The sequence below is a fragment of the Polypterus senegalus genome, chromosome 14 (assembly GCF_016835505.1).
Source record: "Polypterus senegalus isolate Bchr_013 chromosome 14, ASM1683550v1, whole genome shotgun sequence".
Taxonomy (NCBI): domain Eukaryota; kingdom Metazoa; phylum Chordata; class Cladistia; order Polypteriformes; family Polypteridae; genus Polypterus; species Polypterus senegalus.
Window position 1 is genome coordinate 9,358,123 of NC_053167.1, and position 72,089 is coordinate 9,430,211.

Below are 72,089 nucleotides of genomic sequence, written 5' to 3' on the forward strand. Positions count from 1 at the left end.
CATCCCAAAATTTTAAAAATGTATTCTTTTTCTGCATGCCTTACCAAATTATTTAAGTAACTAGCTATGCTACTAATCAAAGATGGGTTGAAATCTAAGTAATCAACGTAAAGCGCAGCATTAATATTTGCAGTTGTAGTGTTTGGCCATGGCCTTTGCCCAGCTGGGGCGCCTGCACGCTGGAAGAACCAGGGGAGTAGGCATGGCCAGAGTGTTACCTCCCCCGAGACGCTGGATGGCAGCCCCCCTGGGTTGCAGTGGTGCCTCAGACTCCCGCGGAGCTTCATGGGTGTTGCAGTTTGGTACAGGCCTGTTGGGATCTGCGGGCACCGCCAGAGGGTGCTGCAGAAGGAGTTGCTGAGCCCATATGGGCAGTTCTTCCGCCACACCCGGAAGTGTTGCCGGAAATGAGTAATGAAGCACCTGGAGCACTTGAAGGTGCTTGATTACTCATTTCCGGCAACACTTCCGGGTCGGGAGGAGGGAGACGAAGCTTGCCAGAGAGAAGTGATGGAGAAAAAGAGAAAGAAGAAGAATTGTGCAGTACTGTGCTTGTGGGACTGTGTTGTGCCTGTGGGTAACAGGGAAGGCATTGCCCACAGGCAACGGAAAAGAAAATCAAAACATTTATTTGTTTTACCAGAGTGCCTCCTGCGTCTGTCTGAGTCGGTATTGTCACACAGTGCACCGTGTGATGCATGTGTCCCAGTTATATGCCATTTGGTATGGGATCGTTGTTAATGTTTGAGATGTGCTATCTGTTGGAATGATGGAGACACAGCAACTGAACAGACACATAGGCAGACACACGGACACTTACCCTTTTATTAAGGTGGATTTACAACATTGCCAAAGACAGACGGAGTTGATAATGAGTTAAAATTCTTTCCTGTTCCTACATCATTTGCTTGCATAATAAGAAAAATACTCAGAAAATATAAAAAAAAAACTAAAATATGCACTACAGCCAAGCCACAGTGAAACAGGATGAAGTAGGATTTTTTCTGTTACGCATGCCGAGTTACTTTTATTCAGAACATGGAAGAAAGAGAATGACAGAGGATGCCATGTTTGAGGCAAGTCAAGCAAATTTGTTACTTTTACTGTTTCATGTCGGTCGACATACATTGAAATTCATTTTGCGATGAGGCAGATCTAATTTTGGAGTTTGGCACCAGTATGTCTTTGTAATTTGTAGCAATATTAAATGAAATTGAAAATGAATCACCTTTGAATCATCTTAATATCAGTACAGAATACCACTGTCCCTGAACTGACCTGCAGCAATCGCTGAGAGATTCCCTCTCCCCGGCCCTTTGCTGCTATAGATGCTTTCCACAGTCCACATGCTCAACTCATTTTCTTCTTACTTCACTTTTTCTGTGCTCTCTTAATTGTTTCCGAACACTGACAATTAATGACAACCACAGCAGGCCAAAGTGGAAGTGACTCTGGATGCTAAAGGGCAGCTATTTTAGTGTTACCAACTTGTGTTCTTATTAGTGAATCAACAGCTTAAATAATTAGAAAACTAAAAAGAACAAAATATTTTAGAGCAAAAATGAGTCCTTATGCAACTAATAATAATTTTAGCAAAACCAGTTTGTAATTTCTGGACTGATACAAACAAAACACACAGACCAGGGAGTGACAGCTCGCTTAATTCTTGTAGGAGTCCAATTATAGAAGATGTTGGTTGGAATGAAAACCTGCAGCCTCGAGGGGCTTCCAGAAATGAGCTCGGCAGCCCCTGCCTTAGGTGAATCGTACAGTTTTACTGCAAAGCACTACAGAGCTGGCAATCGCACCCACTCCAGAGGGTCCAGATGATTGGTCATTTGCTTCAGGCCAGCAGGTGGCAGCAGAATGGTCTTACTTAAAATAAACGGATCTCTTCACCACTCACAAACTGTGTTTGTTTTCTGAAAATCACATTCCCTAGCATCTGAAATGCAGTCTCTGTCACTTGCTTTAATTAATAAATGCGGATCTGGATAGCTTTATAACATTATACCATATCATAGCAGTTGTGCTCCTGGTATAAACCAGACTTTGATGGTTTCATCCTGATGCATGACAGTTTTCTCTAGCTCATCCTGTTCTTGAGTTATAAATGTTACAGTCAGACAGGTGCAGAGAGTGAATACAGTAAAGATTTAAAAGTTAAAAAGGCAGATGTTATATGAACAACAAATGCTAGTCAGGAGATACAGAAGCTCAAACCACTTCCTATGTTCAGTGAGGCAAATTCTAGAGACGAACGCCATGACCAACATTTACCTGGGTAGACTGGTAATTATTCTAATTGGTGAGGCATCCATTTATCCATCCATCCATTTACCAAACCTCCTTACTCTACTCTCACAGTCATAGGGGTTGATTTCTGAGAGTAGCCACTCTTACAAGGCAAGAACCACCCCTAAACTAGTCAGCAGTCCATTACTGACAACACTCCTTCATATGTTTAGAGCCATGCTCATATTTGGGATGTGGATGGAAAATGGAGTGCCCAGAAAAAATCTACACAGACATGGAGAGAACATACAAAATCTATAGATCTCTGAAAACAACAACATTAACAACAATATTTATTTCTATAGCATAGTGTCATTCAAATGATGTAGCTCAAAGTGTTTTACAGGATGAAGAAAGAGAAAAAAAGACAAAATATAAAAATAAAATTAGGCAATACTAATTAAGATAGAATAAAAGTAAGATCCGATGACCAGGGAGGACAGAAAAAACAACAACAAAAAAAACTCCAGACGGCCGGAGGAAAAAAAAACAAAATCTACATGGGTTCCAAAACAAGAAACCACCCAGCTCCTTCTAGGCCAGGGGTGCCCAATATGTCGATCGTGATTGACCAGTAGATCGGAAAGGTAGTGCAGGTCGATCCCATTGCATTCAAAAAAAGTATTTTTAAATGTTAGTCTATCATACTTGCCACTTGATTGACATACAGGGCGGCCCGTCTGAGATCTCTTTTCTTCTAACACTCTGGTCATCCCGCACACACGATCAAACGTGCGAGCTACTGCAAAACTCTGGCTATCTAAGTGATCTAGTTAGCCTTCCAATTTATATCGACTAAAGAAGGGATTTAAAAAAATTTGTTGTTTATGGGCTAGATGTGGAATTGGAAGAGAATTTTTTTTCTCTCACAATGTCACAATCGAAGTGCGTTTGTCTGATCTGTCGATCTATCATTGCTATTCCAAAGAAGGAAAATGTGGAAAGGCACTTTCAAACTGTTCATAAAAACTACAGAACTGACTTCCTTCCGAAAAACGATCTGAGAAAGAGAAAGGAGAGGGAACTAAAATCGCAGTTAATCAGACAGCCGTCATTTTTCACTCGGCTGAATTCAAAAGCAAAGGCAGACACACTGAAGCATCGTTCTGGGTGAGTCACTCGATCATTAAGCATAAGAAGTCCTTCCAAGATGGAGAGATGATAAAAGATGCCTTCATTGAGACAGATTGCTAGAGAGAAATTCCTGCTGAGATTTCAAGACCCCTGCCGGAGAAAAAGAAGTTTCTCCTTGTCATTAAACATGCAGAATACAAGCAACTTAATAACAATCAATGGCCGCTAGACTTGGCATTTTTTTCCGATCTGACCAACATGTTGAATGAGCTTAATTTACAGCTGCAAGGAAAAGAGAAAACCAATACGGTCAATATGATTAGCTGAGTTAATGCTTTCAAATGAAAAATGCAACATCTGTCCTTAAAGCTGCAGCGCCTTGATTTGGGGAACATCCAAAACTTCACGTCAGAGCTGGAGACGCAATGGAAGGCGTGTGAGCAACTTGACAGCATTCGCTACACAGAGCAGATTGAAAATTGTCTGTCAGACTTTATCTAATGGAAAAAAAGTAACGAGTCGAGTGTAGCCCAATGTAGCGGAGTAAGAGTAGTGTTTCACAAATATACTCAAGTAAAAGTAAAAAAGTATGGTGAAGTAAAACTACTCTTAGAAGTACAATGTTTTTAAAAAAGTTAACTCAAGTAAATGTAACGGAGTAAATGTAACTCGTTACTACACACCTCTGATACTCAGTATATATATATATATATATACTAGCAGAATACCCACGCTTCGCAGCGGAGAAGTAGTGTGTTAAAGAAGGTACGAAAAAGAAAAGGAAAAATTTTAAAAATAACGTAACATGATTGTCAATGTAATTGTTTTGTCACTGTTATGAGTGTCGCTGTGATATATATATATATATATATATATATATAGCAAAATACCAGCGATTCGCAGCGATGTCATGTGTTTAAGAAGTTATGAAAAAGAAAAGGAAACATTTTAAAAATAATGTAACATGATTGTCAAAGTAATTGTTTTGTGTATTTGGCGGCAGCGTCACGAAGTTGTTTTCGGTAGCTGCATCAGAAAATGTACCACGATGTCTGACATGCCTCCTTTTTACTGTTTTCTCAAAGCTTGGATTGCTGCTGTCATATATATACACACACACACACACACACATATATATATAACAGTAAAACATTAACGTTTTAAGAAGTACAGGTACATTGAGGACTACTGGAGTGGTTGCGGGTAAACTACATTTTAAAGACTGTGTAACACAACAGGTAAGTAACTAACAGCAGCTAAAATATATATGGATCATCTCTCGGTAGTAGATCCCTTTTGAAAGGCGCTACACGACGGCTGTGGTATAGAAATTACATTTTCTATGTGAACGCTCAAATTTGTGCCTCTGGTAATGTGCCTTACCGGCATTTAAAGAAAATTAGTTTTGTGTCCTCTGCACTGTTAAGAGAGAAAGGCTTTGGTTTGGGATAAAAGGTGTAAAGAAAGGAAAGTTGCCTTTTTCTTTTATATAGTATAGAGAGATGTGTTCGCTGACGTTATGATCGCCTTTTGGGGACAGTCGCGGTGGGTCTTGTGTAGACTGGTGAGACGTCCCTGCCATTAATCAGCTGTGATGGCACTGTCAGTCCTCCACTCGTGTGCGTGTCTTCATAATCCGAGGTGATGACCTCATAATCATATACGTGCAAAAGAAAGTGTGAATCGCCTTAATATTATTTTGCCGTGGTGTAGAAAAGGGGTCCCGTGTTTGCACTTGTCTGGGCTATAGCGCAGGGGGAGGATGAAAAAAATTAAAAGTGCTCACTTTGACTTAAGGCAGAAGCGCAGTCAGCGTCTCAAAGGCCGGCACAGCTATGCACGCGAGCTGGCTGCTCGACTTTTGCAGGGCAGGAGACACGTTCATGATATCAAAAGTCTCAGCGCTCTTTGGAGGTCATTCATATATTATATATAGCAAAATACCCGCGCCGCAGGAGAAGTAGTGTGTTAAAGAAGTAATGAAAAAGAAAAGGAAAAATTTTAATAATAACGTAACATGATTGACATTGTCATGAGTGTTGCTGTCATATATATGCCTGCCTAAATAAGTCACCTCGCTTTGCTCTTACTTTATTTACCGCTCATTTAATCATGGCTATTGGCGGAAAAATTATAAAATGGAAGGAGGATGGCTTTACCAAAACAATTATTGATGGCGAATCGATTATTCATAAAGCTTGAATTGGTGATGTTTTTCTGTGTTAACCTCATATTTTTTCAGACTTCTTCTCAAACTAAGGGGGTGCGAGGGTAAAATGAATCGGGATGCGCTGATCAATATAATTGGTGTACCAGGAAATCATGCATTGACAAAGCTCCCTTTGCTTGTAATGCAAAGTGTGATTAAATGCATTATTTTTTAACGCGTTATGGAGCACATGCATCGAAGCTTCTCAGCTGTGCTTGTGCTAAGAAAAGGAAAGATTTTAAAAATAACGTAACACGATTGTCAATGTGACCTTTTGTAAGTAGTGCCTGGAGGATTCAGTGTGGAGAAACTCTAGAGACAGCGTGTGTATTAACTTGTGGATTTTTCTGTGAGTATTTGGTGGCAGTCTGACGAAGTTGCTTCGAAGACAGCATTAGCTGAGCTCAGGCGAAATTAGATGAATGGGAGGGAGATGATGACGTGACTCCCCACCGCCTTAACTGTCAATCCCCACAAACACAGTCTCGAATTTGCATAAGCACACCCCTTCACCTACAATTTTAACTTAGTTACAAAGTGATCAAAACTCTCGTTTATATCCTGTGTCCTCTCATTAAACTTGTATCCCGCATTACCTGTGGGCATGTGAAACGCCAGCGGTAGCCTGTCTATGAACTTAATTTAAAGTTTAGGTTTACACCTTTCTTTCTTTCCGAGGCAGCAACACTCATGAATATGGTAGTATATGTCACTCGCCGCTTCTTATTGTTTTTCGCTGCCTTCTCAATTATATAATGCATGTTTTCTTAAGCGCTTTTGGAGGTCTTCCTGGTTTTCTACGCACTGTGTTGACAGTCAGTTCACGTGATTACGTGGGAGGCGTGATGATGTCACACGAAACTCCGCCCCCCCACGTCATTCCAGCTCAACTCCATTACAGTTAATGGAGAAAATACCTTCCAGTTATGACCATTAGGCGTAGAATTTCGAAATGAAACCTGCCCAACTTTTGTAAGTAAGCTGTAAGGAATGAGCCTGCCAAATTTCAGCCTTCTACCTACACGGGAAGTTGGAGAATTAGTGATGAGTGAGTGAGTGAGTGAGGGCTTTGCCTTTTATTATATATATATATATATATATATATATATATATATATATATATATATATATATATATAATTTTAATGTAGGTAGATCATTTCAACCTGGTCATTTTAAAAGTAGCTCGCAAGCCGAAAAAGTGTGGGCACCCCTGCTCTAGGCACTCTACCTAACATCAATGACCTCAATCAGTCCTCATGGTTTTCAGGGTTCACATGGAAGAACTTGATGATGACAGTCATGTGGACTTCTGGCCTTCAATCCGTAAATGTAGGGACATCACGGTGCTTTGATCAGGTGGTGGTGGTGCAGATCGCCACCACAGAAAACTGGAAAAAGAACAGCAGAGAAAGAAGGAGTTTGTACGGATTTCGGAGCCACCATTAATGATAATGATAATTAAATGCATATACAGAGTATCAGAGTTAAACTAAAATGAAGCTATGAGAAAGCCATGTTAAAGCAATGAGTTTTCAGCAGTGTTTTAAAGTGCTCCACTGTATTAGCCTGGCAAAGTTCTATCGGTCAGCTATTCCAGATTTTAGGTGCATAACAGCCGAAGGCCGCCTTACCACTTCTTTTAAGTTTAGTTCTTGGAATCATAAGCAGCCGCTCATTTGAAGATCTAAGGATATGATTTGGAGTGTAAGGTGAAAGATATTCTGAGATACAGGATGGAGCAGATTACTTAAGGCTTTGTAAACCATAAGCCGGATTTTAAAGTCAGTTCTAAATGGCACAGGTAACCAATGTAGTGACATCAAAACTGGAGAGATGTGCTCGGATTTTCTTTTCCTAGTTAAGATTCTGGCAGCTGCATTCTGCACTCGTTGCAATTGTTTTATGTCTATTTTGGGTGGTCCTAAAATTTATGTTTTCTCCTTATTTAGTTTGAGAAAATTACTACTCATTCACTCAGAAACACAAGTAAGACATTGGGTCAGTGAACTAAGAGAGTCTGGGTCATCAGGCACTATTGATAAATACAGCTGTGTGTCATCAGCATAACTGTGGCAGCGCACATTATGCCTTGAGATAATCTGACCTAATGGAAGCATGAAGATCGAAAAGAGCAGTGCTAATCACCGCATCATCATGCCTCTGAATCAGGTAGGATTTTCACTCTTCTGTTACTTTTCTCTTGTGACTATCCTACAGATGGCTCACCAGGCCACAATGGGGACTATAATGAATGAGCAAGTATGCTTTCATATTGTCCTTCTTTTTATATACTGTCATAGAAGGCTGGTTTCAGCAGGAGTCCTGGATGAGGTGGTTGGTGCCCCCTTCTCTTGCCAGGAGGCCATTATAATGGATAGGCAGTGGGAGACTGTCTTCAAGGACCATGTGTTCCCCCATTATACTGGGAGGTGACATCCGTCTTTGTGGAGCTCTTATATGGACACCTGGAGGCCTGCATGGGCTTTTGGGCTCTTTGATAGGAGCTCTTGAGAGGACACCTGACCCCAAAGTGCTTCATAGCTACTGGCCTAATGTCCCAGAAGGACTCCATACTTCAGCTTGAAAAGGAGCCCCTCCATCTCTGCCAGGTAAGTCAGGATTGGAAGAGGACAACATGCATGTGTAGAGAATAAGGAGGAGGAGAGAAGATAACAAAGAGTATTGTGTTTATTGTATTGATAATATCTTCTGGAATGGTTTGGAATTTTTCAAGAATGTATTGTGTTAAATAAAAAGCCTTTCAGACTATAGTATTGGAAGGAACTGTGTGTGTGTGGGGTGTCTAAAGGCTCACAATGTTAATATACTAACTTTTAAAATCTACAACATAAAGACATATTTACTGTTTAACTACCAGTCTCCATGAGGCATTGCAGGTAAATCAATTGAAGAAGCCTATGAGTGGACCGGACCTTAATCTGTGGCCAAAAAAGTTTAATGAATTGGAATGAAATGTACATCATTTACATCTAAAGTAAATTCCTTTTAGTATCACAATGACAGAGATGAGGATAGGTGATTCATGAAGCCTTTATCCCAACTTAGCCATACAGGGCTTATGAGACTTAAAAACATTATTCATCCAGCCATTTTTCTGAACTCACTCCTTAACTCTAAATGTTCATTGGGCAAAAAAAGTTTCAACTCTGACTGGTGTAACAAAGGCGCTATATAGGCGCCTGACCTGACACAGATGGACACGGAGGCATGTATAAAAACACAAAGACTTTATTTTTCTTCACCCGTGGGCACACGTCTTCCCCGTGACCCACAGGAAATACACAGTCCCACAAAACACCAGTCCAACACACAGCAACACCACCTTTCTTCCTTTACCACCACTCCTTCCCAAGCTTCGTCTCCTTCCTCCCAACTCTGGCTCCTCGAGTGGTGGTGGCTGGGCCCTTTTATAGCCCACCCGGAAGCGTTCCAGGTGATTGACTACCTGGTCCTAATTGAACAAAGACTCGTCCAGCCAGGCTGTTGGAAGCAGACAGCCCCCCCCTAGCGGCCACCCTGGGCCCCAACCAAGCTGTGGAGGACTCCATCTCCCATGGAGCCCTGCGAGTGGTTGGGGAATCACCATCAGCCAGGGAGGCTGCCACCAAGCATACCGGGGGAGATATTGGACTGCCCATGGTGGCTCCCCCAGAACATAAGCAGCAGGGGCATCCCTGCCAGACATGGGACCCAGCTGTCCTTCACACTGGATTACCGAAAAAAAAAAACTTTGGAATTTTACAGGAATCCAGAGTACAAGGGAAGAGTGACATGGACACCAGAAAACAGATTTTGTGTGTATGTACATAAAGCAATGCCAACCATGATGTCCTTTTGTAGGTTTATGAAGCCACTGGCCATGCTACCCATCTAAGACAGTTTGAAATCGAAGCAGTCAACATAGACCTCAGTGTTAACGTTTGCAGTGCACCATGAAAGGCATATGTTTCTGTTACGTTTTGTTTGGCATGGGATTTGTGATAGCACAATCTATTGAAATGACAAACGCAATGTATTTTATTAATAAAATGCTTATGCTGGGCCATCTTTCTGAATGACAGAGACATAACAACTGGATGGACACACAGACATGTATCCTTTTATTAAGGTGGATTAATGTCACAAGTACGGATAGATTACCACGGAATTCTTATTTGCATATGTTAATCAACCTGCATCACATTGCTCCTCTACAGAACCATGATTGGTGAGTATTACCTTAAAACCTGTGTCTTATCTGAAACAACTACCATACCTCACATTTTTAGTGTTGCTGAAGGAATATGAATGACATAGGGACACAGAAAATCTATGTAGAAAGTGAAATTTTGAGAGGCAGCAGTCCTTCAAACCTTTACCCAACCCCACTAAAGGTTAAGGAGTGGTGTGAAACAGCTAGCAGGAGCAAGCACCACCATGATAATGCACAGTAGGTTGTATTTTTGTGCTGTTGTATTAGAGCATATTATGAACAGTTTGGATTTGTGCATCTGCGCGGTGTGGCAGGCGGCTGGGGGTGATACCCAGCTGGGACGCCCAGGAGGACTAGAGGAGGGCTTGCACCTCCTCCAGACCACGAGGGGGTGACCACCCTGGTGGCTTTGAGGACCACGGGTACAAAGCTTTGAAGCTCAACCCTGTAGGGGCCCGTGGTCACCACCTGGGGGTGCCCCGATGCCTACAGAGGCTGGGACCTCAGCAGTTACGACACACCCAGAAGTGCTGGGGGGGAAGAAGGTCAGGAACACCCGGAGTGCTTCCGGATGCAGAGCCGGTACTTCCGCCACACTGGGGTGTGCCGGTGGAAAATTTCCGGGAGGCACCTGGAGCACATCCGGGTGTGTATAAAAGGGGCCGCCTCCCTCCATTTGATGGCTGGAGTCGGGCGGAAGAGGACAAAGCTCGGAGGAGAGGAGTGGAGGCGGACCAGAAGAGAGAAGAGGCATTGTATTGAGGGCTTGGACTTTGGGGTGATTGGTGCTGTGACACTTGGTTGTGTGTGTTTATCGTTGTAAATAATTGTAAATAAACGTGTGCTAGGTGATAAAATCATGTCTGCCTGTCTGTGTCTGGGCTGCTTACCACAACGGTTATCCATTAAGATAAACACAATGTAAAATGAATGGAATCAGAAACAGAGAGACAGTTTCTGCTGAAAGTGCCAAACCCTCAAGTTGTGTGGTTCCAGTTGTATCATTTGGTGTAAATATCCATCTATCCATCCATTCATCCATCCAACCACCAACCTACCTAATTCAGTTCAGAACTCCATGAAACATTCGGGGTACCAGCTGCCTGCATGGGGCATTCACACCAAGCCAGTTTACAAGTGCCAATAACCCTAATGCATGCATTTTGGGATGTGGCAGGAGAAACCAAAGAACCTGGAGAAAACCCCCCGCACGCACAGGGAGAATATACAAACTCCATAGATGGCCAGGCTGAGGTGCATCACTGCATCTGAAACATCAAAACCTTATTATATTCCAGTAAAAAACAAATCATACTCCCCCACATTACGAACACACTTGGAGCTCACCTCTCTTAGCCCATGCTTTGATGCAAATGGAGCGAGTCATTGCTCAGTGACCTTCTCCCCTCCATGCCAGTAAAGCACAGTAAAGCACTAGGACATCAGGCATTCGTCTGCAGTCATGTGCCTCCCACAGATTACAAACCATTACCAAAATGAACTTTACTCTTCATCATTTTCAGAGATGGTTTTGAGCCCACCTCCCTTTCTGAATGTCAGTTCATATTAATGTAAGAAGTCTGGCTGCACAATATCTTTATCTTCCCATACCTTTAGATAGAAATCAGCATCATCAAGGCACACATCAGTGCCAGCCCTAGTATTCACATGCTAGAGAGCTGCTGGTGTCTCCTTAATATAATTATCAATTCATAAAGGTGTTGTTTACTACCACATGGTTTTTAATCTTGTGAAGATGTGTCTCAATGTGTGACATACAAGAGGATACAAATGAAGTTTTAGAACAGGCAGTGGGCCCAGTGGTCTTTAAGGCACCCCCCATGTCCATCTTGCTACATGCTCCTTAGCTTGTCACTTACTGTTCTGCGTTGGTAAGACACCTTGTGATGATGTTCACTGTCCTAAGCACTATATTAAGTATGACTTTCTGTTTTCATCTCTCGTTGTGTTCCACTTCTAATGTTTTCAGTTACGACTTAGTTAAATAGCATATGGACACATGATGCCGTATAGGTAGGGTTAAAGATTCACACTGCCCTGATGTCAAATCTGAAGCACGTGGTGCTTGCTGCTTCTAAACTCAACAAATTCTTCTTTCTTGGACTCATTTTGAATTAGAGGGATTACTTCATCCCAATCTTTGTAGGGGTGCAAAGAATTTCCTCTCCATGCCAAGCTGTTGATTATCTCCCAGCACAGCATAAAGGACTCTTGAGGGACTCATTGCGTGCCGAGCCCCTCAGAATGTCCCAATGCAGGAGAGCCACTCAGTCTTCTCTTAACTTTTGAGTTCAGAGACCCAGGATGCCGCAGTAAAACTAATGAGTTGCATGCTGCATGAAGATAACTGTCAATTGAAATAAATCCAATTTCTGTCCACATGCTTCACATTTCCGTGGTGGACAAGCTGGAGCACAAAGCCCCAAAGAGAAGGGCTTTCACTTTTTGTTCTTCTTGTTCTGCTTAATTCCTTATACCATTGATCCTAAAATTCTTTTGCTCTTTGGCCACCACATTTTTCGTCATGGGACAGACTGCCATTTTCTTACTCAGGGGGTTTTGTTTGGCTGTGTACAAGAAGGGTCAGTGTTGCCTCTATTTCCTGAAAAGGCTGAGGTCGTTTGGTCTGTGCAGGACACTCTTTTATATTTTCTACTAGCTGATTACCCAGTGGTTTTCTGTTCACTGAGTGCAAGGGAAAAAAATAAAATGTAGTATATAAGTTATTAAACAGTAAAACATTAACATGTAAGAAGTAAAGATACATTGAGCAGTACTGGAGTGCTTTTGGGTAAATTACATTTTCAAGGCGCTATAACACAACTGGTAAGTAGCACTAACAGCAGCTTAAATGTATTTGGATCATCTCTCGGTGGCAGATCCCTTGTGAAAGGCGCTACACGACCGCTGTGGTATAGAAATTACATTTTCTATGCGAGCCTGCAAATTTCTGCCTGACAACCTTGCACTACATGCCTGTGATTTAAGAGAGAAAATATTCTGAGAAATGTGGATGCTGCCCTTCCGTGCTTAACGGGCAGAAGGTCCAAACAATTCCCAAGTCCAAAACTTAACATGAAGAGGTCGGTACATCTTCTTAGATGTAAACCCTCCATCTTCTTAAAAGGATTTATCACAAAAGCAACATTGAATGTTGCAGGGTTTTAGTGACCTGAACTCACCTTAAGGGACAGTAAGTAGTCGTGAAGTGCAATTTACAAAGAGAGTTTTGCTTTGATGGTGCCGATCACACTCATTTGCAATGATTTCCACTCTTCCAGGAGCCGACGGGGCACTCGAAGTGTCACAAACAGTGCGAGAAGAGAGGACGGCGCCCGAAACTGCGAAGCTCTCGACCCGGTGGAGGAACCCGACATTCCACGCATTCAGCGTCCACTTTGTTCTCACGACCCGTCCCGCTGAAGGCGATGTCGTCTTCACATTGTTTACAGCTCGGCACAGTTAAAAAGTAGAAAGACGCAAAGCTGTTTTCCTCATCTCTTCTACTATCAAGTACTGCCAATTAAAAAAAAGTTATAATGTGGCAGTTTCCGTGACAGTCACGTGGACAAATAAATAAAACTTCTCTGTCAGAACATGCCTGGCAGCGAACGGCTCAGCGCTGGAGTCCAGAGAGGAGGGCTGGGAGAGGGCGACGTGGGGCGCACTTCTATGGGATAGATCGGCGTGTTTGTGTTTACTTCTTTTCAATATCAGTAAAATAACTCTCACACAAATAATAACAATTTGTAAAGACGACATAAAAATGGCGTCTACAAACGAAGTGATTAGTTCCTGTATTATAATATGTTCTGTGGTCATACGTAATTTCTGTTTCGCGTGGTCATACGTAATTTCCATTTCAAACGCGAAAAGAATTTTATATATATAAATTAGTCTGTAGTGACCAGCATATTTTTATATGCAGTAGTGTGCTGGGGAAATGGCATTATTGTGCAGATGCTGCCAACAGAATAAATAAGAAGATTAAAAATGCTGGATTAAACTTCAAGGTCAGGATGGACTCATGGGAGAAAACGGTAGAACAGAGGTCACTCGGCAAGCTGCTGACTATCCTGGGCATTGACTCTCAATGTGAGGTTTTATATTTAATAACAGATTGTGACTTACACAATAAAGAAGTTTATAAAACAACACTTAGTGTCAATCTGGAGGATTTTCCCCTCTGCCTGGAAGATGGCCTTCCAACTGTACATCATGGTGGCCCCGCACTCTGTCTTAAGGGGTCAGGGCACACAACTGAACACACTAGCGCAGAATTGACAATACATAAACATGAAGTAATTTGTAGCGTTGCTACATAATAATAGTATGTTCTATGTTTGTGCTGAGTGCGTTTTGTTTTCATCGTCCTGTTTACTGTCCGTTATATGTGCGTCAGTAAATCTTGTCCCTGTAAGTGCAGAGGGGAAAGACGATGGAGAGAGACCGCAGCCTCGAGACAGAAATCACCTGTTGGATCCACTAGTTACATCCGAGACATTTTGCATTTCAAAAAGAGGAGCAAAAACGAGAGCGGAGGGGCGAGAAGAGAGAGAGAGAAGACAAATCCACAGGAGAAAGGAGACAATTTACCCGATCATTTTCAAACTCATCACTGCCATTTATTGCTGCATTCCACTGCTTGCTTTTTCCACCATCGATTCAACATCAAGACAGCCAGAGCCAAGAAACCCCGGGGTTCAAATTCATACCAGCCATTGCCAGGACTTTTCATGGTGAGGTTGTTTTGTTTTCGGGAGGGAGCACAATAACATTACAGCCAGTATCAATACTTTATTTTGGACTTATTTTTCATCACATTTCAATTGCTGTGTTTACCGAATCCATGTTTGTATTTGTGTTACGTGTTTATGTTTATTGTTTAGGGCCAAAGGAGGCTTCAATGTAAATATCTGTATATTTGTGATCTTATACGAGTAGTCACTGGTGTTTTTGGGACAGTGGTGTTTTGTGTGCACATATATATATATATATATATATATATATATATATATATATATATATATATATATATATATATATATATATATACTGTATATATAATTGAATATTTGTCTGTCTTTTCAATTTACATTATATTCGTGTTTGATTTTACATATTTGTTTCTGTTTTCTGGTTATGTCAAGTAAGACAACTTGTAAGGAGTACGACTTGTTATTAGAGCAAGAAACCTCAGGTGATCCAAGGAATAGTCTTGGTAGTGTAGTGGCCGGTCTGGGTAAGGGGTCGGCCGTTACAAATTAATGATCAAAACAATTCTTAAAAAAAAATGAAAGAAAACATAATATGCACAATAAATACATTTAAATACAACCCCAAATCCATGAAAAGTTGGCATAGTATGAAAAATGCTAATAAATACAAAAAGAAGTGATTTGTAAATTTACTTTTACTTGTATTCAAGTAAAATCAGTATAAAGACAAGGATTTTCATGTTTTACATAATCATCTACATTGTGTATTGAAGATGTATGCTTTTTATTTCTGAAATTGGTGACTGCAACTTGTTCCAAAATAGTTGGGACAGGGTAGTTTAGGACTAAGAAAGATATGACAGGCAGAAATAACAGGGTTGTGTGAAACAGATGAGGTGCTCATGTTCTAGTAAATAAGAAGCCTCCAAAAAAAAAACAAGGATGGGTCAACTTGAGGCTCACCAATCTGTCAACTGATGCATCAGTGAATAATCAAGCATTTTGAGAACAAAGCTGCCTAAATACAAATGGATAAGATTTTGGGCATTTCCTCCTCTACAGTAAAGTGTAAAATATAATTAAAAGATTCAAGGAATCTGGCTGCATAAAGAAGAAGGCTGAAAACAAGTTCTGAAAACTGTGTGATCTCCAATCCCTCAGACATCACTACATTAAAAACCACCGTACATCTGTAATGTGTATCACCACATCAGGAGTTGTTAGCCAGTACTAATCACTTTACTGTGCCAAGGAGAAGCCACTCATCAACAATGTCCAAAAGTGCCGTCAGCTTCTCTGGGCTCTGTCTCATCTGGCATGGAAAGTACCAGAGTGAATTTGTGTCGACATTTTAAATAGCTTTTTGGAAAAAACCAGCTGTTGTGTTCTATGGGCCAAAGAGGAACAGGACCATACAAGCTGCTATCGGTGTCAGATGATCCAAAAGCCAGGATGTGTCCTAGTATGGGGGTGTTTCAGTGCTCATGGCATGGGTAACTTGCTTATCTGTGAGGGCAAGAGTGGCATTTGGGGTGGCAAGTGGGGCAAATGCCCTAGGCCCCGCGCCTAAGGGGGCCCCGCCTTTGAGTTCCATGTGTCCTGGTCGAGCAGATTTGTCAAGTTATATTCTCCAGTTATTTTTTGAAAGTCCACGTGTTATCTTGCAAAATTTTAGCTCAATACTGTAATGAGAAAATCCGGTGTATGTTAACATTATGTTTATTAAATTCGCTTTAAATTCTGCAGGTTTATATATTTACCGCTAACAGTGTTTGACGTAACCGGCCCCGCGTGAGGCCCTGCACACCCCTAAGGCCGCCTCTGTGTGAGGGTATCATTAATGCAGAAAAATCTGTACTGTACAAAGTTTGGAGCAACATATACTACTCTCCAGATGCTGTCTTTTCCAGGGATGTCCCAGCAGGACAACACCAAACCCCATCCTGTCTGCATTACAAGTGCATGGCTGTCCTTGGGTGCAGGATGAATTTTGATTTGTTAAGTTTGATTTACTTCAAATTAAAATCAATAAAAACACATAAAAAAATCAAGTGCATTGCGACGTAGGCAGGGAATACGCAGTGCCTGCAGTCCTAACCTGACTCCGATTGAGAATGTTCACAGCTATATGAAGTGCAAAATATAACAACAAATTTCCCGTACAACTGTGCAGACCTTCATAATGGATGAATGGGGGAAACTTCAACTTGCTAAACTTAACCGACTTGTGTCTTGAGTGTCCAAATGCTTAATCTTCTTCTTTTTCTTCTTCTTTTTCTTTTGGCTGCTCCCGTTAGGGGTTGCCACAGTGGATCATCTTGTCCGCATATTTTACACCGGATGCCCTTCCTGATGTAACCCTCCCCATTTATCCAGGCTTGGGACTGGCATGAAGAAACACACTGTTTTGTGCATCCCCTGTGCCTGGGTTACCCAAATGCTTAATAAGTGTTAAAAAAATAAATGGTGATGTGGCACAGGGATAAACTTTTAACTGTCCCATTTTATTTGAATTGTGTTGCGGTCATCAGATTTGACATGAGTGTTTACTTTCAAAAAACAAATAATTTGTTGTTGTAGTGTTTTCTAGATAATTTAGGGTGAATAGAATTTACACTTCACTCTTTTTTGTTTTTATTAGCATTTTCCATGCTGTCCCAACTTTTTTGTCAATGGAGTTGTAGCAAAAATAAGGAAATAAATGAACCAAGATTTAAGGTCAGGTTGAGACCCCGGCTAAACCATGACAATGTGTGACACTAGAATGGCAAGTGGTCAAGCCACCATATACTAGTAGACAAGGATCAACACGTGGGACGGTAGATTCCTAGAGTCTAAGGGGCTCTTATTTTTAGTTGGTTACTTTTGTGTTTCATTTTCTCCCTTTGTTCATCTCTCCTTTGGGTACTGTAAAAAATACACCATGTTATGTTTAATATGGCCGCCGCAGTGTAATTCCGCTTTTGAAAGACCTGTAAGGATGTGCCCCCTCCTGTTACTGTGGTCTCCCTGTTGAACGTTATCTTATCTCATCTTATCCCATTGAGACTTCTTCTTTTGGCTGCTCCCATTAGCGGTCGCCACAGCGGATCATCTTCTTCCATATCCTTCTGTCCTCTTCATCTTGTTCTGTTACACCCATCACCTGCATGTCCTCTTTTACCACATCCATAAACCTCCTCTTAGGCCTTCCTCTTCTCCTCTTCCCTGTCAGCGCTATCCTTAGTATCCTTCTCCCAATATACCCCTCATCTCTCCTCAGCACTTCTCCAAACCAACGCAGTGTCGCCTCTCTGACTTTGTCTCCCAACCGTCCAACTTGAGCTGACCCTCTGATGTCCTCGTTTCTAATCCTGCCCATCCTCATCACACCCAATGCAAATCTTAGAATCTTTAACTCTGCCACCTCCAGCTCTGTCTCCAGTTTTTAGGTCAGTGCCACCATCTCCAACCCATATAACATTGCTGGTCTCACTACCGTCCTGTAGACCTTCACTTTCACTCTTGCTGATACCTGTCTGTCACAAATTACTCCTGACACTCTTCTCCACTTATTCCACCCCACAGGAACTCTCTTTTTCACCTCTCTTCCACAAACCCTATTGAGACAAGTGTCTAAATGTTTTATTAGGTCTTTCTCTGTGTCTGTCTTACTGAAAATGACCCACCGAGAAATGATGAATTAGTGAGGTCAATGAATTTGAAGCTTCTCTTCCTTTGTGTGGTGAAGGCCATGACCTCAAGGGCACAGCTCTCTGCATGACCGAGTAGTTGCTTGCCCTCATTTAAAGGCCTGTTCACACTGACTGAGACTCACCAGAAAAACAAGATAGTCATGTTATATTAGAATGAATGCTACCCAGACCATTACATCCAATTTTCCTGGCATGACACACAATAGCAATATTTATTTATGAATGAGAAAAGCTGTGGTACGGATTAGAAAAATATGAGCTACTCTAAAGCCTTGGGAGGTGCCTGTGCTTGAATCTTTAAAGCAGACATCCAATGGTAACACTGGGGTGGGGATGTTTGGGGGTTGAGGAATGGTATTAATGAGTCATGGGACTTATAAGGAGAGAAGGGCTGTGCAGAGGATTAGAAATCTCAAGGAGGTGACGCAGTATTGAACTTGTGTGAAGCAGCGGAAAAGCAAGTGGAGAAGAACATCACACCATCTCGAAGATGCAGGGCATGGATCAAATCAGGTAAACACCCCTGTTTTAACTTTACAATATTTATCTTTGGATTGGGTATTCTCTACCCAGGACAAGGAGTGCAACTGTTGTGAAAGGTTTACGTTCCTCCATCCATTTTCAAAACAGTTTAATCCAGGTTAGAGGTCCCTATGCTGGTAAGATTAAGGACAAAGCGGGAACCAACCAGGACAGGACAGAGCACCCTCATGAATACTGGGGCCAGTTTGGAGTCACTGATTTACCGAACATGCACCTTGGTCAGATGTGGGAGAAAACTGAAGAGCTTGGAAGAAACCTCACACAGGTAGACCTCCATACAGGCAGTGACCAGATTGCGATTTGAACCCAGGTCATTAGGATTAGAACAAGATCAGGCTTAGAGATCATTAACAACTGTAATTTATTTATTTATTAGTCAGTTAAGTGGAATAGTGAACATTAAGCAGTTTGTGTTCAGTCTTTCTAAACCAGTTGTATTACAATAACTTCTGAAACCATCTCTGTTTTATATGGTGGTCATTATCACAAAAGCTTTACAAAGCAAAATCATATTTACAGCCATGAAGGTTCAGCTTTCTCCCAAAAGGAGAGTCTCCAGGGCTAGAGCTGCAGTTCCCTGTTCATGTTTGTCATTGTCTGTGTGGTCACATTCAAGCCGTGTTACTCGCGGAACTGCCATTTCTGGCACAACACGCAGCATCAGTACTGGGTTGACGCATCAGGCCTTCACTGCTTTAGGGCATTAAGTCATGAGCCTAATTAAACAGGAGCAGGCTGAGCCCTAAAGGGAAGCTAGCGTCCTGAAACGCGTGTCTTGGCCTCCAGGTCTTGTGCTGTGACACTCATGTGACAGACGTTTTTAAATGGCGGTTTTATAGCCAACCTGTTGTAGGAAATGCCTTGGGGGCCGTGGTGGGGGAATTCATGGTTAGTTGAATGGGAGAGAGAGAAGTGCGAGTGGCTGGGATGGACTAAATTTAAACTCATAACCCCAAGTTTGCTAGTATAACTACAGTTCATAAATCTTTATTTTTTACAGCACCTAGGGAGCCAGTGTGTATGCGTGCAGCTTTGGTCACAAAGTAGAAACCAACACCAAATGGGTCAACAGTCCATTGTTAGGAACATTTACAGAAGCGTACAGTCATTTGGGTCACTTTAGAGCTGATAACTAACCTAAATACAGGCATTTCTATTATTATTATTATTATTATTATTATTATTATTATTATTATTATTATTATTTTAACTTCACCTGTTTGTTGTCTGGTACAAATCAGGTAATCCAAATGACTTGAAATTTTGCACACTTACTCACTTCCGATGACAGTACATGAATCAATAATCAGTTTCACTAATTGATCAATTAATCCATGTTAATTAAGAAATGAATTTTTCATATGAAGAATAGTTAAAGATTTCGCCAATAGATGCCGCTAGTAACGGATAGATATATGAAAGGAAGTGTTAAAATATTGATTACAAAATTATACTAAAACAAACCATCCAAAAAGTGTACTAAAGAGTAAAAAATAAGTCTCTCATACATCACTCGTAAAATAAAAGGTGTGCACTTTGGCTAAGATTTTAAGAAGCTCACACTTTTTAACTTAATATAAGCGTGCTTTTTAAAAAGTATTTTCCATCCATCCATTATCCAACCTGCTATATCCTAATTACAGGGTCACAGGGGTCTGCTGGAAAACAAACCCAAGACTAAACAGTTGAAAATAATATATATATAAAAAAATACTTTTTAGGGCAGCACGGTGGCTCAGTGGGTAGCGCTGCTGCCTTGCAGTAAGGAGACCTGTGGGTTCGCTTCCCAGGTCCTCCTTGCGTGGAGTTTGCATGTTCTCCTCGTGTCTGCGTGGGTTTCTTCCGGGTGCTCCGGTTTTCCTCCCACAGTCCAAAGACATGCAGGTTAGGAATCCTAAATTGTCCTTGGTATGTGGGCTGGCGCCCTGCCCGGGGTATTGTTTCCTGCCTTGCGGCCTGTGTTGGCTGGGATTAGTTCCATAACCCCCGTGACCCTGTAGTTAGGATATAGCGGGTTGGATAATGGATGGATGTAAAATACTTTTTAAAAACCACGCTTATATTAAGTTAAAAAGTGTGACCACTTTTCATTAGTCAACATTCAAAAAACACATCTTAAAATCTTAGCAAAAGTTCACACCTTTTATTTTACGAGTGATGTATGAGAGACTTATTTTTTACTTTTTAGTACACTTTTTAACTTAATATAAGTGTGTTTTTTAAAAAGTATTTTTATATATATCCATCCACCCACTATCCAACCTGCTATATCCTAACTACAGGGTCACAGGGATCTACTGGTGCCAATCCCAGCCAACACAGGGCACAAGGCAGAAAACAAACCCTGGACAGTGCGCCAGCCCACCACAGATTTATATATATATAATTTTGGAATGTAGGAAGAGACAGACATGGGGAACACATGAAGAATCTACATAGGTGATGAACGCAGGACTCCAGAGCTGCCCTAAATACAAATATCACAACTGGAAAAATGTAACTGCACTGAGGTATTGCCTGTGTAAAGTTTCTGGACTGTATGATTCAGGAGTTGTCCAGTTTTAGGTTGACAGAAGTTTAACCTCATTGGCATTAACTTCAAACATCTCTCGGGCTCGAAATGGAATAAAACAATGGTTAAGCCCAAGTGCATCTCAGGTTAAGAGGTTATGATCCAACGTAAACTGCTAAGCCTGAATAAACCTCAGGGCAGTATTCTTTTGCTATTTAGTAGATATAATTACATCATGGTGCAAAAATCATGAATGCTGAATATTTTCAGGCCTTTTGCTACCCTATGGTAACTCATGAATATTTATGAGTGGGACAGAGTCTTCAACCATGATAGGCCTGGTGACTTGAGTTGTGTAAAGCTGCAGTAGGGTGCAGAATGATTGTGATCAAGTGGAAAGACAAGGAAGACGTGAGCCCCCTGTGCGCTGTCAATGCTTGTGTCAGGGGAAATGTAGAAATCAGCAAGTCTTGCTGTGTGGTAGCCTACCATCACAGAATCAGAGCATTTATCAAGCATATCAGAAAAATTAAAAGAAAAGCGCACAAAGAGATAAGCTTCACCTGTCCTGGTTGTGGCGTCGGAGTGTGTATTGTTGACTGTTTCAAAACATGTCACATGTAGGAAATATACTAAATCCACATCAGTACAGCAATAGCACTTAGGCTTACCTTTCCTACTGTATTTATGTTGACGTTTTGGTATTTACATGCTACTGGGACACGGTATAACATTTTGTCTTGTTGAAAACATGAATCGTGGACTATCTTACAGACAGACCTCAGTATGTGCGTCTCGGGAACTGCAGGTCTGACATTGTGGTCAGCAGCACAGGAGCGCTGCAGGGGACTGTACTTTCTTTGGTCCTGTTCAATCTATGTACTGTACATCGGACTTCCAATACGATTCAGAGTCCTGCCACGTGCAAAAGTTCGCTGACGACACTTTTATTGTGGGCTGCATCAGGAGTGGGCAGGAGGAGGAGTATAGGAACCTAATCAAAGACTTTGTTAAATGGTGCGACTCAAACCACTTACACCTGAACACCAGCAAGAACAAGGAGCTGGTGGTGGATTTTAGGAGGCCCCTCATGGACCCCGTGATCATCAGAGGAGATTGTGTGCAGGGGGTACAGACCTATAAATACCTGGGAATGCAGGTGGATGATAATTTGGACTGGACTGCCAATACTGATGCTCTGTGTAAGAGAGGACAGAGCCGACTATACTTCCTTAGAAGGCTGGCATCCTTCAACATCTGCAATAAGATGCTGCAGATGTTCTACCAGACGGTTGTGGCGCCCTCTTCTACGTGGTGGTGTGCTGGGGAGGCAGCATAAAGAAGAAGGACGTCTCACGCCTGGACAAACTGGTGAGGAAGGCAGACTCTATTGTAGGAATAAAGCTGGACAGTTTAACATCTGTAGCAGAGCGATGGGCACCAAGCAAACTCCTGTCAATCATGAAGAATCCACTGCATTCACTAAACAGTGTCATCTCCAGACAGAGGAGCAGCTTCAGCGACAGACTGCTGTCACCGTCCTGCTCCACTGACAGACTGAGGAGATCGTTCCTCCCCCACACTATGCGACTCTTCAGTTCCACCCGGGGGAGTAAATGCTAACATTATTCAAAGTTATTGTCTGCTTTTACCTGCATTTTTATTACTCTTTAATTTAATATTGTTTTTTGTATCAGTATGATGCTGCTGGATTATGTGAATTTCCCCTTGGGATTAATAAAGTATCTATCTATCTATCTATCTATCTATCTATCTATCTATCTATCTATCTATCTATCTATCTATCTATCTATCTATCTATCTATCTATCTAATCAGGAATGAATGCAAGGCCCGGTAAACATGAAGAGAATTGCTGAATAAAATGTTTAATTGGTGGATAAGATGAATCCTAACCATTTAGGTTGGCACAGTGGTCAGCACGGTGGCCTCACAGCTCCAGAAGACAATTCCACACACCATGCAGACTTTGATCATTCTTCATGAGTCTGCATACATTTATTCTTTCAATACTTTGCTTTTTCTCCCACTCCCAAAATACTAACTGGAGTAGTTGCGTGTTAGTTTGTGTGATTATACATTGTGATGGAATGGCCCCTCATTCAGAGTTAGTTAGTGCATTGTACCTGATGCTGCTGGGTTAGACATTGTCTCCCCGTGACCATAAACCAGATAAGAGGCGGACATTTTAGAGGGTGACACAGCAGGGCATGGTTAGCACTGCTGCCTCATGGACGTTGCTTTTGAATTCTGCCACTGGCAGACTGTGTGGAGTTTGCATGTTCTCCCTGTGCCTGAAAGGGTTTTGCTTACATTTCAACCTGTGTACCTGTATGATAAAGTATCCATGTTTACACAATGTTTTGAAGTAAATGAGAGAGGAAGAAGAAGAGGAGCACAAAACATATGGATGAAGTTCTCAGAAAACATCAAATATCTGTTTCATTATCTGTTAGGCCTGACTTCAGATTACAAAACTGGTTTGAGCAAAAAAGTATACTTACTGTGGACCTCCAGGACCGTAATTGAGTGCCCCTACTCAAAAAGTGTTTTTCTATTTTGAATTTCAAACTTTTGCAGCACCTAACTATCCCCTTTTCTGTTTTTTAGCCACAAGGATTACCAAGCAACAGCTGACTGGCTCCTGACCCACACCAGGCACCGACCGAAAGTGGCCATCATCTGCGGTTCCGGCCTTGGCGTGCTGGCTGATGCCCTTCAGCACTCAGACTCTTTCAAGTATTCTGATATTCCCAACTTCCCCCAAAGCACAGGTGAGAACAACTCCTCAGTCTGCTACCTGAAGCATTGAAAGAGGTCAGCATGACGGAGCTCATTTAGCACTCAAACCCATGTTGTCTTTCAGGAAAGTACCAGCCCAGGCAGGATGGGGTCAACCAAGAATGGATTCACTCCATTTTAGTGTAAGCCAGTGGAAGTGTAATCTAATTAAAATAAAAATAAAGATCACCTAGTAGACAAGGCTACGCAGGGCAGATGTTTTACTGCCACCATTGTGGTAATTTAAGGGTTTAGATCTGCACAGAATTTATTTTTATCATTAGTTCTGCTACATGACTTTCAGAAATTGCACCATGTGATGTCATAGCCTGAGCAGTAGTTAAGATGGAGGCACTCTAGTTCTGTCATCCAATATTTTGGACACTGTGGGAAAACTTTGTTGTGGCTTTAGCTATTCAAAAAGCAACTTAGGGAGTCGGGATTTAATGTGTTTAGTGATTACGTGCTTTGGATTTGTATATTGGGCCTTATTATCGTATTTAACTGTACATAATATGCACATATTATATTTATTGTACTTCTGCTCTTTGCACTTCTGATTAGATGCTAAACTGAATCTCGTTGCCCTGTATTTATACATGTGTAATGACAATCAAGTGAATCTAATCTAATCTAATCTAATCTAATTATTTTATTTATAAATAGGGGGCTCTGCCCCCTGCTCGCTTCGCTCACCCAGCCCCTGTTTGGTTTACCGGATAATCAATTTAAAGAGATTGTTATTTTCATGGGAATTGTTATATAAGCATTATTTTCACTTTTACTTTAAAACTTTTGTAAAAACAATATTTGTCCTTTATTTCCTACCCCGGACGTGGTTAAATCTCTATCTCGCAGGATGTATAATGCTGCTCACATTGTGAAGGGGGGCGCTGAATGCACGCCAAGGAGATGTGGACGGATAAACTGCTGGCTTTCTGCTGCTGCTGGCCAGCTGTGTGCTCTTTTTGTCGCACTTTGTGTCGATCATTTAAAAGCCTGTACAGCAGCTGTCCTTTTGCCACTTTGCGTCTCTGCCCCTCGCGTATCCGGGGGGTGGGGGGGGGATGGTTCTGCTGAACACATGCTAAGGAGATGCACTTGGATCACCTACTGGCTTGCTGCTGCTGCTGGCGAGCTTCATGTTCTGCTTGTCGCTTGTTGTTGTTTTAAGAGCTGGGAGCACATGAAGTGTGTCTGCCAAAAGTATTCCAACAACTGCTAGGTTAGATGTCCATGAACTTGTTTTAAATTGTTTGTAAGTAGGGTGTGACATGCAATAGTCACTGTCTCACAGGTTTTGCTTCCTAAAGTGTCTCTCCGAGATGATCAGGTCTCGTTCGCTTCGCTCAGCTACCCTCAGAGGCGCGCTACACTCCTGCCACTTATCGTCTCTCCTGCTCGCGTTGTGAAGGTGGGGAGCCAAACACATGCTAAGGAGATGCGGACGGATCAGCTGCTGGCTTTGTTCTCCTGTTACCGAGCTGCGTGTCCTGCTTGTCGCACTGCTCGTCAATTATTTAAACGCCTGTACAGCAGGTGTCCTTCTGTCTCACTGCCTTGTCTCATGTGACGTCAAATTGTCTTCCGAGAAGATCACGTCTCGTCTCCCTGGTCTCCCTGCCAAGATTTTTTTTATAATAGACAAATAACTTTCTGACTAAGGCCTCTGCTGGTTTACTGGCTAACAATTTGTTCCTTCTAATCTAGGGCTGAATTTCTATTTTTTTATTTCTGCCACTTCTCCATCTTGGCTGAACACGTAATATTTGTTGACACTTTATTGTCCAGTTGCCCTTCTAATAAATTGAATCATTTCTGGAAGCATATTGGGTAAAATAACAGGTTGAATATGCACTGACAACTACCTACAGATGTTCATTTTTAAACATGTTAGTATATTTATGGAATTTGCCACAATCCTGCTGACTACGCTTCTTTTCAAGGTCACATTTACACTCTTGTAGTTTAAAATGTCAACCTATGAGGGGTGATCAAAATGCTTTTGAGGCTGAGAGGGTATTGTCCTGTGCCGATTTTTAAAGAAATCAAAGATTAGCTCTTGTGTAATAAAATATGTGATTGAGATTGTGTTTTTTAGTGTATGCTTCTTGTTTCATAAACCAACATGGATGCCTAAAACTGCAAAAACTACCATGATGCTGTTTTTGAATTTCTTGTGGTAAAGATGAATATACCTTCAGTGATTCATTCTGCTAAGTCATTGCATACCAGGACCTGTCCCAGTCCCTACATATGCCACGGCTGGGTGGCAGCAGTGTTTAAATAAGAATGGAATCAGAAGACTGATTGTGGTTTAATTATCAGGCCTAGGTCAATACTGGGAAGACAGTGCTCTAATAAACAAGCCTATGACATAAAACCAAAATCATGAGTCAAATAACATAATGAGGGAATCAAAAAACAAAATAATTTAATGCAACCAGAGCCAAAACGTAAGATGAAAGTCGTAGTCTATTAACTAAAGAGTTCATTACCAAAAATCAGATTGGAACGATAATGAGAATGTTAGTCTTTTCTTTGTTGTATCCACAAACTTGGACAACAAGCATGTGCATGATACTGACCTTCACACCCTTCATTCACCACACACTTCTGGTTCACCCAGACTAGCAGCTTCTCTGTAACTGGACCAAACAGAATACACAACATAGCACAGTGGCAAAACATATTTGCCTTTAAATCTGGTGAAGAATGTGTCTAAATAAAAATACATGAATTCATTGCCTTCCTTGGCCTTTCACACCTACAAAATGATGTCCTGGTTATTTTTAAGGGGCAATGTATGAGTGAAAAAAAATGTAATAAAACTCATATCATGTTAAACAGTTAGGCAGCAGGATTCATGGCAGGAAGTCTCTCAAAGGCAACCCGCGATCTGGCCTGCTTTCCACACTGACAATGTTGCTACCATGGCGTGAATCATAATGGAGAATCAAAAGATTAATGGTGTGTGCAAGTTGGCTACCCAGAATGCTGACTCCTAAAATGAAGCCATCACTGATGTCCCAAGGAGAATTTCAAGCTGATGAATTAACCATAACAGGGAACAAAATCTGGATACAGCACTATGACCCAGAGTCTAAACAACAATTCAAACAACAGAAACATGGTGATTCTTCAACACTCAAAAAAAATCAAGATGCAAGCCAGCTCTGGCAAGACCGTGTCCACCTTTCTTTACAATGACAGGTGGCGCAGTGGTAGTGCTGCTGCTTAGCAGTAAGGAGACTGTGGAAGATTGTGGGTTTGCTTCTTGGTTCCTCCCTGTGTGGATAGCGCTTTGAGTACTGACAAAAGCGCTACATAAATGTAATGAATTATTATTAATGGTAGTGTGTAGTCCATATTGATTACGTAACTCTGAAGATTGATATATTGTACTGATTTGCGTTGGTGTTTGTGGCTTTCAGTATATCAAATCCAGTGAGGAACTGAACTTCATAACCATGTTCCCTTGCACTTAATGGGTGAAAAAAAAAATGGATTTGAAGAAGTGCCACTCCTTACTCTAGAAAGAACTCAGTGGGACTGCTAGCTGTTTGTCAAGTCTGAAGTGCTTCTCCATGGGATACGTGATGCCAATGATGAAGATGTCAGAAGACTGGTTGTACAAGTTAAAAAAATGTTCACTAGAATTGTGTAGAAAAATACAACTTGTTTATCTCTCTATTATAAAAAAAAATCTTGGAAGGAGATGAGACGTGACTTTCTCAGAGAGACACTTCTACATCCCCCAAGACGAGTCCACTCCTGGGACCGGAAATAAAGGACAAAGAGTAGATGACAAAGTAGAAAGTCGTAAAAAATTCAAAAATATTGGAGCGGTACACATGCAGAGCAGGTTAGAGATAATGGAAGTACAAAAATTCGAAAGTCTCAAAAAAAGGAGAGGAAAGATCGCATTAGCGCAAACAAACGGAAATCATTACTCAGTGAAATAACGGAACAGCGAAAAGAGATCAAATATATTGTTCAGATTTAAACTTTAAGAGACTTGTAGATCGTCTGATTCGTGTTGCCAGCGAGAATTAAAAGATTCCAAAAACGTTGCCGCTGTATGAAGAGACTTTTAACATGCGATTCTTTAAAGTCACGCCCTACTAACAGCTATTTTCAAACAAAACCACGGTCAACTTCCTGCACTCTCAGCTCTTAGAAATTTTATCAGGACAATAATTTTATACATTCTTGATGACATATGAATGACTAGGCAAAGAAGAAAGAGCATGGACAAACATTTGAAAAAGTTGTTTTATTTATTAGAGAGAAAGAAACGATATTCACTCACAGGCAGTTATACGTTGCATTGTCACGATGTAAGTCCAAACAAGGAATCAAAATTCAATGCGATTTCAAAGAAAAGTTAATTCCAAATATTGTTTTTACTAAAGTTTTAAAGTAAAAGTGAAAATAATACATATGTAACAATTCCCATGAAAATAACAATCTCTTAAAATTGTATATCTGGTTAACTAAACCTGGGGGTGGGCAAGCGAAGCAAGCAGGGGTCAGAGCCCCTTAGTTATTACTGATACTTATCTTAATACTGTAGGTCTGGTGCAAAACTTTTGACCACCCCTCATACATTTATAGATGTGTGGATTGAAACATCTTCTCAGGCTACTGCTAAGATATAAAAAGTGAATTGCAACTTGTTTTGGCATGATAGTGTTTAATGAACCTTCACTGATAATGCCCACATATCCATCTTCTCAACCTACTTATTCTAATTTAGGAGAAAACTGGGTGCAAGTCAAGAGCCCACCATGGATGGGATGCGTCTATTGTTGGGCACACGTACACACACACACATTCATACCTAGGCAGTCGAAACTTAGAAATGATCCTAACAGGTAATCTTTAAGCATTCAGAGTTAAGCTATGGAGAAGCTGCAAATGTCCTCCAAGACAGTGATTAAGGAAAAATTCAACTTTTCTGGAGTTCTGAGACAATACCAGTAGTGAGTTGTGCCAGTATCTCTGATAAAATAATGTAACACTAAATCAAAATTGACAAAAACTGCTAACTCCAAGTGACACTGCACAATATAAGGTGAGTCCAGAAGGTCGATAGCTGGAAGGTAAAGGGGTGACTAGCCATACTTGAATCGATACCCATATTACTATTACATGTCTGTAGTGCCAGTTTTGTAACATCACAAAGTTGTATTTCTCACCATCACATGGTTAGCTCAGTTATAAATAAAGGGTCTTTGCAAGTCAATGCTTGTGACCACTCAGCAGTCTCCTGCACTTGTATAATTCTCAGACCTGCCCTAATTGGCACTTCTTTGTTTAATGCTCTTTCTTTTTGCTGGGTTCCACAAATGATTTGCTTGATTTGAACTGTGTTTTATTTTCTACAATTTGTTTATATTATTGTCAGGAATTTTCAACTAAATGTTCATTTCAGTGCAGCAGCACATCATCTTATTCATCCATTTTCTAACCGTCTTTTCCAGTTTATGGCTTCAAGCATTGGTGCCCATCCCAGAGCCACTGGATGCAAAGCAGGAACCACCTCTGGACAGATTAGTAGATTAGCACAGGGTCTTACTAATACACATAGTACCACGCTCACCCTCACAGAATCAAATTTAAAATGTCACTTAACCTAAAATCAGATCTTTGAGGAAGGGAAAAAGATATCAGGAAAAACTGTGCAGATCTGGGGAGAGCAAGCAAGATCTCCAAACATAGTAACAGAATTTGGTGGAGCTGTGAGACAGCAGCACTTTACTTTATGCCTCCTCCAGAATGAAGAATAATAAAGGTGTCTGAAAGTATTCTGCACTCCACTTACTGCTTCCAGAAGATGATTTGGTATCACCGGTCAGACTCTAACACTGAATCATCCTTCTCCTTCTCCTTCTCTGCAGGACACAGAGCACTTAGTCAGAGACGAATGCAGGAAGGACTAGTTTTCTACATTCTGACCCAAATTTTATTATCATCTTCACTAGCCTAGAATCTATTTGCACTGGACTAATTTGCTATAAATCTTTTTTTTTTCCTTCTCTAAATCCTGCATTCCAGTTGCTGCCTGTGTGGTATTTGCAGGTTTCCTTCATATCTTGGCAGGTTTTTCTTCTGGTATTCTAGTTTTGTACCCACCTCCCAAAGACATGCAGGTTAAAATAGTCACCAGTTCTCTAATGGTCCATCATGAGATATGTTGGGGTGTCCTGTCATGAACTGATTCTCTGTCCAGTATGGGGTCCTACCTTGCAGCAGGTCACCTGTCACTGAGCTGGGTAAGACGGTTAGAAAATGAATGGGTAGATGAATGGTAGCAGTGAAGAGAAGTGAAAAATCATGGTTGACCATATTCTGTATTGTATTGCTTTACAGTGCAAGGCCACGCCGGTCAGTTGGTCTTTGGAGAGCTGAGAGGTACAGCATGTGTCTGTATGAAGGGAAGATTCCACATGTATGAAGGACACCAGCTTGCCAAGGTGAGGCCACCCATCTTGGAAGGGTTTCTCTTAGATGCTGGGTGGGCCAGGCGTTTTTCTGTGATCAATAACCATCATTGTATTTTTTGATCTATACTAAAAAAAGGCAAAGCCCTCACTGACTGACTGACTCACTGACTCATCACTAATTCTCCAACTTCCCGTGTAGGTGGAAAGCTGAAATTTGGCAGGCTCATTCCTTACAGCTTACTTAAAAAAGTTAAGCAGGTTTCGTTTCGAAATTCTACACGTAATGGTCATAACTGGAACCTACTTTTGACCATATATACGGCCATACCTTTCAGCTCGGTCGCTGTGAGAGGCGGAGTTGCGTCCCCCATCACCACGCCTCCCACGTAATTGAGTGCCTGCCCGTATAAGACTGTCCGTCAGCAGCAATCCAATAGACACGCTGCCCCGAAATATTAGCAGGTGAAGGACTGTGCTTATGCAAACAAAGATGAGATGGTCAGGGATAGACTAGTGTTTGGCACAAAGTCAGTGAAACTGCGGGAGAAACTTTTAAGTGCCGGGTCTTAGCTAACATTAAATAAAGCCGTGGATATCACAAGATCGCACGAGAGAGCACAACCACAGCTGAGAACCTTCGATGCATGTACTCCGAACGGCTCACGTGAACTGACTGTGAACGCAGTATGCAGAGAACAAGCAAGAGCTCCAAAGAGCACTGAACAAAAAACGCATTACACAATTGAGAAGGCAGCAAAAGAATATGAAGCGAGTGACGCATACAAGCATATTCATAAGTGCAGCTACTGCGGAAACAAAGCACGGTGTAAACCTTAAGTTTAAGTTCATAGACAGGCTGCCGCTGACGTTTGTCATGGCTACGATGAATACGATATTCGCGAGATACAAGTTTAATGAGAGGACGCAGGGTATAAACGAGACTTTTGATCACTTTGTAACAGAGTTAAAATTGCTGGTGAAGGACTGTGCTTATGCAAACGAAGATGAGATGATCAAGGATAGAATAGTGTTTGGCACAAACTCAGCAAAAGTGCGAGAGAAACTTTTAAGTGCCGGGTCGGAGCTAACATTAAATAAAGCCGTGGACATTGCGAGATCGCACGAGATAGCACAAGCACAGCTGAGAAGTTTCGATGCATGTACTCTGAGCGGCTCACGTGAACTGACTTTACAGGATTAGGAAAGGTAAACCCGTGCATGCAGTGTGTGATGTCTCAGATAAAGAGGAAGACGAGCTGTTTATTGATGCAGTAGAAAAGGAACAACCCTCTGACGCTGAACAAGCCTTTATAGACATATCAATAGGAAAGCAAGTTAAAGCTTAAGTTTAAATTAAGTTCATAGACACGCTGCCGCTAAATATTCGCAGGCAAATCCACAAATTAATACCAGGAATGCCTGTTAAACATCTTAGATTCACGAGTATTTGGGTTGTGATCACTTCGATGAATGAAACCTGTTATCTTTACAACGGTTGACAATGAAGATGAGATGGTCAGGGATAGACTAGACAAACACGGAATGTAACTTGAACACAACACATCCTCCAAATACAAACCTGATTGAAAGAAATAATGATAATCAAATCCTTGATGACAGCAACACTCATAACAGTGACAAAACAATTACTTTGACAATCATGTTACGTTATTTTTAAAATGTTTCCTTTTCTTTTTCATAACTTCTTTAACACACTACTTCTCCACTGCGAAGCGCGGGTATTTTGCTAGTAAATAATAAAATTATAAATAACTAGCAGACCTGGCGCGCTTCGCTGCACGTTTAACCGGCTAGTTTCGGCAGCGGATCGTGGTTTTTCCAATCTAGACGTCCTGTCTTTTTCAGATTCTTTTAACCGCCTGGTTTCAGCAGCCAGTCGTCCTTTTGAAAACCATGAAATCCTGTCTTCTTTAGATTCGTTTAACTGCCTGATTTTGTCAGCGAATCTTTTTCTTTCTAAAGTAGAAGTCGTTTCTTGTTGCGCTGGTTTTGGCAGCCAAGCGCTTTTTTTCCAACCTAGAAGACCTCTCTTGGGATCCGTTTAATGGCCACGTTGATTGCATGTCTTTCAAGGTAGTTTCAATATCCATTTGTTGCACGGAGTTTTCTCCCCTTTTATAAGTGACTGTGTAAGTACCGCGTGTACTAAACAGTAAATTAGTAAAGGAGAAAGGACTAAACACTAAGGAAAAAGAACGGCAAGACCACGTCAGCTGCGGAGCTCAGCTTGGAGTGAAATGATTTGAAGTGAATGAAATGACGTGAATGGGAGGGGAGATGATCACGTGACTCCCCTACCCGCCTTAACTCTTCATCCCTCCACAAACGCACAAACACAGTCTCTCGGATCCCAACTCTCCTTTATATATACAGATGTCTAAATCTCTAAATTGACAACATGTAGGATTTCCGTATTCCCTGAACACTTTAATTTTAGAATTTAGACCAGGGGTTATAAAACTCCTGGGGACCCTCTGCGACTGCAGGCTTTTGTTCCAACCAGATTCGCAAATTAATGATAATAATTGATTTAGCTTTGTCTTTCTCTCTTCTCTTATTCTACATTCCGAAAAGCCCAATAGTATGATTTTTACATTTAGAAAATTTGAAGTATTTCTATGTTTTCAGTATTTTTAAATGTGTAACTCATCTTTACTGTCTTGTTTACTAAGTATAAGGAAATTATTGTAACCATCCAAAGATCTGATGTCGAGATTTTAATGAATCTCGATGTTTTAGACCCCCCTGACTTTCTCATATAAGAAGTATAGGGAAAGTATTGGAATCCTCTAAAAATTCAATTTCGAGATTTTGATGAATCTCGATGTTTTAGACACGACAGGCTACTCATCAGAGACAACTACCTTCTAGGAAATCTAGATACAACAAATATTGAGTCTAATATGTCTGACATATAATGATATACTATACGCATATATCTGATATGAAATTCAGTATTGCATAAATTGCAACGCTGAGCATCAAAGCCTTACCTTACATGCTCTGATGTAACCCTGGAAGTCACACAAAACTGAAATAAAAATATTAATTTAGCAAATTCAGTTTCTGACTGTAATGGCTGTGGTATTTTTGAAAGGCTTTTGTTTTTCTTGCATGGCCTCAAATGAACTGCCATATTAATAAAATGTGCCCTCGTTTAATGGGTGGCTCAGTGGCACTGTGACTCCATGAGTTTTCTTTGGTTACTTTGGTTTTCCTGCCACATCCCATGTTAACTGGTGGATCTCCATGGGAATGTGTGAGGGTCCTATGGTGGACTGGTACCCTGCTTTGCTCCTAATACTGATTATGCTGTAATCTTGAAATGGATGATTTTGGAAATGTTCTGGTATGTTGTGTTAGTTTCATGCTTAATGGGGTGTTCTGATTAGTTGCTAAACCATAATATCATAACACCAATTCAACTTAATTTAAGAACAGCGGAATCCTTAAAATCCTGTATATAATGGTATTGGAGACAAAGAGATACTTTAATCCCCATTTAAAACAGGACAGAGTTAAACCTGATATAATTCTTTTTTTATTGCTAATAATATGTTTTCCTTGGGGCTTTTGTACAATTATGACACTCTTTAAATGTAATTAATTTAAAGATGTGGGCAAGGCAGAGGAAAAATTTGACAATCTCATGCTTTACTTATTTGACACTTCAGACCTCTCCTTCTCAATAACAGGTGACCTTCCCAATCCGGGTCTTCAAGTTGCTGGGTGTCAAGATTCTGATTGTCACAAACGCAGCTGGATCTCTAGCAGATGACTACAAAACGGGAGACGTAATGATCATCAAAGACCATATCAACCTGCTGGGCCTGGCTGGACAGAACCCACTCATTGGACCTAACATTGAGCAGTGAGTAGCTACACTTTATAATCGTTAGCCTTCTGGCTGGAATACTTCATGTTGAGCATGGAATTAAAATTCACTAACAGCAGACCAGCCCATGTAGGCATTTAGAGAAGTACCAGGAAAAGGCCGAAAAGCTCAACATGAGGGGCATACGAGCTAGAAGAATAAGACGTGCACATCAATCAGGTCCTTTTTAATTTTAAGGATTATGCAGATATTTATAACACAGAAAGGATGTTCATGGTTTATTACTGATGGCACTTTCATAAGTTCTCCGCTTTGTGTAGTCCATCTGTTTAGCTGCCTGACAAGATACATTTTGTGTGGTTTAATGTGTTCTGTAAATGGTGTGATCTTGTGCCCAGCACGCTTGTCTTGAAACAGCTAGGGGACAGAACATTGTTTGGTGTCATCCCTGGTTAATCTGCAAATCATTTAACCAACCAAAGCTCCCTTTAGAGAAGTAGAGATCACCAGGAAAATCATATGAAATAATGATGGGCTGATTTCTCAAAGAAACATTGGACTTGTTTGTTGCTCATCACCAGGTAGAGTCATTACAACTTACATTCTCCTACAGTAAGGTTTAAGAGCTGCCTATTCTCCCCTTTTATGTGTGGGGTTTCCTTCAGGGGCTCAAGTTTTCATCCCACATCCTGAAGTGTAATAGTTATGCTATCTGCTTACTTTAAAGTATCTGAGTGTGTGTTCACAAGAGTGTCCAGAAATGAATTAGCACCCCATCTTGAATCTGTACTGCTTGAATATGATAACAAGCATGTACAGTACCTGTCCATGACTTGACCACCTTTGGAGTGATGGGTTTGTGGGTGTTTCGGGATGTGAGTCAATGAAAACAATACCTCTAAATAAATATGCTGTATTTATATCACTTCCTCTGAGGCACCACCAGGTGGCACTGTTGTTCAAACTGTAGCGGAAAGGAATCAGTAACCCCAAAGGTACCTCCAGGGTCATAACTTTGGGTCATGACATCTTCCTCTTATCCAGTGTGCAAAACTGTTTCATCGGTGTGGATTTTTATACCAGCCATACAGATTTTCAGCTTTGTATATTAGATATGTATAATGTATATGAATAGTAACTGAGGCATTCTGCAAACCATTTTATTTTTCTTGTAGAATGGATAACACAGTTTTTATGACAGTACAGGCAGTAACAGAGGACTCCTTAAAATACTAATGATATAGTTATGAACTGGAGTGATCATTCATCTCCCAGCTAAATAATTGTGTGGGACCAAGTCAGGTATGTGATCAAATAAAACAACACAGTACAGAAAACTGGAAAAAACTGACTTGCACTTGAACATGCTGTTATTTGTGCCTGTGCTATGCATGTAGCTGTTGTAGACTGGAACTAAGATGACTCTTTCCGACTACTAAATCTGAAACCAAATTTTGGTTTTCACTATTTTAGTTTTTTCAGTATTAAATGAACTTTGTGAGAGGCTGAATTTTGTGCTCTTAGAGCCATGACAGCCCTCAGAACTTTTTTTCTTTGCTTGTCTGCACATATCCATAGAATTTCTGGCAATCAGGAACATCTAACACTTTACTGCTTCATATATTGTTGTACACAAAACATAAATAAGATCAAGATAGAAAAGATACAGATGGGACTCAAAAAACAATGCAACTCTCATGCTACCACTGAACTATTCTGCAATTACCATAGACAAGCAATAATATCACCCTGTACAGTCTATCTATCTATCTATCTATCTATCTATTATATAGTGCCTTTTACACTTATCTATATATCTATCTATCTATCTATTATATAGTGCCTTTTACACTTATCTATCTATCTATCTATCTATCTATCTATCTATCTATCTATTATATAGTGCCTTTCACACTTATCTATCTATCTATCTATCTATCTATCTATCTATCTATCTATCTATCTATCTATCTATCTATTATTATATAGTGCCTTTCACACTTATCTATCTATCTATCTATTTATTATATAGTGCCTTTCCCACTTATCTATCTATCTATCTATTATTATATAGTGCCTTTCACACTTATCTATCTATCTATCTATCTATCTATCTATCTATCTATCTATCTATCTATCTATCTTGCTGTCTATGTGTTGCTTGATTAGTGCTGTCTGGGGTGGGCGTGTTTCGAGTTGTGGGAAGCCGACGGGCATCGAGGTCTCTGTGTAAGTCTCTAAATTTTCTCTATTTTCTTTCTCTTATTTGTTTTTTTTTTTCTTGGAGATTTGTTTTAAATTTTTTTTTTTGATAGTTTTTTTTACTGTTAAGACACGGCTTTGGCTGTTTTCACCATGGCCGTGTCCAAAGGTAGGGCTCCTGGTTTGTTTCCAAAGATGTTTGAAAATCTTTCACGCTGTCATGGCGCAAAGTTCCTGGTAGACCCTAAGGTTTCTGCAAAAGCATGTGTGGTGGGAGCAGTGGTGGTTCCAGACCAAATTTACCAGGGTGGCCAGGGTGGGGCCAGTGTTTTTTCATTAGGGCACAGAACATCACCGTAAGTAATTAATTAAAATTTTATCTCTTCAGCACAGGAGCCATAACAGGGGCCAGGGCCAGTTCTACAGGGGCACTGGTCCCTGTTGGCCCCCGTCTAAAACCACCTATAGGTGGGAGTAGGAAAAGTAGTTGGTTATAAAAATGTCCTATCCGCCTCCAGAATGAACAAGTCTGTGGTTGTTTTTTTAAACGATGAGTCTCTGGTGAATACTTGTTGAAGAAGGGGTTGTTATCAATGGCGCATTAGTTCCTGCCCTGCCATTATCAGCGCCTGTGAAGAAAGTTATCGTTTCTAATGCTCCACCTTTCTTAAAAAACGATAATTTACTAAGGGAATTGAGACGTTATGGGCAGATTGTGTCTGATATAGTATTGATCCCACTTGGCTGCAAGATGCAGGAGTTAAAACACGTGGTCTCCTTTCGGAGACAAGTTTATATGATTTTAAATAACAGGAGTGAGGATCTAAACGTGGCCCTCAGGTTTAAGGTGGAGGGCGATGATTATGTTGTGTTTGTAACTTCAGATTCAATGCGATGCTTTAACTGTGGCAGAGCTGGGCACAAGGCGGCACAGTGCAAACATGAGCCCGTAGTGATGCCGGGCGGATCCGCTCCGATTAAGGAGAACACGGACAGGGTTAACGATGAAAACTGCGAGTCTGAGTATGAAAGTGAGGTGGAGAATATGGAGAATGATGGGTCTGAGTGTAATGAGTAGTTGGATGGTGCGGGTGTTGTGTGTGATCGGCCCGCAAGTATTCTGTCTAAAGACGCTCCAGAGAAGAGCGCGCTTCTTGTTACCGAGGATATGCAGGCTGAAACCGAAAGTGCAGCGAGTAAAGTGAGCACAGAGCCTGAGATCAGTAGCAGTGAGGGGACGACATTGAACGCTCTTTCTGAGGGAGTTACGCCAGTCGCCTCCACTGTGAACGAGTCTCAGGCAACCGATGAAGCTGCACAAGTTCAGGTCGCTGAAGACGCACTGCTGACGAAGCAGATCTTGGCGCAAGCCGTCGAAAGGCAAATGAGTGACAGGCCGGTGGATGAGGTGTGTGGAGGGTGGGAGTGCAAGTGTGAGCGAGGGGGATCAGATTTTCAAAGTGCCCCGTCATAAGCGAAAGAATAAATCGGAGAATACGAAGTCTGCAAAGAAAAGCCTTTTGTCCAACGAACCAAACGTAGCAACTTGTTTAAAAGTTACAGTAACTGTGACGTGGGTGACAGGGAGGACGAGGGCAGTGACACTGGGAGACGGATACAGCACCGCAAGTATACGGTGTTTCTTCGAATTTATTGAGGGCAAGAGAGGGGTTAAAGAGGATGAACACTTCCCAGACGTTCAGCTCTTCCTGGTGTCAGCACAGAGGGTGATGCGCAATGCCGTGCAGCTTGGCATGGACCAGAAAGAGTCAGTGAGATTAAAGAATCTGATCAGTAGGGTTTGGAAATCACTGCTTTAATCATGATGGAGTTAGTTCTACGTTTCTTTGATTCGTTTCTGTGATGTAATTTATTGGTTACTCCCTTATGTTTTGAATTAATGGAATCTTTACATATTGGGAGTCTAAATGTGAACGGGTGTAGGGGAGACATAAAAAGGGCTGCTGCTTTTGATTATTTACTGCAAAAAGGCCTTCATATAGCTTTACTTCAGGAAACACACACCGATATTAGGAAACTGGTTACGTGAATGGGGGGGGGTCAGGCTGTGCTTAGTCATGGATCCCATGGGGTAGCTGCCCTGATTTCCAAAACTGTCAATTTACAGATCACTAATATTAGTGAGGTGGTGGCTGGGCGCCTGCTGGTGGTGCAGATTAAAGATGGCGATCACACCCAAAATTTAATTGTTAATTAATTCATATGCACCAACAAATGGTCGAGAAAGGATCTGTTTCTTTGATTCACTGAGAAAGGTGGTGGAAACTTTTATTAATGGGTAAATTCTTCTACTAGGAGGTGATTTCAATTGTACAGATAATGCTCAGCTAGATCGAAATGGTGCTGAGCCACATCCAGCTTCTGTCAGAGCATTACATACTTTATTACAGCAGTCAGATCTAGTGGATGTATGGCGGCATAAATTTCCTACACATAGACAATACACCAGGGTAAGGGGTGGCCACATTTCTATGGCACGGTTAGACCGGTTTTACTGTTCAAGGCATCTTTTAGATACAGTCACTACTACTTATATCTGTCCTTTCGGTTTTTCTGATCAATCTCTGGTGGCGTTAAAGCTCACTTTTTCAAAAAACCTTTCTTTAAGTCTTTCTGGCAATTCAATGTTTTCCTGTTGGGTGATTCAAATTTCCTTCAGTGCTTTGAATTTTTATGGCAGCAATGGACCCTCACTAAATCCAAATTCACTTCCCTCAAACAATGGTGGGATGTCTCGAAAGTACAGATTAAAGCTTTCTGCCAACAATACACCCAGCAAGTGACGAAGAGGAGTGTGGATCATATGAAAAGCCTGGAGGAGGAAATCACTGAACTACATGCTACTCTTCAAAACAATTTTGATAAGGACAACTTTGAGATTTTAATGGCTAAAAAACATTCATTGTCTCAGCTTCTGGAGTTGCAGGCTAAGGAAGCTTTAGTGAGGTCTTGCTTTCAGAATCTGAATCACCTGGACGCACCCACAAGGTTTTTTTTAGTCTTGAAAAGAAGGAAGCACACAGCAAGACCATCCATATGCTCTGTGACACCGACGGCCAAGAACTTTGCACTACAAGGGAGATAAGAGACTTTGTTGTCTCTTTTTACAAGAATTTATTCAAGGATGAAAGCATTGATGAGGCTGCAATGTGTGAGTTTTTGGAAGGTATGCTGACAATTTCAGAAAAGGTAAAACTACATCTGGACACCGAGATTAATCTGCAGGAACTCTCTGACTCACTTTCAAATCTAAATGTTGGAAAGACTCCGGGGATCGACGGGATTCCAACTGAATTTTATAAGCAGTTCTGGCATCTGCTGGGACCGGACATGCTTACAGTTTTTCTGGAGTATAAAGGTTGGTGAATTACCACTGAACTGCAGGAGAGCAGTCATCATTCTGCTACCGTAAAAAGGTGACTTGTGCCAAATCAAAAACAGGCATCCTGTGAGCGTATTGTTCACAGACTACAAGATCTTTTCAAGGGCCTTGGCCAACCGCCTGAGGAATGAGATGGACTCCATAATTCACCCGTGTCAATCGTACTGTGTGCCTGACCGGTCAATTCATGATAATATATTTGTATTGCGGGATGTTATCTCAGGCTGTAATCTGTGCAGAGTTGATTTGGGGATTCTGTCCCTATACCAGGAAAAGGCTTTTGATCGAGTAGATCACCGATATTTGTTTAATACTCTGAAAAGCTTTGGATTTGGGGAACATTTTATAAATATGATAAGGCTCTATATATTTGGTGTCTTAAAAGTCAATGGTTCTTTGAGCGCCCTGTTCTCAGTAAAGAGAGGAATTCGACAGGGCTGTGCCTTATCTGGAATGCTCTACGCTTTGTCAATCAAACCGTTTTTACGTCAGATGAGTCGCAGACTGCAGGGTGTGGGTTTTTCCTATTTACCTAAATGTTAATTTTAAATATTTGGCCCACTTTTCCTCCCAAGTTCCAAAGATGTGCTTGTCCTGCCATTTCTTGCTGTTGAACGGCCCTGTTTATGAGTGTGTGTGTCCTCTGTGATGAACTCTCACCCTGTTCAGATTTGCTTTCTGCCTTATGCACAGTGCTTCTTGCTGAACTGACCTTTGACTCCCAGCCATCATCACTTGAATAGTTCTGATATTGATATTTCTTTGCATTGTTTTATTTTGGTTGTTCTCTTTACTGTAAAACCTGTAATTAATTCAAAACAAATCTTCAAGGTTTGGCCCTCGTTTCCCTCCAATGACGAGCACCTATGACAAGGATCTATGTAAGCTGGCAATGGATATCTGCAAGAGGTTGGGCTATACCTGTGTGCACAAGGGCATCTACTGCATGGTGTCAGGGCCCAACTTTGAGACCGTAGCTGAGGCCCGCCTTCTTCATAGTCTGGGAGCAGATGCTGTAGGTAAGTAGGCTTGATATTACTTCAGTAGACCATGTAGAGATCAATGAAGGTCAGATTTTGTCAGACTTGTCAAGCATGAGGATTCACAGTCATAATGGTATTGTGCCAGCTAAATACCAGCATCAACTCTTGATTATACTGGAAAGCAAATGGAAGGCTTTTCTTGAGGTCATTTCACATAATCTTCATGTTTACACTGGTCTAAGGTGCCTAACTTAAATGAATCGACTCTCTTCCAGCCCCTGGAAGTGAAAATTCCTTTTAAAGGACTCTAGAGGCTGAATTAAATACAATCACCTGCTTGCTTCTCTGCTGTTTCCTTTCGCACAAAATACTCCTGAACTGCTCCAGGAGAATATGCTGCAGCTTGAAGCAAGGGTCTTTCAAACATACAAGGGTCTTGCCAAAAGTGATGATCCTGTCCATTTTACAACGTATTAGAGATATGAATAGATTACTACACCTCTGACTGAAATCCAAATACTGCACCTTTGTTAACTTCTCTACAAAATCCCCTTTCTAACAGATGCATTTATGCCATGTGTGGCAAGCGGCTGCGGCCGGTACCCAGCCAGGACACCCGGGACCGGAGGAGGGATTGCACCTCCTCTGGACCACAAGGGGGCAACCGCCCTGGTGGCTATGGGGACCACGGGAAAGGAGCATGGAAGCTAAACCCTATAGGGGCCCGTGGTCTCCGCAAGGGGGCGCCCAAATGCCTGGAGAGCCCTGGTCGTCAGCACTTCCGCCACAACTGGAAGTGCTGGAGGGAAGAAGACCAGGGACACCCAGAGTGCTTCTGGGTGCATATGTGGCACTTCCGCCACACCAGGGAGTGCTGGCAAAAGTTCATCGGGAGGTACCTGGAGCAAATATGGGTGTGTATAAGAGGGGCCGCCTCCCTCCATTCGAGTCGGGTGGAGGAAGGACGAAGCCTGGAGGAGAGGAGTGGAGGCGGTCAGAAGAGAGAGATGCATTGTTGAGGGCCTGGACCTGAAAGGGCTGTGTGTGTGCACTGTAATATAATAATGTATAATAGTAGGGGGCTTTGCCCCCTGCTCGCTTCGCTCGCCAACCCCCGTTTTTGTTTTACCGGATACACGCTTTTAAGATTTTTTAAATCTTTGAATTGTTGCTATTTCATTAGTTTTGCTTTTATTTCAGAACTTCTGTAAAACCAATATTTGGAATCTTTTGAGTCCCAATGTGCTGAATCTTTTTAATGAGGTCAGTGAGACATGTGTTTAATGGCTTTGTACCATAATTCAGTTTGGAATTTCAGCACAGACAAAATGATCCACATCATCAGCAGTTAATCATTTTTTTTGCAAAGTAACCAATAAATGCACGTGAGGTAAACAATGTTTTTGAAATTCTCTGACTTCAAAGCATTACAATATTTACAAACTTCTAACATATCACCTATGTCCATATATTCAATCTCTATTCGCCTTTTCGTTATTTCTCTGCAGTAATAATTTCTCTTTCTTTGCAGTAATGCGATGTTTACTTTCTTTTTTTGACACTGTTGTTTTGTTCTGCTTTCATATTCTGTATCTATCTCTGCATGTGTTTCACTCCTACGTTTTTTTTGAGTCTTTTGAATTCCAGTTTTCATTATCTCTAACCTGCTCTGCATGTGTTTGGCCCCCTTGTTTTTTAAGCTCTTTATGACGTTTTACTTTGTTTTCTACTCTGTCTTTTATTTCTGACCTCGCTTTATCCTGCTTTTTTTTAATGACACCTGGGGCCTCATGCATAATGCCGTGCGTAGAATTCGCACTATAACATGGCGTAAGCACAAAAGCTGAAATGTGCTTACGCACAGAAAAATCCAGATGCAGGAATCTGTGCGTACTCCAACTTCCACGTTCTTCCGCTCCATAAATCCCGGTCAGCGTGAAAAGTAGCACTTGTGCACAAGCCTTCTGTCCCGCCCAAACTCCGCCCAGAATTACGCCTCTTTGAATATGCAAATCAATATAAATCACCCTTAAGGTCAGCATTCTGTGAAAAGACAATGGGAAAAGCACGGGGGAAATATAAGAATTTCAGTGAATACCAAGTGGAGGCAAAGGAAAAACATACTATTTGTTGATTTAAACAGTGGAATAAACAACAAAAGGAAGTTGATCGAGTGACATAGCGTGTCGGAGAAACTCGAAAGCTCACGTACACACTGCCAAAATGAAAAAGAAGTCACATATCAAAGTCGCCGTGAAAAGGTGAGTTGTAGCCCAACGTCTGAGCTTATTAGGGTACAGACAAAAAAAAATAGGCACACAGTGGGGAAAAAAGCACAAAATGTCAACTTTAATCTCGAAATTTCCACTTTAATCACGTAGTTTATTTTGTCATTAAAGTAGAACATCATACACTTCATCTTAAAATCGTTTAAGTTACTAGTTTCTCAAATCTCATCGTAACTAAAGTAGTAGTTAAAGTTAAATGCTTTGTTTTGTATTTGATCTTCAATGTGCTCTATGTGTGTGAATCACTACGTGCTTCCGTTCTTTCTCTTTCTCCGACAGGACACAGAATACATTACATTCGTGATATTACAGCTCTCTGAATAATAAAAATACTGAGATGTATATGTGATATCATTTTCATGATGATTGGAATGAAAACATGTTATTAAACATGAACACAGTAGCGCAGTGATTGTTCATGTCTCACACAAGATGCTGCTGTGCCATGCGCGACCTTCGATGAAGTACTTTATTGTAGCAGTACTGTCTCTTTCAAACATACTAACCTTCAATTCCTGTCCTTTCTTTCCCCAAATACTCAATCGCCACACAATCAGCTCTGTAATAGACATTAAGCCATCTGTAAGCTTACAACGACGATTCTTCAAAACTTTTAAGGAACATTGAAATATCTTCATAGTACGTGTTTAATTATTCTATCCGTTTATCCTTCCAGTGTCGCGCCAGCCTCAGCAAATATACAGCGCGAGGCAAGAACAATACGTGAACTTGCTAGCACTGCAGCACCGTGTCCTCACATGTTTAATTATTAACAATACAGATTATTTAAATGAAGTTAAAGTTTTATCTGTATAATATAATCAACATATTTTGCTGCATTTCATCTTAAAAATTATATTGTCATCATATGTAAATGCGCGCTTTATAAAGTGGCTCAGGATGTGTAATATTATAACTGTAGTGCAAGTTTACAGTGGGGTGATTGTACTTATAAGTACAAACAGTTCTACAAGGAGAAATTGATTGAGTGCATTTACAGTTCTTGGGATGAAACTGTTTCTGAACCGCGAGGTCCGTACAGGAAAGGCTTTGAAACGTTTTGCCGTGGCTGAGGTAGCCTGTGCTTGATGCTGTATACCGATAATTCTCTTTCCCTTAAGCTGCTGCTGTGATTCCCCACTCAGATACAGTAATAAAATACTCCGAGTGGTGCAGTGAGAGTAATATAGAAAAAGATGATCCGCTGTGGCAACCCTAAAAGGGAGCAACTGAAAGAAGAAGGTGCAGTGAGAGTAACAACACTAAAGCAGTTATGGTATTTGGAATACTATGGCTATTCCCTGGACCATTATATTGTTACAAGTTAATTACAATCAGATGCATTACACTAATAAACAATATGCAGTTAATTTCAGTGTATTTATAAAGCTGCGTCAGGAATGTGGTTCTAAGAAATAAAGGGTAACCACACAGGAACAGTAGCACTGCTTTGACGCTGGGTGCTGCCAGTCTGCAAAACCGAACTTGCGTACGACAAGGTATGAGGTACCGTGGAAAAGTGCGTGGCTTTACGCCAAGTGTAGGTTTTATACATCGCGATTTGAACGTGGAAAAGTTCTTATGCAACATTTCTGTGTGTACGCACCGTTTATACATGAGGCCCCTGGTCCTTAGTGATTACTTTCCCTTTTTCGAGTAATAATTTCCGTTTATGCTACTGTGATCTTTACTTTCTTTTTTTATACTTAAATTTAAATTCTACTTGTTCCCGCCTGATAATTACTTTTCTTATTTTCTGAATTTGCACCTAGATTATTCTTTTTTTTTTTGTCTCTCCAACGCTTTTGAGTCTCTTTTCTCTGCGCTGCTTTCTTCTTCGCTTAGTCGTCTACACTTCATTTATAACGTATTGTCATTATACTTTTTATATACACTGAGAGCCCTGGATCTGTGTGTGCACAAAGCCAAAACACAACTGAGTGTATTGCTGGCTGCCCGTGCTCTTATTTGGTTGTAAGTAGGGCGTATCTTGAAGGAATCTCATGTTCTACGTCATCACGAGACGGTCCTGGGTCAATCTCTTGGCACAAAGTCTCATGTTTAAGGTACCCGCGAGACGCTCCGTGGTCATTCTCTTTAGTCTTGTGGGTCTTTTAAGTGTCTTCCATGATCTTAACGTAAAGATCACGTATCGTCGCCCTAGTGTTTCTCTCCAGGATTTTTTTTTATAATAGAGAAAAACCTGTGTTGGTGCTTGAACCATCGGTGTCCGCCTGTCTGTGTCCGGGCCAGTCTCCACACATCTTTTTAGAATGTTCCCTTGTACAGATTAAACCAGCTTTAACGCCTCTCTCATGGTGTTGGAGAAAGTCATCACCGTTGATGGCATAGCTTTAACCAGTGTGTGAAATACCCCATAGTACCTTAAGTAGACAACAGATACACAATCTGCAAGCTAAAGCCATAGCACCTCATATTTTTGATGGTCGTCATGCAGATTGGACACCTTTATGATGCACACACAGATATCTGTGCAGAAGAGCAGAACCCATCAGCTCTCCTGTGACAGTGCTGAAGATCACATTTACAGTTTTCATTGTTCTGCTTGATTTTTTTTTTTCAACTAAACCCAAACTTTGCTGCCTTTCCATCATTTCACAAATGGAGTCAGACCACATGGTGGCTCTGTAGCTAAGGACCTGCTCTGGTATCTGGAAAGTTGCCAGTTTTGAATCCCGTTACTGCCAAAAGTGACCCTACACTGTTGGGTTTTTGAGCAAGGCCCTTAACCTGCAATTGCTCCAGGGCAGACCCTCCACTCTGACACCAAGGAGAATGTGAAAAATAACAAATTCTTAATACAAGAAATTCTATAAAGTGAATAAATAACAAGAAAAAAATATCATTAGCCCCATAATGCCACAGACCCTGTTTTGTAGATCCAGTGGGTGAAGAACAAAGATGGCAGAAGCGCACCATTTCATTGGTAAAGCAGGCTATAGTAAGAATGAAACCCCCTAACAATGACCTTCTTCTGAATTAATATTTGAGCATATTTTCTTGCAAACCCAATAATTGGTACTAACCCCATAAGATTTATATATATAAAAGTCAATGTATATGTGTGTGTGTGTATGTATGTATGTTCCAGTATCACTTCCAAACGGCTGGAGCGGTTTTCATGAAACTTCGTACACATGTTTCTCATTGGTCGACTAAAAATAGTGTAGGGTGAAATCAACCCTAACCCACCCTCTTCTGGGTAGGGTGGGGGGTGATCTTGTGGTCTTGTATGCCTGTTATCATCCAGTTGACACTCGGAACGACCACCAGATGGCGAACTGGAGGCGACTGCCAGCATTCTTTATGTTTGAGCAGCACCGCACCCCAGTTGCTTAAATAGAGTTGGCCAGGCTATTTCTGGGACTCATTCTGTTTTTGTGACTCAAGCCGCCATATATATATATATATATATATATATATATATATATATATATATATATATATATATATATATATTGTGGCACCGGCCGGGACGCCCAGGAAGACCGGAGGAGGGCTTGTGCCTCCTCTGGACCGCGAGGGGGAGTCCGCCCTGGTTGTGTTGGGGGCCTCGGGTAAAGGGATTGGAAGCCCAGCCCTGTAGGGACCCGTGGCCACCGCCAGGCGGCGCCCCGGTGCCTGAATATCCCTGGAGCCCAGCACTTCCGCCATACCAGGAAGTGCTGGGGTGAAGACGACAGGGGACATCCAGACGGCTTCCGGGTGCGCAGCCGGCACTTCCGCCACACTGGGGTGTGTCTACGGAGGAGTGCCGGGAAGCAGCTGGAGCCCATCCGGGTTCCTATTTAAGGGGCCGCCTCCCTTCAGTCGAAAGCGGAAGTCGGGTGGAAGAGAGACGGAGCTGGAGAGAGAGGACTGGAGACGGTCAGGAAGGCACAAAGACTGTGAGGCCTGGACATTGGGGGAACGGTGCCTCTTGCACTGGGGTTTCTGGTGCACGTGATATTGACTTGTAAATAGTGTACATAGACGGTGTGTGGTGGAACTTATGATGGCCATCTGTGTGTGTCTGGGTCCGAGTCCACAATATATATATATATATATACAAAAGCTGTGTAAGCCCATGCTGTAAAAAGACCGGGTCCTAGAAATTATTTAAATCATCAGAAAAAAAATTGAAATGTAGAGATATCAGGTAATTAAAAGGAACTCTGGGCATCTCTCACCTAGGAGGATTCGTTTTGCCAATGTGCTCACATCTCTTGTGCATTAGTGGCTAAGTGACTTTGTCTTTGTTCGGAGGTTTCGTTTTTGCGACATGCTCGCCTCGCTTGTGTTATTAGCATCTAAGCGAGTTTTCTGTTTGCTTATCCCGACTCCACCTCTCACTTCCGGGTCGGACAGACACACACACTTCCACGCATAGACATTTATATATAAGATAAAGCAGAAGGTAACAATCTTGTGGTCTTGTATGGATGTTATCATCCAGTTGATGCTCGGAACGTTTCTGGTGTGCTCTGTAAAAGCAACTGACAGTTTTATCATGAGAAATCTGTAGTATTATTTGTTTGTCATTTTAATATTTGTTTTTGTTAACTATATTTTCATCTTGCATTATTCTTATTGTAGTGGTAATAAAATTAAATCAACCTAATAATAATATTAATTTAATTTACTTTTTTTACGTTGTCAAAAATTCTGTATGTAAAAACTTATTACTACACCACAAAACAAAATGAGTCTGACAAAAAAACCTTAAAAAAGGCTTTTCCCATCGTTTTTACACTACTTTGAATGTATGCTGTGATTATATTGTAATTAAAATAGGCTATCTATTATATTATATATAATATAAGTAAGCAATTTTATTTTTATGTACCGTAAACATCCTATATTTATTTTGTGAGTTCAGTGGCTCTCTTTACAATTTTTGTTTATTGATTAATGAACTAAATGTCATTTGTTTCGCAACGGTGTAGCTAACGTGTTGGTGTTACAATTTTTTCATATAAAAGAAATAGGAATTTTGTTTAAATACATTCATAATCAAAAAAACTAATTTAATTAACTTATCAAAATCCAGTTAAAGTATAGACCAAATACAGCTATGATATTTAACTTAAAATAGTTATTTATATAGGTAAAATGTTTAAACTTTAATTAATTGTAAAAGAATTTCAACTGGAAGAGACTAATTGGAGATTCGGTCTTTTATGTCTGTTATCATCCACTTGATGCTCGAAACGTTTGCACAAACATTGAAAATTGCTGGAATCAATTTGGACACGGCGTGTTTCTCACATGGGCAGCTTTATGTGGCATGTCCAAGGGCTGGAAGTCCTAAGAACCTTAATACATCGGCTAGAATGATAGAAAGATGGAAAAACTAAAAACATTGTAAATAAGAAGGCTCTTCAGTAAACAATGCAAGCACATTAGAGAGTCTTCAATGTTTGTCGATTTATTTTTATTTTTAAAGTTGTGTTCTTTTTATTATATTTTATAATATAATATATAATATTATAGTCCTGCGGTGGGTTGGCACCCTGCCCTGGATTGGTTCCTGCCTTGTGCCCTGTGTTGGCTGGGATTGGCTCCAGCAGACCCCCGTGACCCTGTATTCGGATTCAGCGGGTTAGAAAATGGATGGATGGATAATATTATATAATATATAATAATATATTATTATATTTTTTTCAAGCAATTAAAAACAATAAAAAAACCACTTTATTTTCCTCCCGGGCAATGCTGGGTATTTCAGCTAGTTTTAAATATTATTTTAATTGTGAGGTTTTTAGTAAGTTCAAAGGGTTAATTTGTGGATCCAGATCCCCCATATTTTGCACTTCAGCTCCAGTAATAGCAAAGAAACATATTGTAATGGATTTCATTTGCAAGACTGGCCTAAGCCTTTCAGTTAATCATAAACCACATTGCATTGATCCATTGATCTGCCCATTGTAAGCTGATTCTCTCAGAGGAGATAAATGTTTGTTTCCCTGTTGCTCTAACTAAAAATACTTTATGAAAACTGAAAGGTAAGCTCTGTTATTTGCTTTTAAGGTGCTTTGCCCATTATCTGACACCGTTAGTTCCCATATAGGCATCTTCATATATGCACTGAAGTCTTATAAGACTGTCAGTTGTTTGGATTTCCTCCTTCCCAAGGAATTCAGACACTACATACTGCCAAAGCCAATTGTCCTTGTCAGCCATTCCCTTGTTCTAAACCAAGAACACATGACTGACTTAGGCAAGTGATGTCCATTTTCACTTGGAATAGATAAAACTAAGAGTTACATTACCACACATTTTAATGTCGTCAAGCATTTCTTAATAACTGCTCTGTGGCCGTGACTGTTGAAATGACTCTCTACACTCTTGGCGTGTGCCAATAAATTTTAAATAGTCTGTTTGGTCTTTACATGGCACAGCTACAGTGTCCCGGGTTCAGATCCTAACCTGGTCCCTGCTTGTGTGATGTTAGCACTTTTGCCTCTTCCTCAGAATGTTTCAGTATCTCCCATATACCAAAAAATGGTACTTTAAAAGCACATACCCTAAGAATGGACCATGTCTAGGTAGGATAGATTTCATTCCCCTGTGAACCTGAAATTGGGATAAGAATGTTCCAACTATGAGTGTATGAATATTTGCTTTAGGTCTTGTGTTAAACTCAGAAGGCAGCAGGTGATGGGCCCTAAATGCATCCCTCACCCTTCTATGTGAATATCCAAGGACCTGCTGACCAGTGAACATTTATCCTTTAAGATGGCACTCTTACCATTTAGAGTGTAAGACACAGATCAGATTTTCATTGTACTATTTGTAAATAGCGCACTTTCACTTTTCTCAGCAGTCTACTTATTTTACTCGTTTCTGTGCTTGGACTGGGAAACTCAAGATCATCGGTCCAAGTCCAGAAGGGAATTAATATGATGCAAATTCAGATATGTTTAACCAGGATTCATTCTATCATCTGGCTTTTGGGGTTACAACTGATACTGGATTGTACAGGGTGGCCCACGAAAAAGTAGCCCGCCTTCCTGCCAGAGTGGCGCGCCGATTGACTATCCTCATCACGAAAGCTGTTTAGACGTTGTGCAAACGTGTGAGTATGAGCTGAGCAGAAAAAGAAATCATTTTCAGCACTTTCTGTAAAGAGTGAGTAAAGATTTTTGCATTTCAAGTTTCTTTCTTTATGGAAGGGCGCCTTTTTTCGCCAGGGAGGCGGGCTACTTTTTCGTGGGCAACCATGTACTTTACATGCTGTTTGCCTTATCTGTGTAGCATTCCTTTAGTAAAATGGCACAGGGTCAATGACTGGGCAGACGTTTCAGAGGTGAAGGACTTTAGTGGGGTTAACCCAGTGCTTAAAATTGCTTTGCATCAATGAGTCTATTTGCAGACCCATGGCTAACCAAAAGACCCTCCTTTTGTTCTCCTCAGGTATGAGCACAGCTGCTGAAGTTGTAGTGGCAAAGCACTGTGGTCTACGGGTGTTTGGACTTTCACTCATAACCAACCAGGTGGAGAAGGACTACTCTGAGAAGGGAAGTGTCAACCATGATGATGTGCTGGGAGTGAGTAAGATGAGGGCGGAGATGTTGAAGGCGCTGGTCTCTGAGATGATTGGCCAACTAGAAATTAATAACAACATTGTAGAAGTCTGACTGAATCACATTAATGCCTTCAGAAGTTTCACACTTTGAATGACATTATGCCAAGAATTTACAGTAAGTTATCTAAATAAATTGAAATATCAGCAGACGTGTGTGGTTTTGCATGTCTCTTACGGGATTGATCGAGTTTCCAAGCCTTATAACATGCAACTAGAGAAGAAATTGGTCTTGGGGAGACAGGGTTGACTCTTCAAATCATTTTCATTCTGCTATTTGAATCCTGACTTTAAAGCAGGCCAGACTCCAAGCTCAAATCGATCACCTAGCCATTTAAAAACAGACTTCTATTAATCCTTGAGTAGGTGTTAATAAATCTTTTCAACATGCTTAAATCAGTGTTTTAAACACTCCGTGGTGATTGGTGGTTCTGTAAGTGCTCCAGTGTTAGCCAAACACTAAAATATGGTGCTATGGAATATCGAATAAATTAGCCAGGGAAAATGCAATCAATCAGGATATGCATATCTAAAGGAAACAAATTCCATCATACTTGGGTACCCAATCTGCCAACACAAAACACACCACCTCATATATCTGACCACCATTGTGCAGGACATCCGCTTATTACGAGACATACACACTTAAACACTATGTGAGTAATACTAAAATGGCGGTTTCCCTATGTGGATCTGTCCTTTAAGCTCAGCTTCATTTTTGTTGGTTTTCTGCTACTGGCTATAACTTCATCATTCTTCACTTATTTTTCATGTTCTACCCCTCAAAATAAACATCAGACATTTCTCTTTCAGAATTTGTAGCAGGAGTACTTCTTTATATTCCCTGCTTTGTGTCCCTATAAATGCAAGTTATCGCCAATATACTAACAACCCAATTGTGCTTCACTCACTCAGAATATGAACCAATGTAGGAAGTATTTTAAGATGGAGAATCTTTTATCTGTGGCACCTCTTCACGAGAACCACCTTTTTCAACCCTCACAAACATACGCAGTTTTTAATATCTGGAAAACATTTGGGATTAAATCACTTAGAGATCTTTATATAGACAACGTCTTTGCATCCTATGAACAATTACATTCCAAATTTAAGTTTCCAGCAACACATTTCTTTCACTATCTTTAAATTAGAATCTTTGTTAAACAGAACCTACTTGATTTTCCTCACCTCCCAACTTTCTCTATGCTGGAAAAAATATTGAATAGTTTCAAGAACTCAGACAGCATTTCTGTAATATATAAAACCATTTTACAGTCCCTCCCTTTCAAAGATCCCAGAGGACAGTGGAAAAAGGATCTCTCACTCAACATCTCAGAAAAGGAGAGAGAGGTAGCAATGCACAGAATTCACTCGAGCTCCATTTGTGCAAAGCATACAATTATTCAACTCGGGGCGCATCTCTCTCGTTTAAAATTTTCCAAAATGTTTCCAGGGCAAAATCCAACCTACGAACGCTGCAATCGAGCTCCAGCCTCACTGGGTCACATGTTTTGGGCCTGCACCAAATTAACATCATTCTGGACCAAAATTTTTAAATGCTTTTCAGACAGCCTTGGTGTCACAATCCCCCCCTAATCCACTAACAGCTGTGTTTGGTGGGCTCACTGAGGGGCTTTAAAGTGTAGAAGGACAAACAAACTGTGATCACCTTTACTACACTATTGGCACACAGACTTGTCTTGTTCAATTGGAAGAATCCTAACTCTCCTCTTTTAAGTCAGTTCATAACTGATGTTATATATTATTTGAAATTGGAAAAAATCTAATTCTCACTTAGAGGATCTGTGCAGAACTTTTTCAAAACCTGACAGGATCTAATCAATAATATTTTAGTTAAGCTCTTAAAGCACTGAGGAAGCAGATTCTCTTCCCATTTTTTTTTCTTCTCCATTTATCTTTATCCGCTTATTAAACTCATCAATTTACTTATTTTTACTAGCTTTAAGTTTTACTCTGTTGTCCTAGCTCTCTTTCTCAAGGGTGGGGGTTGATTGTTCTTCAATCCTACTTTTTGTAAAAATTGATCTATTTGTATGGAATGATTACAATAAAATCAATAAAATTTATATTATAAAAAAGAATTTGTAGCAGGAGAATTATTTATGTTGTTCACATACACTATATGGACCAAAGCATTGGGATGCCTGACCAGTACACCAACAGGGACTTTAATGATATTGCATTTAGTAAGGAGTTGGTCCCCCCCATGCAGCTGTAACAGCTTCCACTCTTCTTGCAAGGCTTTCCACATGATTTTGGAGTGTTTGTGCCCATTCATTCTGTAGAGCGGGGTGCCCAATGCGTCGATCGTGTTCAACCGGTAGATTGGAAAGGTAGTGCAGGTAGATTGTGTTGCATTCAAAAAAATTTTTGTCTATCATACAGTATATCCTTCCTATGGCATTTGCCACTTGATTGACATACAGGGCGGCCCGTCTGAGATCTCTTTTCTTCTAACACACTGGTCATCCCGCACGCATGATCAAATACGTGAGCTACTGCAAAACTCCGGCTATCTAAATGATCTAGTTAGCCTTCCAATTTATATCGACTAAAGAAGGGATTTAAAAAAAAAAAATTGTTGTTTATGGGCTGGATGTTTAATTGGAAGAGGATTTTTTTTCTCTCACAATGTCACAATCGAAGTGCGTTTGTCTGATCTGCCAATCTATCATTGTTATTCCAAAGAAGGAAAATGTGGAAAGGCACTTTCAAAGTGTTCATAAAAACTACGAAACTGACTTCCTTCGAAAAAGCAATCTGAGAAAGAGAAAGGAGAGGGAACTAAAATCGCAGTTAATCGGACAGCCATCGTTATTCACTCGGCTGAATTCAAAAGCAAAGGCAGACACACCGAAGCATCGTTCTGGGTGAGCCACTCGATCATTAAGCATAAGAAGGCCTTCCAAGATGGAGAGATGATAAAAGATGCCTTCGTTGAGGCAGATGGCTAGGGGGAAATTCCTGCTGAGATTTCAAGACCCCTGGCCAGAGATAAGGAGTTTCTCCTTGTCATTAAACATGCAAAATACAAGCAACTTAATAACTATCAATGGCCGCTAGACTTGGCATTTTTTTTCCGATCTGACCAACATGTTGAATGAGCTTAATTTATAGCTGCAAGGAAAAGAGAAACCCAATATGGTCAATATGATTAGCTCAGTTAATGCTTTCAAATGAAAAATGCAACATCTGTCCTCAAAGCTGCAGCGCCTTGATTTGGGAAACATCCAAAACTTCACGTCAGAGCTGGAGACACAATGGAAGGCGTGTGAGCAACTTGACAGCATTCGCTACACAGAGCAGATTGAAAATTGTCTGTCAGACTTTTTCTAATGGAAAAAAAGTAACGAGTCGAGTGTTGCCCAATGTAGCGGAGTAAGAGTAGCATTTCACAAATATACTCAAGTAAAAGTAAAAAGTATGGTGCAGTAAAACTACTGTGAATTTCCCCTTGGGATTAATAAAGTATCTAACTATCTATCTATCTATCTATCTATCTATCTATCTATCTATCTATCTATCTATCTATCTATCTATCTATCTATCTATCTACTCTTAGAAGTAAAATTTTTTTAAAAAAGTTACTCAAGTAAATGTAATGGAGTAAATGTAACTCGTTACTACCCACCTCTGATAATCAGTGTGTGTATATATATATATAAAACTGCTCAAAAAAATTAAAGGAACACTTTGAAAACACATCAGATCTCAATGGGAAAAGGAAATCCTCCTGGATATCAATACTGATATAGACTGGGTAATGTGTTAGGAACGAAAGGATGCCACATCGTTTGATGGAAATGAAAATGATCAACCTACAGAGCTCTGAATTCAAAGACGCCCCAAAAATCAGAGTGAAAAAAATATGCGGCAGGCTAGTCCATTTTGCCAAAATTTAATTGCAGCAACTCAAAATTGTACGCAGCACTTTGTATGGCCCCTGTGTTCTTGTATACATGCCTGACAACATCGGTGCATGCTTCTAATGAGATGACAGATGGTGTTGTGGGGGATCTCCTCCCAGATCTGGACCAGGGCATCACTGAGCTCCTGGACAGTCTGAGATGCAACCTGGTGGCATTGGATGGACCAAAACATAATGTCCCAGAGGTGTTCTATTGGATTTAGGTCAGGAAAGTGTGGTGGCCAGTCAATGGTATCAATTCCTTCATCCTCCAGGAACTGCCTGCATACTCTCACCACATGAGGCCAGGAATTGTGCACCAGGAGCCACTGTACCAGCATAGGGTCTGACAATGGGTCCAAGGATTTCATCCTGATACCTAATGGCAGCCAAGGTGCCTTTGTCAAGCCTGTAGCAGTCTGTGTGACCCTCCATGGATATGCCTCCCCAGACAATCATTAACCCACCACCAAACTGCTCATGCTGAATGATGTTACAGGCAGCATAATGTTCTCCATGGCTTCTCCAGACCCTTTCACTTCTGTTACGTGCTCAGGGTGAACCTGCTCTCATCTGTAAAAGCACAGGGCACCAGTGGTGCATCTGCCAATTCTGGTATTCTATGGCGAATGCCAATCGAGCTGCATGCTGCTGGGCAGTGAGCTCAGGGCCCATTAGAGGACATGGGGCCCTTGGGTCACCCTCATTAATTCTTTCTGGTTGTTTGGTCAGAGACATTGACACCAGTGGCCTGCTGGAGGTCATTTTGTAGGGCTCTGGCAGTGCTCATCCTGTTCCTCCTTGCCCAAATGAGCAGATACTGGTCCTGCTGATGGGTTATGGACCTTCTATGGCCCTCTCCAGCTCTCCTAGAGTAACTGCTTGTCTCCTAGAATCTCCTCCATGCCCTTGAGACTGTGCAGGGAGACACAGCAAACCTTCTGGCAATGACACGTATTGATGTGCCATCCTGGAGAAGTTGGACTACCTGTGCAACCTCTGTAGGGTCCAGGTATCTTCTCATGCTACCAGTAGTGACACTGACTGTAGGCAAATGCAAAACTAGTGAAGAAACAGTCAGAGAAGATGAGGAGGGAAAAATGTCCACCTGTTAAACCATTTGGGGGTCATCTCATTGTTGCCCCTCTAGTGCATCTTTTGTTAATTTCATTAACACCATAGCAGCTGAAACTGATTAACAACCCCCTCTGCTACTTAACTGACCAGATTAATATCCCATAAGTTTCATTGACTTTATGCTATACTCTGATTAAAAAGTGTTCCTTTAATTCTTTTGAGCAGTATATATATATATATATATATATATATATATATATATATATATATATATATATATATATATATATATATATATATATATATATATATATATATATATATATAGCATTTTTAATGTAGGTAGATCATTTTGACCCGGTCATTTTAAAAGTAGCTTGCAAGCCAAAAAAGTGTGGGCACCCTTGCTGTAGAGCATTTATGAGGTCAGACATTGAGAAGACCTGGCTTGCAACCTCCGTTCCAGTTTATCCCAAAGATGTTGAGGTCAGGGCTCTGTGCAGGCCAGTCAAGGTCTTCCACCCTGAACTCATCCAACCATGTCTTTATGGACCTTGCTTTGTGCACTAGGGAATAGACATGCTGGAATAGAAAAGGGCCTTCCCCAAACTGTTTCCAAAAAGATGGAAGCATAGCATTGTCCAAAATGTCTTTGTATGCTGAAGCATTAATATTGCCTTTCACTGGAAGTAAGGGGCCTGGCCCAAAGTCTGAAAACCAGCCCCACACCATTATCCCTCCATCACCAGTCAGGCAGGTAACGCTTTCCCAGCATCCACCAAACCCAGACTCACTCATCTGACTGCCAAACAGAGAAGCGTGATTCGTCACTCCATAGAACACGTTTCTACTGCTCCACCGTCCAGTGATGGTGTGCTTTACACCACCCCATCTGACACTTGGCATTGGACTTGGTGATGTGAGGCTTACACACACCCATTCTTTGAAGCCCCTGACACGCAGTTAATGCCAGTAGAAGTTTGGAACTCTTCAGCTATGGAATCAGCAGAGTGTTGGTGACTTTTATACACCATGCACCTTAGCAGTTGTTGACCCCACTCTCTGACTCTTGTGGTCTTCCACTTTGTGGCTGAGATGCTGTTGTTCCTAAACACTTCTAATTTCCAACAACACCACTTAACTCGTACAACTGACCTTGAAATATCCAGCAGGGATGAAATTTCAATGACTGTCATATTGTAAAGGTGGCTTCCTATCACAGTACCACACTTGAAGTCACTGGGCTCTTCAGAACGATCCATTTTGTTTCACAAATGTTTGTAAATGGAGACTGCACGGCTAGGTGCTTGATTTTATACACCTGTAGCATTGGGTATGAATGAAACACTTGAATTCGATAATTAAGAAGTGTCTTCCAATTCTTTTGTCCATACAGTAAAATAAGTTGCAAAGTTCAGTAACATTTTTACCAAAAATGCACTTTGAATTGTATTTTTATTTCCACAGGTGTTGGAATAAGCTTCCAAACACTATACATGTCACTGAATGTATCACGATCACCCAGAAGAAAAATGTTCTGAAATATCTACAAGTGATATGTCTAATGTTACTGTTTTGAAGCAGTACAAAGAACAGGATTCTTTGTTCAAACTTTTACTGTTTTCAAATAGGAATCTTAGTCTAAATATGCATTATTAAAGACATATGGGCTACACATGGCCCCCACAAGGGGGGGCGGGTGACAGGGGTCTAGCCAGGGGGCCCAGGATCACAGGATGAGTAGAAATTATGCACAAACAAAACGTATGAACAGAAAGCAAGAATTGATCCTACAGTGTTGAGTGTCAACTTCAGCATAAAATATTTTGAAAACTAAAAACAATATCAAAAAAAGTTTCAGACAAAAAAATTTCTACATACATTTTTCTACAACTTTTTCACTTTCTCACGAATCCAAATAAAATGTAGACCTCTCCAATGGTCGAAAAGTTTGATATTAATTGCTAATTTGGTGTCATATAGTTTTATATATTCTTTATTTATAAATATTATAAACAATAAACTTAAACAAATTATACATGGTTTTAAACACAATTAAATAAGAAATACTACACAAAAAAATTAAATATTTACGTCACTTATTTTTGCAGATATAAAGAGTTAAAAGTTAAAATTTTGATTTTTTTCAAAATTGCCGCCATTTTCAAAAAGACGTAATTTCCGGCTTTTTGCAAGAAAATTGAGACCTGTGACAACCGCCATTATTTTAGTCAGAAAATTTCCTATAGGAATCCCTACATTAGAAGAGTATATCAAAAGTGCCGGAGTACGTGAAAAACTAAATGTCATAGAACCGTACGGATCTTCAACTAAATTGTATACCTACATTTAAATCCTATTGGGTATCACGTTTTCCTTAACCCACCAGAGATCCTGGCCTAGGGGCCCGCGTTAGAATGTGGGGGCCATGGGGCTACATATCGCTTTGAAGGGCCAATCTTACTCTGTAAGAACATATTTAGTGGGTAAAGAAATTATAATGTGTATCCTAATTACAACACCAATAGTTGCAAGGTTCAAAAATCCATTTACAAAAAAAAAAACCTGAACTATTGAAAGTGAAATGAGGATGAATGAGGAGCACCAACACCAATTTAGTAGGCAATAGGCTGTCCATCAGATTTAGATAATTAGATCAGAACATGTGACAAGAATGGATATGATTAGGAACGAGTACTTTGTACATTAGAGGGTCAGCTCAAGTCGGATGGTTGGGAGACAAAGTCAGAGAGGCGAGATTGCATTGGTTTGGACATGTGCAGAGGAGAGATGCTGGGTATATTGGGAGAAGGATGCTAAGGATAGAGCTACCAGGGAAGAGGAAGGTCTAAGTGAAGGTTTATGGATGTGGTAAGAGAGGACATACAGGTGGCGGGTGTAATGGAGCAAGATGTAGAGGACAGGAAGATATGGAAGAAGATGATCTGCTGTGGCAATCACTAATAGGAGCAGCAGAAAGAAGAAGAATATCAGGATATTCAAGCAACCCCTGCAGTGGTGGGTGATACAGCAATTCGGCCATTTTTGTGGGGAAAAAAGAAAAATATTGCAACAAGGTATCAAGATTTTCCATATAGCAGTGATTTTAATGGCTAAACACTGTACCTAAATTATACCATTGAGGAAATAAATGATTTGATGAAACATTTTGTATTACTGTTTGGTCCCACCAACGGGTCCCAAACAACGGGGCTGAGTTTAAAGGGTTAAGGTCACTGCATGCTGTGAACCAGTTCAGCACCCAGCCACAAGCCAGGGCAGCAGCTCTAGTTAATGAATAATTTGGGAGATAGAAGCATTCCAGTTTGGGCATAAAGCAGCGCAACATGAATACTGCTGGGATCAGCCATCTGTGTCGTTTTTGCTATCCACACCCTTCAGAATCACTTAAAACAATGAACCACAAAGAGTGTTGAGGGGTTCCTAATTCTACTTTTTCCCTCAAAGGTCTCTGCCATCTTTCCTTAATCCTTTCAAGCCGCTCTCTTACGGTGCTGGACAGGCAGCTGTCACTCAGGTGTCTAGGCCCTCCCAGCCAGTGAGCCATTTGCACTCATGTGCCATCCTGGATGTTATGCTGCTCGGTAGCAGAACGGTTGTATGCACCTGTAGATGTTTGTGGTGATGGATGGGGACACATTGAGCTGCCCTCTGAGTGAGTGGAGACAACGGTGAGCCTTTTAAACAAGAGACAAAATGTATTGTCGAAGAAATTTAAAGCTGCTCACTCTTTCAACAACTATTGCTCCGCTGTACTGCAGATGACTATGTAGTCTGCCTTCTTCTTTCTGGAGATGATGACTTGCATCTTGGTTTTGTTGACATTAATAATCAGATTGTTCTCCTGGCACCACTGAGCCAGCAGGCAGATCTCTGCTCTGTAATCATTGTTGGTAATCAGGCCTATGATGGCGGTGTCATCAGCAGATTTAATGGTGGAGTCGGAGCTGTATCCATCCACACAGTCAAAGGTAAAAGAATTAGTGTTTTCTCACACCTTGTTTTAAATCTCCTCTGTCTTGTCCATCTAATGACTCTGAGGTTTAAATTATCTAAGTGCTTATGCGTTATTGAGCCCCCTGGATTTCAGGTAGTTCTTTTCTATACTTCATTTTCTACTCAAGTGGTCAGCAACCTTTCTGCGGTGTTGTGCCAAACCTATGTTACAATGTTATTCCACTGCCAACATAATTCTACTAATTTTGTTATATATAGTACCAAAATTGGTCCCGTTATAATGGGCATACTTTTGAAGCCTGCCGGATCTTATATTATTGGTCATTCAATATTTTAAAATACATAGGATTATATGTGAAAAGAATGTTTTGAAAAATTTTAATTTTCAACACATTTATTAAAAACTAGACATTAAGCCCGTTAAAATAACGGGCGCTAGAACAGTAGTGCATAAACATTTGTATGAACAGTCTGTATTAAATGGCAAGGGACCTTGTATGTGGCTGTAATATGAGTCACTGTATTGTGTGCCTTTAATTGTCTCTCGCAGTTATACTGGTTTGTATTTCCGTAAAATGCCTGTAATTTTGTCTGACAGTAATACAGTAGAACCTCGGTTCACGACCATAATTCGTTCCAAAACTCTGGTTGTAACCCGATTTGGTCGTGAACCGAAGTAATTTCCCCCATAGGATTGTATGTAAATACAATTAATCTGTTCCAGACCGTACAAACTGTATGTAAATATATATTTTTTTAAGTTTTTAAGCACAAATATAGTTAACGATGCCATAGAAAGCACAGCGTAATGGTAAACTAAATGTAAAAACATTGAATAACACTGAGAAAACCTTGAACAACAGAGAAAACTAACACTGCAAGAGTTTGCGCTATAGCCTTATGAACTGCTCGCTAAAAACTCTTTTTTTAATGAGTTTTAAGCACAGGGGAAAAAATGAACGTTTGAAAAATCTGTAATTTAATAAACAACCAAGAAAAGTAACATTGCAACAATGCACATGTGCGCCTGTGTGTGTGTCTCTCTCGCGGGCCTGCGTGTGTATCTCTTAAGCGCGTCTGTGTGTGGTGCCTGTCTGTCTCTCGCCTGTGTGTGTGTGTGTCTGTCTGTCTGTCGCACGTGCCTGTGTGTGTGTGTGTGTCTCGCGTATGCGTGTGTGTGTATTTGTGTGACGCGTGCGCGCCTGTGTGTGTGTTTGTGTGACGCGCGCGCGCCTGTGTGTGTGTTTGTGTGACTCGCGCGCGCCTGTGTGTGTGTGTGTCCCTCTCTCTGCACACAGAGGGAATGACACACACAGGGAATGCACAGGAAGAGACTGAACACGTGCTGTGTGGCCCCGCGCATGCGCACTTCACCAGAAGACACACACGGACACTGGACGCACACAAGGGTTTTATTAAAGAGGATTGTATTACAAATTATAAATTACAAATTTTTTCAACACAAAATACATAGTTTGAATAAAAAAAACTATCAAGAATTCTTTATTATTAATCAGTGCTAATAATCAATTAATGCAAAGCTATTGTATAACTACATTTGGTGGCTTTATTTTTGGTTCTAATTATTTGGCCAAAATAAGTAGTTTGTTTCTTAAAGCCAGAAATAGGCCTTTTTATGGCTTCATTTTTCTCATCAGAGTTGTTAAACGTGGACTCATGTTTAGTTTGATAACGTGTTTGTACACTTGATGTACGACACTTTCACAGCATTACGCACACACATAGCACGATCCTTCTGTTTATACAAATCCATATTCATTCGTCCAAGAGTCTTGAAAAGAGCGAACATCAAGTTTTGGTCCTTTATGAGTCATTTTAGGGCAGCATATTACTTAATAATAACAAGAGGTTTGTTTTAACGTACCGTGGCCTGCACTGAGCAAATGGTTTCCATTTACATGTGGGTCGCATACGCAAAACATAGGTGAGGGCACAAACACGTACGCTGTAATTACCCATCCATTTTCTAACTTGATCCAATTTGAGGTACCTAGAATAAACATTCTTTTAATGACAAATGTTCATAGAAATAAGGTTAGTCTCTTCTTAGACAAAGAGCGTGTCAGTTAACATGATATGCTACAGAAAGTATTTGCTCTTTTTGACAATTTTCAGACTCGTCCTATGAGTAACAAGACGTTTCTCCTGCTATATGCCGAGTGATTTAGTTTACCACACCAGTAGATAATTTAATTATACTGAACTCATCTACAAAGCATGTGGGCTTCATGGACATACACATGAAATTATCATCACATGAGAAACCGTCAACACATAGAAAAGTTAATCAGCTGACACTTTAAAAATAGAAACATAAGAAATGAGCGAGTACATTGATTAATAACAAAGGACTGATGGAGACCATTTGAATGTACATTTATTATTGATATGTGTTCCAGTGTTTTAATGTTAGGTAGCACAGCTACCTTGCAATAAAGAGACCAGGGTTCACATTTTGGGTCCTCCCTGTGTGGAGTTTGCATGTTCTCCCCATATCTGTGTGTGCTTCCTCCGAGTGCTTCAGTTTCCTCTCACTGTCCACAAACATGCAGGTTAGGTGAACTGACCTGACTTTGTGGGCTTGGTGTATTTGTGTTCGCCTTATGATGGACTGGCGCACTGTCCAGGGTTTGCACCCTATGCTAAAGTGCTGTCCCTGAATGTGACCTTGGTCTGGATTAAGCAGATTAAAAAATGAAATGACATCTGTAATAAAGCAACAAGGTGCCATAGTGGAATCCCACCCTAGGTTCAAATCTCAGCTTTGGTCACCATCTGTGAAAAGTTATCCTCATGTTTGTGTAGAGTTTTTTTATTAGTTCTTTTCATGCTACATCCCAAAGACAGGGGCAGCATGGTGGAGCAGTGGTAGCGCTGCTGCCTCACAGTAAGGAGATCGGGGTTCGCTTTCCAGGAGTTTGCATGTTCTCCCTGTGTCTGTGTGGGTTTCCTCACACAGTCCAAAGACATGCAGGTTAGGTGCATTGGCGATCCTAAATTGTCCCTAGGGTGTGCTTAATGTGTGTGTGTGTGTGCGCACCCTGTGGTTTGCTGGCACCCTGCCCGGGGATTTGTTTCCTGCCTTGCACCTTGTGTTGGCTGGGATTGGCTCCAGCAGACTCCTGTGACCCTGTATTAGGATATAGCAGGTTGGATAATGACTGACTGACTGATCCCAAAGACGTGTAAGTGTGTGCATGTGTGTGTGTGTTTGTGTATGGGCTACTGGTGACACTAAATTGTCCCCATGTGAGTGTAAGCATGATTAGACCTGGTGACTGACTGGTACCATGGGCTCAGTAATTACTGGATTCATGGACATTCTGTATCATTCAGCAGATGGCACAGAACACAGGATCTAATGGACTACAATAAATCTGAGCCAGGTCAGACACAAATGATTGCATTTGACTTCAGCTATTGATATTTTATTGTAGGATCCAGTCAGACAAAATAAACAGACAAAAGACCGCCAGGATTCACATTTACTTTCAATGATGCTGTCAAAGCAATCCTGTTGTTCATTTTCTTTCACTCATACACACAGTGATTGCTCGTTTTTTCCTCCTGTACTGTCAGAGTAATGCTGGGTTCAGAGTGTGGCCTTTTTAAAAGTTCAGCAGTGGGCAGAGTCACAAGATGAGATTTAGTCATCTTGGTGCTTCATTTCTGTGCCTTTGTTATCACTGGGGATCTGAAGAGAAAAGTTAAATGTCCTGAGTTAATTTAGCCTCATTCTGTTTTCCCCAGAAACAGTAAGTATAAGAGATGGTTGAAGGCTGCAAATATGACAACCATATTTAATCTTTGATTTAGTTTCTGGACCATGGCACAATCAGGAATTTATAAACTGGCATTTTACCAAGCTGAGTTATTGTGAGGGTGGCATGGAGGCACAATGCACGAGGCAGCTTGGCTCTGGCTACAATGTGTATATGTGCAGGTCTTCTATGGAAATTCCAGTTTTCTTGTACATTCCAAAAATGTGCAGGCTAGGTTGACTGGAAACTCATATTTTGTCCTGTTACACGTAAGTGACTGTGTCCAGTGACCAGCTGAACTGGTTTGATTCCTGATGGCCCTTTGCTGTAGCTATGGGCTCTGAATCTCTGAAACACTGAATTAAGGCAAGCAGCTCCAAATCCAATGGAAAATAGGTTGGCCCTGAAAAGTTGGGATGTACAGTAAAGAAGAAGATTGGACCTCAGAAAGAACGTCACATGGCATAAGAATGAAAAAAAATGCATAAGGAAAAGATAATACAATAGAGCCCCGCAAAGTCGCAGATCAGAGTTTGCGGCCTCAGTCGTTCACAGATTTTTCCTTAGAACCCAACTAATAATTGTTAGCGAAAACCGCAAATATCCTCGGTAATTTTTTTATTGCTTTTTTGTGGCAATACTGTACTGTAGAGAGAACACAAAGCAACCGTAAAAGAAAGGCAGCTTGTGATGGTGAAAGTAGCCAATCCGAGAGCGTTATTCATTTCTCCTTGCTGCTGATTGGCTGCTGCTCTGTGACGCATCTCCAGCAGATGCAGCCCAGCATTCCCATATCATTTACCACATGTAGCTATCTCAAGTGTTTCGCTGAGCGTTCTCGTGTTTTTCATTTTGTTCTTCTTAAAGCCCTAAGGTGCCGCCCAAAGGCCCTGACCCTTCTAAGGCTTCTGGCAATGAACCTAAGCACCAGAAAAAGTTTAAGACAGTCCAGGATAAGGCTGAACTACTGGATTTGCTCCCGGAACTAAAAAGTTATGTTGCAGTAGCCACCCGAGGAGCTGTGCAGTTATTATCAACATTACATACCTTCATTACATACCTACATTAAATCATCATCTTCAATCAATATCATTCATTATTGGTGAGTACCCGTACATTTTACTGTATTTTTATTAAATTAAATTATTACTTATTTATCCTACTTATACCAAAGAAAACGACAGCACATACCAAAGAAAATGCGCGTGCATGAATTACAGTACTTATAGGAGTAACATCGGTATTTTACATTCTAGCACTGTGGGAGACATAACAGTACAGTACTGTACAGTATACGGGTTTACCTTTACATTCTTATTTTAAGGCAATGTATTAAGCTGAGTTTGAAATGAAATGAAAGTGTTTTGGGGGCATATTTAGGGCTTAAACTATAAAAATAAGCATTCATAGGCATTTTTTTGACCAGATCCAAAATTCACTGTTTTTCACAATTCGCGAGTGCTCTAGGAATGTGATCCCTGCAAACTTCAGGGGTCATCTGTACATAATTTAAAGAACAAAGTGTTTTCAAAAAACACAATGGATACCATCATCCCGTCACTGCATACATACTGGTATGAAGTCAACTTGAAGTGAACAAACAACAAAACTAAGTGAGAAAAATATCTGATCTATTTAATGGAGCGAGTGACCCAGGTCGGTGACACTGTGCTTAATGCTGCCGCTTTACAGAACCAGAACCCAGGATTTGAATTTCTCATCAGCTGATGTTGTATGTGTGGAGTTTGAACTCCATGTTTGCATGGATTTTTTTTCTGCATCCCAAAGATGCATTGGGGTGACGGACGATTCCAAATTGCCTGTGTATAAGTAAGTGTGGTGCCCTTTGATGGATTAAGATTCCGTCCAGGTTTGTTTCCTGCCTTACAAGATAGTTTTAGGTCCCATGATTCAGATAATGGAAATCTGGATTAAAATGACATTGTGCTTTATATTAAATCCACCTGAATCTATCCTGTTCAATAGAGCTTTTCTATACTGTCTTCAGGTAATGCTTTCTTTTTATTGTTGCCTGGTGTGCATGAATGTGCCCTGTGATGGACTGGCACCCCACCCCGGTTTATTTCATGCTTGGCCCATGATGTTGTCCGAGTCTAGGTCTCAGACTGTTGTGAAGCACTAGGGGCTGATGCAGCACCCCAAACCCCAGGAACAACCTCATAAACACAAGTTCTGGGTGCTAATACAAGGTTTATTATCAATCAATCAATCAATCTGGTTTATTATAATGAAATGCCTGACAAGAGGCTTCTTTGTAATAATAAACACATACAACACAATAATGTAGCCAAATAACATGTCAGGGAAGCATTGAGGCCTGATTGTTTGCCTCTCCATGTCCTTTCATCACTTTGTTCTCCAGGCCATTGTGGTGTATGGCCAGCCATTTATCCCGGCTAATACCCCCAAGCCGCAAGGTGAAGCCCTCCCTGCAGTATGGAGGTTCCCTGAAAACCAGCAGAGCATCATGGACATTGCAGTTTTTATACGCAGCCCTGCTGGATACCGTGGGGGCCACTAGGAGACACTGCAGGGAGGAACAACAGGTATTTTCCCTATGCCCCGGAAGCACACATTGACAAGGGGAATGACGTGCTTCCGGAGTGAAGAAAACAACATTTTACCTGACCATACAAGATCACATGAACTGGGGATTGAGAACACTTCCGGGTCAGGGTATTTAAAAGGACTACGGGAGCTCCCAGACGGAGAGCTGAGCTGGGTGGAAGGGTGGTAACGTATCTGGGAGTTGGAGGATTGTATTACTGTTATTGAGTGTGATTTGTATGAGTATAGTGGAGGAGAGGGTGCTTTGTGCACTGTGGCGATTTAATAAAGTCACATCTTGGACTTTTACCTGGTGTCTGGAGTCGTGGACAAGGGTTCAAGGGCGCGATACGGCCCTAAACTGTCACACCATGTATTGTTTCTCGGTCCAGCCCTGCCAGGACTCCAGCATACCAACTTACAGACTGGCCTCTTCTGTCAACTTCTTTCCCCGCCTTCCTTCTTGCTCCTCCAAAGGGTTAACCTCCCATTCTGCTAAGGAATCTTGCCCCATCCTGGCCGGTATGCCTACCCATGCATGCCATTCATCATACTGTTTTTAAAATGTATGGATGGATTGATGAAGCAAAGACAATGCTCAAAAACCAAGGTACATTAGCTCAAGGTACATTTTCCCAGGTAAAATACTTGTTGTTGTGAATATACGCACAGACTGTTTCTTCAAGAGGAGAACCTCCTGGGTGTGACATCTAGGATAATACAATCCAAAGAAAATTTCCAGATATCACAAAAAAGCAGAAACACCACCTAAATCAACAGTTACCAATGTATGCAGTCAGTATAACCCAACAACGCATTCGGACAAACATCACACAACAGAAAAGGGAACTCAAGAAATCTGTTATGCCAAAAGAAAAATTCCTCATGCAGCAAGTGATGTGTGAACACCTCAGAGGATGGGCCTGCTGTGAAAGCAGTGGCCATAGACAGAGACAAAGGGTACTACAAACATGAAAGAACTGATGGAGGTCCACCAAAATGCTAGTAAAAAGTCACTGTACCATACAAATTTATAGTTCCACCAAAAAACATACTGAGCAAAATATTAATGCAAGAAGAAGCAGCATACACTAATAGAGACACAAAACACTGTCATGTAAACTAAAGAGTAACTCTACTGTGCATCTTATAGCACCTCATTATCTGCAATACCTTGCAGAAGGTGTAGATGGTATTAGCTTAAAGTTCTGTGCCTTGTGATGACATGCCTGATGCTTCTGGTGCTTGAACACAGTGTAGAATCCAGCAGGCAAAAGCAGAAGGTATCTGCGGTGTTTACTACAGGGAGGTACTTATAGAAGATGTTGCAGCAGCTCCCTGATTGACAGGGAACTCCACAGAAGCGTCCTGTCTGTTCTGCGGCTGTCTAGCTAGCACTGTCTAGGGGCTGGGCATCCAAGGCACCAGTGTTTTTACACGGTGGCACCATGATTACCTAGTTGTCCAGCATTTCCTGTGGCATGTAGGAAGTGAGTGCCAGGAGCAGCCTTTGTGAGGAGGACCCCCCAAGGTGAATGATATGAGATGGATGGGGGATCAGAACTAGTTTTGCAAGGATCCTGGAGTAAATGTCTTAACTAGAAAGACTTAAGATAGACTGTGGGGATTAGAGTGGTCATGGAGGCAAGAGCTCTCAAGGATTCACAAGCAAGAGAAAGGACAGTGAACATTTGACTACAAGAGTGTGATCTGCGCTCATCCAAAGTATGCATGGAGAGGGAACAAAGCAACATGAGATGTGACTTGATCACGCGCTTGTGTGCTTATTTGGTGCGTTACAAGTTTTTTCAAGGCACTATAAAATACACAGTGCAGTAACCCTTTACTTGCTGTGCACATTTATCCTCTCTACACAGAACAACGCCCTTTAATCACTGTGACTCTGTCGTGCCACCAATGACCCATTTTCCAAGGGTGTATCAGAGAAGCACACACTGTGTGAAAGTCAGACTGAAGGCATAGCAAGCTATTCACTGGGAATAAGGACCACTATTGTAAACCATACCTATGGGGATAACAAAGGATGGACACAGAGAATGGTAAATAAATTCAAACTGAATAATGTTGCTCAATTCAACAGTACTCTCTGAAGATATAAAACAGTTCACAGGATGAGACCCCAACAAAGCTTCCATATCTCTGCTGCTTGAGTTACGTTCAAGCTCAGCTAAATGTGAAAATTTGAATACAAACATAAGGGAAATATTTATAGATTTCATAACTGCATCCTTCTACTGCTGGATTTGAAAGTTTATGAATTGGTCTCGTCCATTGTGAGAGATGGACATCTGAGGTGGTGCTCCACTGGCAGCAGTGCCTCCTCCAATCTCTCATCAGTTTCTCAGACACATCGAATTTTGTTGCAGCAGCACAGTTGCCAATTTCTTTCACTACGTCAACGACATTTAATTTAAAACCAGCTTCATATTTTCTTCTGATCGAACGCTCCATCGTAGATAAGGGATGCTCTTACGATAAAGGTGTATGAGGGTGTGAAGTACAAAAAACACAAAACAGTGCAAACATTACTTTGGAATAGTTTGGGTATAACCGTGTGATCACGTAGGCACAATACATAGAAAAAAAAAGGCAGTGAGCTCCGTGGTTACTCTCTCAGGTGGGCGTTAGCATATCATAATCTCTTGGACCAAGAGTTTTCCGCGTTTGACTTATACGACTGACATTATAAAATACCAGAAATTATACAATAAAATCAAGTCCCGACTTATCCGCGGAAGAACTTATCCTCGAGTATATACGGTATGTGCTTGGATCAGGTTAAGTCCTCCGTGATGTGGACTCTAACATATCTGAAACCGTCCACCCTATCTAACAGAGTATTGTTAATACAGTAGTAGACCCCCTAATGTCCGCAAAGTCCACAATCAACTCCTGTATCATCAGAAAACTTGACAATGATGTTAGAGTCATGTGCAGATATGCAGTCACATGTATAGAGGGAGTACAGCAGAGGGCTCAGAACACAACCCTGTGGAGTGCCTGTGACGAGTGAGGGATGATGAAGTATGGCCAGCCACTCAAACCACCTGGGGTCTGCCTGTCAGGAAGTTAAAAATACATCTGCACAATGAAGTACTCATACACAGGTCCCTGAGCTTGGCGATGAGCTAAGAGGGGTTTATTGTGTTAAATGCAGAGCTACAGTCTGTAAACAGCATTTGTACATACTTCCCCCTCTTGTTGTCCGTATGAAGGATCAAGGTGATGGCATCATCTGTGGATTTGATGCAAACTGTAATGGATCCAGTTCTTTGGGAAGTAAAGTGCATATGCAATTCTTACTAGCCTCTTGGAAGACTTCGTTGTTATTGGTGTTAGTGTAATAGGAATGGTTGGAAGTGATTTCTTAGGTAGAGGTGCAACAGGTGATCATTTAAAGCACATTGGTATGACAGACCATGTTAAAAAAGATTAATACTCATTGTCTTGGCATCTAAGTAAGCCGACCCTAGGAGAGTGAAGTGCCACATTTCCATTCTTCAATCTTCTATATGTTTGAAAAAAAAGAAAAATAATTCTTCTTTCTGTTTTGCAGTTTAACCATTTGTTTGAAAAATGTGCAAGGGCTACCAGCAGTGTGATCAGAGTACCACAGGTTGCTTTTGCTTTCCACACCTGAAGGTTCAGACGCCTGTTTTATGACATGGCATAACATGGCACGGCACAACATTCTCAAGCCCACTTAATCTAAATCAGGGTTGTAGAAGGCCAGCAGATTCAAGCAAGTTTCCAGCTTATTACATGTCATTGTTAATTATTTATAAGTGGAACACGTGAGAGTCTCATATTAACTTGGTATTATTTACATCAATTGCTGTATTCAGTTAATGCCATCGATCTTAATATCCAATTAAAGCAGGTAACGGTGAAAATGTCGTGAGACAGGAGGTTTGTAACATGTATGCAGATGTCCTTTGCGTGACACACATGTTCAAGGTTCAAACCTACATTCCTTATTACCACCTGGTCCAATATGTCAGGGGTCAATTGAAAAAAGAAAAAATGTTGCCAACAAAACACAGGTTATTCTGTTTTGTTTTTTTTTTTTTTTTTGATTATCCAATATACAAGGAAAGGAAACACAATAACACAAAGAATTCAAAACTTACGCTTTTCAGGTAGAGATTAATTACCCTACTGAAGTATTGCATTATTGTTTTACATACACTTGCAATATCATTCACATCAATTTGCATAATGTTAACACAAAGAAGTAGGAAGCACCAGTCATGGTACTGTCCTCAGTGTCAAATACTTTTGAAAGATCTCTTTACTTGAGGCAACATACAAGTTCAGAATCAATTGCAACTGTTTATGTGGCAAATGATACACGGTGCCCTTGCAGTCTTCTCGAGCCCCCAGAATAATGGCAAAGACAGCAAGCTATCAAAATAAAAAATATTTAGTGAACAATCAATGAGAAGGGAAGAACACGTTAGAATGATGGTACAAAACAAATACACTTAAAAAATGCTGCAGTACCAACACAGAGTGCCAAATGGATTCTTTGCTCTTTACATGGTTCTTTTGGGTTCCTCGCTTACCTCAGAAGGACAGTTTACCATTGCCGCACTAGTTGGAAGTTTGCTTGCAACATTGCAGGTTTGCCATTTATATAGGCGCCCCTGCCACTCGCTTGAAAGCTGTTCATTTGCAGGATGAAATGCCAGCTCATTTTGTTGGTAACTCATCCCTGGCTGATGTAAATTGTCAACGGCGCACATACTCTTCGAAATAAAGGTGATGTTATTCATTTCTGCAGCAATCATTCTACTGGTAAAGAAGATACATCAGTGGGGGTCTTGAGTACTTCATTGTCAAATGGGGCAACAGGGATCCTGAATGCTGTGCTCTCTTGTGGAGCTGTACTCTTATGCTGTGATCTCTCCATTACTTGTGGATAGACAAACCTCCTTATGTGAAGCTGCAGAATATCTCTTTCCTGTCTTTCTTCACTGTATAAACACTGCAAATGGCCTTCCAGGTTCAGATTCCAGCTTTTAGACTCCTACTGAAAGGCTGCTCTGTTACTCCTCTACGACTAATCCCTCATTCTTTGCCTGTGCAGTCTCACCACCAACCCTGCTTCAAACTGCTCACCTCGGTACACTGAATTTTAGCAAATGGAGAAGCAGTGGTGGAGCTGCAGAGGTAGCAGTCTCTCGGCTGTCTTCCTTCCTAACCTGACACTACAAATGCAATTCCAGATCCTAAACTGTAATAATAATAATAATAATAATAATAATAATATTTTTTTACTTTTATATAGTGCTTTTCTACCTACTCAAAGCGCTTCTACGCAGGGAGGACTTGAGACGCAAACTCACGATGTCCTTACTGTATGTTTTCCTCTAGGGAGAGCTAGCTCCCTGGTTGGAATAAGTTCTTTTGTAATTGCACCATCTTAAGTAACCTGAAACTATATAGATATAATATTAAAAGGCAATACCCTTCCCATAGTGATACAGCGGTAAGAAATAACATAAGATTAAATAACTTAGCTTTCTTTAATGACGATTTATGCGGCATAACAGATGAAGGAAGCCATAGCAAGACTAGCACTGAGGTGGGATCTCGATGTATATAGTCTGCCATTTTCGTTGCTGTGCTGGAAGGATTTTCAGGATTGGATGACAATGTCTACCATCCATTCGTCGGCTTCAAAGGTGTGCCGGGCAATGTTCCAAGGCTTTATATTTATACTCTTTCTCCATGTGCAGGCCCTTACTTAGGTAATTCATGCCATTCCAAACAAGGCAAAGAGAGGCATGCTGACTCTTAACACACAGAAATAGTGCAGGTTGCCCATTTGTCTTTGTCTATCTTGTCCTATGCTTGACCTAGCAGTTCTAAATGCTGAGCACC

At 41.0% G+C, this 72,089-nt stretch overlaps 1 protein-coding gene across 1 annotated transcript; it reads left to right on the forward strand.

Moving 5' to 3' along the window:
• Window positions 1–18,638: 18,638 nt before the first annotated feature.
• On the forward strand, window positions 18,639–51,720 carry pnp4a (purine nucleoside phosphorylase 4a). Its single transcript, XM_039735097.1, has 6 exons — window positions 18,639–18,740; window positions 23,913–24,076; window positions 30,459–30,562; window positions 34,249–34,424; window positions 40,825–41,012; window positions 50,681–51,720. Exons 1-6 carry the CDS (start codon window positions 18,718–18,720, stop codon window positions 50,902–50,904), a joined length of 879 nt encoding a protein of 292 aa, XP_039591031.1. The 5' UTR covers window positions 18,639–18,717; the 3' UTR covers window positions 50,905–51,720.
• The last annotated feature ends 20,369 nt before the right edge of the window (window positions 51,721–72,089 follow it).

Bases quoted from the DNA above. Each gene is read 5' to 3' on its own strand.
- pnp4a (XM_039735097.1), top strand. From the start codon at position 18,718: ATGCAGGGCATGGATCAAATCAG. The intron at 18,741-23,912 runs GTAAACACCCCT...TCTGTTTTTTAG, and splicing joins CAGGGCATGGATCAAATCAG to CCACAAGGATTACCAAGCAA. The intron at 41,013-50,680 runs GTAAGTAGGCTT...TGTTCTCCTCAG, and splicing joins TCTGGGAGCAGATGCTGTAG to GTATGAGCACAGCTGCTGAA.